The sequence below is a fragment of the Camelus bactrianus genome, chromosome 7 (assembly GCF_048773025.1).
Source record: "Camelus bactrianus isolate YW-2024 breed Bactrian camel chromosome 7, ASM4877302v1, whole genome shotgun sequence".
In the NCBI taxonomy this organism is placed as follows: domain Eukaryota; kingdom Metazoa; phylum Chordata; class Mammalia; order Artiodactyla; family Camelidae; genus Camelus; species Camelus bactrianus.
Genome location: NC_133545.1, coordinates 37,065,346 through 37,130,001, shown reverse-complemented (window position 1 = coordinate 37,130,001; position 64,656 = coordinate 37,065,346). Strand labels below are relative to the sequence as shown.

At 36.3% G+C, this 64,656-nt stretch overlaps 1 protein-coding gene and 1 long non-coding RNA gene across 2 annotated transcripts; one reads left to right on the top strand and one right to left on the bottom strand.

Moving 5' to 3' along the window:
- Window positions 1-14,070: 14,070 nt before the first annotated feature.
- HERPUD2 (HERPUD family member 2) lies at window positions 14,071-50,690 on the bottom strand. The gene is made up of 9 exons (XM_074367239.1): window positions 50,376-50,690; window positions 49,759-50,173; window positions 36,372-36,449; window positions 33,613-33,726; window positions 30,965-31,119; window positions 19,215-19,337; window positions 16,379-16,702; window positions 15,420-15,537; window positions 14,071-14,944 (listed from the first exon to the last, which is right to left on the bottom strand). Exons 2-9 carry the CDS (start codon window positions 49,903-49,905, stop codon window positions 14,783-14,785), a joined length of 1,221 nt encoding a protein of 406 aa, XP_074223340.1. The 5' UTR covers window positions 49,906-50,173; window positions 50,376-50,690; the 3' UTR covers window positions 14,071-14,782.
- Window positions 50,691-50,767: 77 nt separating this feature from the next.
- On the top strand, window positions 50,768-53,199 carry LOC105069295 (uncharacterized). The gene is made up of 2 exons (XR_006725042.2): window positions 50,768-51,286; window positions 52,098-53,199. It is a non-coding gene; the product is annotated as an uncharacterized LOC105069295 (long non-coding RNA).
- Window positions 53,200-64,656: the final 11,457 nt, after the last annotated feature.

The window sequence follows — 64,656 nt, the reverse complement described above, 5'->3', positions numbered from 1 at the left end:
GCTCTCTTCTCTCTACCGCTCCACCCCCAGGCTCAGGTGCTAACTCTAACACTTTGCTATCCTAAAGGTGTCATAGGGCTCTTCAGTTCTCAAACAGGGAAAAGTTTCTCCCTTTTAACAACACCAGCCCCCAACTGCAATCCCTAGTTGGTGTGATGTTCCCTACACAGATATGCTCTTATTTAAAACCTTAAAAATTTCTCAATAACTAATACTTAATTGAGCACCTGCTTTGTGCCAGGCACTGTCCTGGGTGCTTAAGATACAAACATAGACAAAAACTCCTGAATTAATTCAGCTGACATTTTTTCAGTGCCCACTGAAATCGATTCCATATTCAGTTCTATAAATCTATCCTGTATCTCTGTGTTTAGACTGAATCTCACATTGAAATCTCAGCCTGACCCCAATTTTTGACATTTGCCTTTGAGATAAGCAGGCACTAGGCCTGTAATACTCCAGATCTCTAGGGTTTTTGTTAAAGTATCTTACTTTACACTTACTGCAAATGAACAGGTGCTCCCCTTCCCTAGGGCCCTAGGAAAGGGATCGTTGAGTGCAAATGTCTTAAGTTGCACAAATCCCGTTGTCATTTCAGTGAGACTCCTTACACTCCCAAAGTAACCAAAAAGCCAAATTGAATTATCATAGAATTCTGAAATAAATCTTTTAATCCTTTCAGAAATTTCTGTCAATCAGCTTCCATCTGACCATACTGGTCTATGATCCACCCATGTGGAAACTCTTGCTGAGGCAAACCATTGGAGGTTTTTAGTTGGAGTGTAATTAATGTGCCAAGTCCTAATAACTATCATGAAAATATTAGAAAAAGTCAATATAATGAAAAGCTTTCTCTTGTCTCTCTCTTGAAATTCTTCTCCAGCTTAACCCAATTGCCTAAGTCACTTAGAGGCCTTTAAGCAAAATGAAATCCTAATGATGTCTCTGCCATGAATAATTAATTGTTCATGTACAATCTTCTCAACAAAATCCATTCTCATTAGATTAGAGGTTTCCTCCAGATACGTGAGTTCATTATGGACATTTTTACCTTCTTCTTGTATCTTTCTTTCTTTGTGCATCTTATCTGTGTCTGTGATCTGAGATTCCATCACCCTGGCAGCCCTCCAAAGCTAAACAGTTGTAAGGCAATTAAAGACCTTTGAGAAGTGGTAAAATGTCTTACTACTTTAAAACATGGCAGCCTAATTGAGAAAGTAAACAACGGTGAAGAACTGAACTTCCAGTGATAAGGAAGGGTGGTTTGTTCTTTCAGGGGGAAGAGAGGAGAAGAGGAGAGTAAGGAGGGTATGTTTGGCCACCTTCTTAGAAACTGACTTCTTTATCCATGAGTCTTCTGTCTTCCTGAGAAAGCCATGATGATTAGAAAGCCTTGGGGGAAAAGGAGCATTATAACAACAGAACATCTTCTAATTTCTTTTTGGATGATAAAATGAAAGGTCATACAAGGACACAATGGGAGAAATTTTAGGGGTCATCTCCCATTCATTTGACAAATAATTGAATTCTACTATCTGTTACATTTCCGGCCAGTGGACCAAATGAACCTTGTCCCTCTCCCCTCATAGCCCTGCCTTTTCAGTCTTCTCTCCTCCATCCTCACCCATAAGTATGTTCAATTCTTCCAACTGTATTTCTGAAGTGAATCAGATTTAGTAAATATGTGTTTGAATTTTTAAAACTAATCTAGATGAAGAAAAAGATCTCATCTATAACTTCAAACATGTTTTCTGTTTTTCTCTTAAACTTCAGTTATATGCATTGGATTATGCCTAAATTATTGTTCTTTTTTCAAAGTAATGGTCTAAAGAACACTTAGGTATAGGATGAACTTAGCAAGTGTTGCTCAGAGATTTTTGTTTCACAAGTTTTTCACCAAGCTATACACATCCCATTGAAATAATGTTGTGTTCTCTTTTTTTAAATCTAGCCTATCATATGCATTTTGAAGTTAAACATAGTCTTTTCAGTCATCATTTTGAAAAGCTGCATGACACTCCACTGCATGGACACATTCTACTTTAATAAGCCATGCTCTTTTGTGTCCACTTTTCACGACTGTTAATAATATTGCAATGAGCATCTTTCTGCATACAACTTTTCTAATATTTAGTGTTATTTCCATAGGTTCAACTCTTAGAAGTGGAACTACTGAATCAAAGGATAATATTTAGTTTGTTGAGATATATTGTGAAACACTTTCCCAAAACACTGCTCTAATTTATATTCCTGCATATCCTATTCAATTAACAAGATCGATTAACCTTCAATTTAAGGTGATCATAATGTATAGAAGAGGGAATCTCTAAGTGTTTATCATGAAATATATCAAACATACACAAAAGTATATAAAATATATGCAGTTTAAGGAATAATAATAAATTAACACCCATGTATCCATCACCCAGTTCAAGAAATAGATAGGAATAACTTAGAAGCCCCAGTGGTATACTGTAGCAGCTACAGACAGATCTCATAATTTCATTAGCTCAAAATACATGCGCACACACACACACACACACGCACTTACATCTTGTTCACATCACCATCCATGCAGGCTAAGGAGCTCTCCTTGACCATCCAGCAGTAATTTAAGACTTTAGGTTGCTTCCATCTTGTAATTCTACCATCCTGGAGGTTTTCTGTTTCCAGTTAAGTATGGCAAATAAGAGAGAGGGCATGAAGAACTCGCATCTGCTTTTAACTGCCTTTCTTAAGAAGTGACCCATCTCTGCTTTCTTTGGTGAAAACTACCACATGGCTTCAACTCTGCTATAAAGGAGGTTGGCCGATGTGGTCTTCCTTTATACCCAGACAGCGCTGTCCATTGCACATAGTCTCTGCCACAGTGCCCTTCCCCAAGAGGATGACCCCTTCCTGACTTTTATATTCATCACTCTCTTGCTTTTCTTTATAGTTTAAAAAAAATTGAGAAGGAAGCACAAACCTAACTGTTTGAGAGAAAGATGATATTGACACTATTTTGTAAAGGCTCCTGAAAGAAGATAAGATAACAAAGTATCTGAGTCATAATCTGGCTTTGACTTCCTTGAAAATTTGCAAGAGCTCTTTCTGGGGATGTCAATGGGCAAGATCATAATGAGTCTTGGAAATCATAAGGATCAACAAGTTTAAAGCATTTGACAGAACTGTAACTTGGACCTTGTACTGGATGTCCATCATAAATAGAAATTTCAGAGGGAGGAGGCTGCTCTCTAGTTTTTTCCCCTACATTCACAGTGATCTTCTGTCAGCTGTCAGGAGTATTTAAAAGCTAATCCAAGCATCAAGGCAAAGAGGGAGCACAGGAACTTTGATACTAGGTAGACAGGACAAGCTAAGTGCAAAGAAGAATGAGGGCCGGTCTCACCCAGACATTTAGTCCTAAGGTCACAAAAGGATGGTCCTGAGGCATCAGGGATCTTGGAATTCACAGTTCTCAACATATGGTGGTTGCCTTCTCTATCTGCAAATGGCTGCCATCCCGGGAATTTCCTCCATCATCACCCTGTGGATTCTTTTCACCTGTCTCTGATATTGAATCTCCTCTCTCTGCTACTGACTCCAGTATCCCATGGCTTCTTTTTGTTTGTTTACTCTTCTTCTGTTGTTGTTCCTCAAACATAGTAAGTATAAAGTCTGTAACTCTTAACTCCAATATCTGGAGTCCTGAATGTCTTTACAGTTCTCTGGGGTTTTTTCTGCTGGAAACACATCCTCCAGCAGCTTCTTAAGAAAGGATGTGCAGGAGAGGTCAGTTTTTTTGAGAAAATCCACATGCATTTTTGAGGTTACAACATAGTCTTTATAACTGTCATTTAAAAAGATAGTATGACCTCCCATCAAATGGATACACTCTCATTTACCAAACCATGTTCTTTATAGACATTTATATTGTCTCCCATTTTTTCCTACTATTAATAATGCTGCAATGAGCATCTTTCTGCATCTGGAAGCCCACTGTGGACTACGTCCCTCTGTGGGCACTGTAGAAAAGGAGTCAATTTGCTGGGTACACAGAAGGAGGAGGCAGGAAAGGGAAGCAAAGTGATTGTTTCCCTAAGTATCTGAGGTGCAAAACAGCCTGCTACAAAACCTAACTTTCTCTAAGGTCTTTATCCCAACTTAATTACACATGCAACTTTGTATTTTAATACATAATTATCTATGATGGTTTTGACATTAAATAATAGTCTCTTAAATTACTTACCAGGTATCTCATAGGTGGCACCAATTTCGGTTACCACTTCTCTGTAAATACCTCCGCATCCGCATCCGCATCCGCATCCTGCACAACCCACCTTTCAAATTCCAGTCTTGCCAACTGAAAGCACTCCCAATGGCCAAGGCTGGAACAATTTGAGCAATAAAATAAAGAAGTTTTGGATTAAAACCCATAATATAAAATAAATAGATATTCGTGAGTTTATACTGACATAAATGATTGAAAAAATAAATGGGAGAAAGAGGCAAATCTCCCATGTAGAAAAATTCTAAATAATATATGTAGATACTCCACCCTCAAAGTGGTAGAGCAAAACTCCCTACTCCTTAAATGTGGACTACATGCGGTGATTTCCTTCCAAAGAGAGCCGGGTAGAAAGGGAGGAAGTAAGGGTAACTTTACAGTGGAGAAATCTAACAGACGCCGCCTCAGCTGGGTGGTCAGGGTCAACGCCAAGAGTGATGGATAGTTCATGCTGATGGTGTGTGCTCTTGAGATGACATGAAGAAAATGTCACTTTCACCTCTGTGCTCTTCCCTAAAAGAAAATCAGGATCCCATTCTAATCATGAGAAAAATGTCAGACAAATCCTAAATGACAGACATCCTATAAAATACCTGACCAGTACTCCTCAAAACTGTCAAGATCACCACAAAGTTGCAAAAATAGTGAGAAATGGTCACAGCCTAGAGTGGTTTAAGTGGACATGACAAATTTCATGTGACACCCTAGAGAGGATTCTAGAACAGAAAAGGGACATTAGGTAAAGACTAAGGAAGTCTGAATAAAATATGAACTTCAGTTAATAACAGTATATCAATATTGGTTCATTAATCACAACAGATGTACCATATTAATGTACGATGTTAATAATAAGGGAGACTAGGTGCAGGTGTGTGGGAACTCTGCATACTTTCTTTGTAATTTTTTCTGTAAATCTGAACTTCTAAAAGTTTATTTTTTTTAAAGTTAAAGAAAAAGGTCAATGAAACATTAAGCAGTTGAGGCCATTTTAATCTATATGTTTTAGTTTTAGCCACTAATGATTAAATCCCTGTAATAAAAGACAAGGATTGAAGAAAAATATCTCCCAAGAGAATTGCTAAGTAAGGCTTAAGGCATAAGGTGCCATCTTGTTATCAAACACTGTGGTCTCATCAGTGAATTTTCTGCTAATTTGTCCTAAAGAAGAGGCTGTCAAAAACTTAAAGGACCCTTACCTGAAAAATAGTGGTCTTATTCAAGCATCAGGAGCCAACTTTTGGCATAGAAAGACAGTGAGACAACAATGCTTTTTTTTTTTTTTAAACAATGCTTAACTCTTTCAGAAACCATCTGCTTCTCTGATGCCCCTCACAGCACCCTTGAGTCACCTATACAAGTGGTTATTTTTATTCTCTATATTTTTCTATTAGAAATGTTCCGTAATAATGTTAAGGAAATGTTTTCATAAATTTTGCTCTATTCAGCTTTCAATTTTGAAATAATTTGACTTGACAAACAGTTGCAAAAATAATTCAAAGAATTCTTGTACACCTTTCATCCTGCTTCCCAAAATGTTTACATTTTACATAGCCACAGAGTCCAGTGATCAAAAGCAAGAAATTAACTTGAAGCAACATTATTAACTAATCTACAGACTATATTCAAATGTCACCAGTTGTCCCACTGATGTGCTTTTTCTGGTCCAGGATCCCACATTGCATTTAGTTTCCATGTCTTCAGTCTGAAGCAGTTCCTTAGTCTTTCTTTGTCTTTGATGCTCTGAACAGTTTTGAAGAGTCAAAGTAAAACAAACCCATCAAGTTTATGACTATCTCATACTATCAAATACTGTGGTCTCATCAGTGAATTTTCTGCTAATTTGTCCTAAAGTAGAGGCTGTCAAAAATTTAAATGACCCTCAAACAGTTTTACTAATGGAAGCTCTTCGGATAGTTGCCAGCATGTCAGGAAAGAGCCTTGATATGGGTTCTAATCCCAGCTGACTCTGTAATGTCAAGCAGGTCCCCAGGAGGGGCAGGAGGCAGATAGGAAAGTGGCTAAGCACGGACGGGCTGTTTCCCAACAGGATTACTGAGTTTTTAAATCTACAGTCTTCTGAACATTACTGCAGTGCCAAGCTCCTAGATGCCCAGACCCCTCACCTCACTAGCAGGAATTTCTGAGGTAGGGGAGCCCATTGTGGGTAAGTGTGTGCCCAAGTCCACTCATCAGGGCTTGGTGCAGCCAGGAGTTCAGCCCAAGACTGAGAAAAGCCTAGGCTGTCAGTATTCCACGTCCTGCAGCTGCCTTCCCAGCCCCACTCTCCACCTTCCCAGAGTTTAGCACCGAGGACTAGATGTCAAGGCCAGGAGAAGGGTTCCTCTGTCCACAGTTTCTCATGCTGCTGTGAGGTAGCATCCTGCCTGCCAGTGTCCCCAAACTCTGAAATAACCTTCTTCAGGCCCATAGCACTTGAGATGTGTGGTGTTATACCACCATCTAGTGCTAAAAGTACTAAAGTGCAGCATTATCCCTGCCTTGCCAGTCACGCCTTTGAAGATACAGTCAGTAATTTAACAGAGGCTGACAACCTTGAAGAAGCAACACACCAAGATTTAATCAGTTTACTCTAATTTTGTGGCGTAACAAGCCAATGTTGTGTATTGGGAAGAGGCAATGGAGTCAAATGGACCAGGAGAGAATCTCCTCTCTGTTTTTACTCAGAGTGACTTGTTAAGTCTCTGAATTTCCCTAAACATCATTTTCCTCATATTTAAAATGGGGCTAATAATATCTACAAGTAAGTTTCTTTTAACATACCTAGATGAATACCGGGGTTCATAGTAGACCCGTCAATAAACATGTATTCCTTCTTATGATCCCCTCTAACCCCCTGTGCACAATTTCCATGACAACCTAGAGTCATCGAAATGGAAGGGCTGGGTCATGAGGTTCGATAATGTATATCCAAAAAGTCAAACAGACTGTAAAATCCAGAGGTGATGTTGCATACTGTTTAGAGCAGGGACTCTGGGAGGCAGCTGCCTTGTTTTGAATTCCAGCTCTGCTAGTTGCTGGTTTTTCCATCTGTAAAATAGAAATGGTAATAAAGATACCTACCGCCTAGGGTTGTTGTGAGGATTAATACCTGCAAAGCATTTAGAACAGTAAGCATTTGATAAGCATGATCTATTATTAATAACATTTCCTAATGATGTCAGCATCTTCCAAAAAGCAGGGGTGGGGAGGCGCCTAGCCAACATGTATTTGACTTACAAAAAGAAAATGTTACATGTTGCATTTCTTGTCCTTTTGAATCCTACTACTCCATCCCTCGCATTTTCATACACACGCGCGCACACACACACACACACACACACACACACACACACACACACACACACACATTCTGTCTTCAAATACTTACTTTGAATCTGGTGCCTCTTGACTGAGTTACTTTCCTGGTCCATCACTTAAGCTGAAGCAGTGCCTGGGCAGCCTTTCTGAACTTCATAAACAGCTCAAAGGCCTCAGTGAGCTGCACATCCTGGTAAAGTGAACAGTTATCATTATGAAAGATCCCTCTTAGTCTAGTAATGCTTTTTACCTTAGAGTCTGCTTTGGATGCTAAATACACCAGTTTCCTGTTGGTTAATACTTGCATGAGAAGTCTTTTTCCATCTTTTTCTTTCAACCTTTCTGTATTTTTATATTTAAGGCATGCTGTTTTTAAGTCCCATAGAATTAGATTTTGTACCTTATCCAAGCTGACAATATTGTATGCAAGTTGTAATATTTAGTCCATTTGTGCTTCATGTAAATATTGATGCATTTGGATTTAAATCTACCTTCTTAATTTTTTTCCCTATTTGTCCCCATCTATTCTATTCTTTTTTTCTCCTTTCTTGCCGCCTTTGGATTTTTTTTTTTAATTTCATATTCATATTATCTTGTTAGTTTTATATTCTTTTATTATTTTTCAGAAAATATCATAGAAATTGACACATGCACCCTGCTTTGTTCATTTCTAATATAAATTAGTGCCTTCAACATTTCTAAGACAGTTCAAGGACCTCAGAATACTCGATTCCTAATTTACCTCCCATCAGACTTATATGCTATTTTTGTCATGTATTTTAATTCTTTATACATGTAAGACCCCATAAAGCATAAATGTATTGTTTTATGGCACTATTCTTTTAGATTTATGCACATATTTACCTTTCCATTGCTTTTCAATTCCTTTCTGCATCTCCAAGCTGTGATTTGTAATAATGTCTCTTTTGCCCAAACACCCATTAGTATTTTCCTTTAGTACTTCTGGTACTTTCCAGTGGTGACAAATTCTATTTTTATTTGCCTGAGAATGTCTTTTGAAGGATATTTTTGCTGCATGTAGTCTTCCACGTTGGCTGTTGTTTTCTGTAAACTCTTTGAAAATACTGCCTATTAGGTTTACTTATTGTTGCTCCTTTAAAAGTCATCTATATTTTCCTCTGGCTACTTTTAAAATTTGTTTTTCAGTAGTCTTACTTATAAAGTAATTAGTTGTGATTTTCTTTCCATTTATCCTGCTTGGAAGCCAATAAATAGTATTTCTTACATCTATGGCTCAATATCTTTCATCAGTTTTGGAAAATTCTTAGCCATTATCTCTTCAAATATTGTGTCTGCCCAATTCTCCCTCAGCATCATTCTGGGTATTTTTTGACCTTTCAGTTCACTAATTCTCTCTTAAACTCTGACAAAGCTATCTACTGATTTCTTGATTTCTGCTATATTATTTTTCAGTTCTAGAATTTTCCTTTTATATAATTCCTAGTTCTTTGCTGAACTTTTTCCACCTTGTCATTAAAATACTTGAACATTTTAACCGTAGTTATCAGAAGTTCTCTGTCAGATAATGCAAAATATCTGAATTTTCTGAGGGTCTATCTTTCACTTTCTCCTTTTTGGTCAAATCTTATGTCTCTGTATTTCTAGTTATTTTTTATTGATTAACAGAGTTTGAAAAAATTATAGAGAACATTTGAGAAATTGCATGTTATCTTTCTTTAGAGAGGATTTATTTTTGCTTGTGTCTGTCCACTAGGTTTGGGGCCAGTTTCCTCATTCAGTTAGGGACTGAGGTGATTTGGGGCTGGGTTTCAGTCCTTGTGAGGACAGACCCATTTCCAACTCACCTTCACTCAAGGTGGTAGCCCTTTTGGATTCCAGTAGAAAGCCTGGGGTGTTTGAAGAACACCACTTCTTGGTACAGCCAGAACTCTAATTTTTGTTTCCTGTGAGTCTACCAGAAACCTTGCTCTGCTCCTCAGTCACTTGCTCTTGAATTAGCAAGTGTTTTGAGGGTTAAAAATGTGGCACCAAATGTAGGTCTCACCTGTGTGGAATATTGGCCCTTGCTTTCTTGATAACTCTCTGATGCCTTAATAGATATCTATATTCTGACTTTTCTAGCTTTCTCAGCAGAGGGGTTGGTGCAAAACAAGCTAAGCACCCATTGCTGGAAGACTAAGTCTCCATGTACTTTATTTGAATAGTTAATTTTAAGGAATTCAAGTTCTGAAGTAAAATAGACTTGATTCTGTCATTTACTAGCTATATGATTTTAAGTGAGCTATTTAACTTCTTTGAGTCTTTAGTTTTCTCATCTGGAAAATGGAAGTAACAATAGCAACTACCTTGAGTTGTTTTAAGGATTTTTTTTCCAGGTAGCAGGTTATTTAATAGGTAAACTGCAGAGCACGCTACAGGGAATGGGGGGCAACCATCACATGGAACAGAATAGGATAAGGAGTTGTTTTTAAGTACAGGTATAGGGGGAGGATATAGCTCAGCGGTAGAGTGAATGCTTAGCATGCATGAAGTCCTGGGTTCAGTCCCCAGTACCTCCATTAAAAATAAATGAATAAACGTAATTACCTACCCTCCTCCCCCCAAAAAGACTGAGACATCATTAAATGCAGGTGTAGTACTCAGCACAGAATCAGGAATATAGCAAATGTTTGACTGTTAGTAATAACAATTTGTAAAGCATGACAGTAGTTTTTATTATTAATTATATAAATGAACACAGAATGGCAGCCTCTCTCCTATGCACCCTCTGTGAGGAGTGGTAACTGTTAAAGACCCTATACATACCTTAGTTTTTCCAACTTCCCTATGGCTTTGGAATACCTGGGTGGAATGGCTTACTGCACCACATGAAATAGTTTATGCAGATATCAGTATGTTCATTTTGGAAAGTATATCAATAGAAGTAAGAGACTCAGAATTTAGCAGCAAAGTCAAGGAAGTAAGCTTTGGCAAGAATACTCATGAAACTGGCGCCCTAGATTGGGCCCTACAGGGCTTATCCCCCAAGTGTAATGCAAGACAGTAACCACCAAAGTTTGCTCTGGGAAAAGGAATTGGCTCTTTTGCTGTCCTCCCCCTATTAGGGCCGAGGCCTCGTGCTGGAAAGAGCCTTCCACTTACTAAGACTCCTGGACAGTAGAAAAGCTCCATTAGAACAGGAACCCTCATTATTCTGGGCTCTCTTTGTAAGAAAAACCTTTATTTCAAAGATTCCATAGTATTTTAATAAAAGGCTTGCATTGCTCCACAACACTTATGTTCATGGAGCATCATCATTTATTTCTCTCTGTTTTTAAATGTTTTGTTTAAATGTTTTTAAGTGCTACTATATTATATACACTTAAAAATATGTTGAGGGTGGACTTCATGTTAAACATCTTTACCATTTAAAAAATTCAAAAACAAGTATTTTAAAATATTTAAATAACATCCAAAATACTATTTATGTGTAAGATATAAAATACAAAAAACATGCTTTGTACACACCATGCAGCCAGTTTCTTTCACCTTCCCAGACTGCAGTGAGAGTGTGTGATGCCCTGGGGTGAGCCAGCCAGCCACATGGGGACTCCCGGGAAAGATCAGTAGTTGAGAACATCACATCCCAGAGCCTGGTGTGGTTTTGGAGATACGGCAACACAATTCCAGGTGCAACAGGCCTTAGGGTCTGGTTTATGCCAGACTTACAGAAAGCTGATATACAAATGAGCACACTTTAGTCTTTTCTCAGTGAAGCAAAATTGCCACCAGGACTCTACTAATGAGGCTCCAGATACAGCCTTTTCTCCCCTATTTTGAAAAGCCGTTATTTCAATAGTGATGATGGAGCCAGAGCCAGATAAACTAGTTAGACTGATGATGGGTGGTAGCATCAAACTATGGTGAAAATATCCCCAGTTCTTCAGCCCTCAGGATCATGCTTTCCTTTATCCACCTAACAAAATCCAACGCTCTCACCCATACTGCTTGACTGTAGAAAAGTCTAGTTTTTATTGTGGTGTGTAAGTCATGGGAGAGGTCCTGGGAAGTATTTATATCCCATCCTGGTTTTTGCGAGTCACCATTTACTCTAGACACCAATGTCTGAGCCTCTTTTGCCATGTGGAAACCATCTCCAACTTACTACTGCCCTCTAGGCACCATCTGGCCCCAGTGTGGACACAGCTCCTCCTTTCATCTTCTAAAACACAGCTGACCCTGGGCTGTAGTTTCTGACAAAGGCTTACAGAAAGTAAGACTAACATGAGGGAATTAACAATGTAGGGAAAATAAGTAAAATTGAGTAACACATCCCAGTATTCGTAGAACTCTTAGCCACAGTCCTTCACAGGGGAGTCTTTGACCAGCACCATTCTCCTTAGGCCACAAACTGCAGTTAGGAGGCAGAGCCCTACTCATTGCCTTCAGATGAGTGTCCCCCATAATGATGCTCCCCTCTATTAATTCTATGGCTTCAATTCTTCCCTCTCCAACTCCCAACAGAAAGAAAGAGACTGATCAATCTCGTAATTATTCCTGCATTCTTACTCTACCTACCCACTCTCTTTTAGGATCTGATGTATGGAACATTTTTTCTAGCTTTGACGGTTTATTTACTTAGCTCCCAGGTTAAAATCCAGACCCTCCATCTGGATACGATGATTGCATCAGCCCTGAAACAAGCCTTTCCTAATCACAGACCCAAGTAGTGTACAGATGTACCATAGCTCACCTTGTCGAACATCTGTCAGTCCTACTTTCCTATTATAAACAATGCAGTGAATATCTTAGCTAAATGTCACATGCATGATACCCTTCCAAACTTTTTCTGCTTCAAAGGGTGTGCACATTTTCAATCATTCATTCAATACTGATCTAACTACTGGGCACTCTTCTAGGATGGAGGATATACTAATGAGCATAAATTCACTTCCCAACCTCATAGCCCTCATGTTTTGTGGAAGAGACAAATAAGGAAATAAATGTAAACTGCCAATGGTGTTAAGTGCAAAGGCCGTGAGCCGAGGTCTGATAATTAGTAAGTAACAAGGCAAAGGAGGAAGGAGCTGTGTTCCAAACAAAAAGAATGGAATTAGAATTCCAGCTGAAACTGGAAAGTCAGCCTAGCTGAAACAGAAGCAGAGGTATTCAAGGAGAAACATAGATTGAGAGGCTGCAAGGACTCAACCTTTCAGGATTTTGTAAAGCCATGTTTAGGAACCTGATTTTATTCTAGGAACAACGGGATGACACTGAACGATTCTGTGCACATTCTGAAAATCTGATATTTGCTGGAAAGGATTTTACATTCCTCTACAGCTTCACCAACACTTCTTATCTTACCAATTTGATAGTTTTAACTTGTACATATTACATTTTTCCCATTTATTGCCCATGTGTGTATGTTACGGACTTACTGCTTGTGTCCCCCCAATATTCATGTTGAAATCTTAACCCCCAATTACGAGGTGGGGCTTTGAGAGGTAATTAGGGCATGCGGGCAGACACCTCATGAATAGTTAATGCCCTTATAAAAAGAGACAGGAGAGAACTCTGACATGGAGGACACAAGAAGACAGTCATCTACAAGCCAGGAAGAAGGCCTTCACCAGACACAGAATCTGCCAGCACCTTGATCTTGCACTTTGCAGCCTCAAGAACTGTGAGAAATAAATGTTTGTTGTTTAAGCCACCAAGACTATGGTAATTTGTCATGGCAGTCCAAGCTAAGAGACTACCCTTGCCCATTTCCTATTGGGATTTTGGTTTGTTTTTTTTTTGTTTTTGTTTTTGTTTTTTTGCTAATTTAAGACTTACTTATCACTTTTAAAATATTTTTCCTAACTGTTTACCTTTTAATTATGTATGTCAAATCATTATGTACATAAGCAACCTTTCCTTTTAGGGATTCTGTCGTAGAGGTATTTCCTTACCCCAGTATTATGTAAATATTTATCTATATTTTCTATCAGTATTTTCATGGTTGAACTGCTGTTATTCAATCATGATGTCTTGGCTGATATCTATAAACAGAAATGTATACTTTTCTAAGGGTTAACCAGTTACCCCTTGAAATGTCACCTTTATCATTATAAACAATTTTAGAATAATTCATGGATTTCTTTTTAACCTTCTGTTTTATTCTCTTATCTAATCATATATTACTGTACCAGTACCATATATAACATTATAATACATTCTAGGTGAGACAAAGTTCTTCCATGGTCAGTTCTCCTATCCTCATTTATTCAATTTTAGTTAACTACCTGATAAGATACTTACTCTTTCTTATGAAGTACTGAATTGACTTTCACAGGGATTTCTAAATAAACTAATGAGGTTTCAGACTACCTGAGAACTAGAAGATATTCATCTGGAATAGAAAGAGGTGAAAATGACCTTAAAGACTTCAGCAACCCAACAACTACTGAAACTTATATAGATATTTCCATGTAATGGGTACATTATTGAAGAGTTTGAATAAATATCCCATAAGACAGTTTATCATAATTGACCTTTTATTTTAAAAAATTACAGGGAGCAATTTCCAGCATATCTCATTTTATAAAAGTACTGCCTATATCAAACATTTTATATCACTATTAATTCCATTGAAGAGCTGCCTTTTTTTTTTAAGGTACTAATTCCAATTGATGGGATACATGCCCTTAAAATAGAAAGTTTCCATTATTTATTCAAATGTCAAAATTAAGATTATTGAGAAGTTTATTGCTTTATGGCTGGGCAAGATGCTACTAGCACATTTTAGGTAAATAATATTTCTTATTAAAAACTATGAGGTCATTCTGTTTAAAACGTTCAGGATAATTCACAGAAAATAGATATATTTATTCAAATTATACACTGAAGGGCTGGGCTATTAGCTATAGACATTTACATGTGAAGCAGCTCTTTAAAGAAGTAAGACACACAAATAGGTCTGTCTTGGTATAATATACATAATTGAAATTAATAAAACCTGGAAGACCAATATTGTTACGTTATATTCTGTTAGGATCCTAAAAAAAAAAATCACACATTTAGTAGTCCATTTGTGCTTAAAATATTCATATGCATGAGAAGCTTAAAGAAAAAAACACCTCTGTACATGATGATGAAAAGAAAGTAATAAATTTTTTTGCAATTGCACTGTTATTTAAAACACTTTCCTAAATTCAGAACCTCCTTTGCAGCTGGCACAGTTTTTCAGGTCTAATTGGCAACCTGGGGAGGCCCCTCTGGTATTAGTGAAGTAAAGAAGGTCGTGATAAAAGACCAAGCTGACGCCATTAATCCAGGCCTTTGAATTGCACTGCCATCTTCTCCTGCATCTTCTCCACTCTCATCTTCAAGCCCATCATCCATAAGACGCTCCTTTCAAACAAAACAAGAAACATACTCTTAAGTGATCCGAACAGCTAACGTTAACTCATGACAGAAAGAGTTAAGTTCTTCCCAGAGAAGAAATACAAGCATATAATAAGGAAGTGGTACTATCTGGTCATTAGAAGTCTTTGTTAAGTCCAAAACTGATAAATTCCTCCTTGATCAAGTTCAAAGGGATAAATGCCAGTTTAATATAATAAATTCCACTGTGTGCATCATTTTCTTTCTAGGCCACTTTTAGGAAGAATAATATTACTTCTTCCCACTTAATTCTGATACATGACTGACTCAGTATTATTTTCTTAGTACTTGTGGATGAAACCACACATTTACATGTTAACTTTTCTTCATGTGCCATTCCATAAATACTGTGGAACACCCCAAGATTCTTTTATTATGTTGGCCTCATACAGTGCTGAGGAAACATCTATATTTAAAGTATACAAAAACCTCATCAGCATACCATTTCTTCAAGTTCGAGGTTGTTTGCGTTTTGCACATCATTGTTAACTTCAGCATTATTGTTGGGAGCCTGTTGCTGACCTCCTTCTTGTCTAAAAGGAAACCACCCAGCTTGGTGTCTGTTCAGTAAAACAAAGAGAAAAGAAAATAAGTCACAACTATTTTTATTTTTATAAAACATTAGTGTCCTACAAGAGAAAAATGATTAGAACTATGATAAATGAAAAGATCAAATCTCCTACTTCAGGCCAAGAACTACCCTTTTCAAAGCAGTGACAGCAAAACAGGAACCAATTTAAGTCTAAAAGTCTATCATGAGCTTAACTGGCTCTGTGCTAGATATCAAGACCTATCAGGAGAGGAGAAGGTACAGCTCAGTGGTAGAGTGCCGTGCCTAGCATGCTCAAGGTCTTGGGTTTAATTCTCAGAACCTCCATCAATAAATAAATAAACCTAATTACCTCTCCTTCCCACCCCCAAAAAAAGAATTTAGAAAAAAAAGACCTATCATGAGTCATAAAATCATTTTTTGATATTTTTCAAAATGAAATTCAACTAGATATTTGTTTGCCTCTTGGGGAAAAGGGGGGCAAGGGAAAGTTAGTCTACTTATGAAAAATAATCTGACCTATACCTATAGGACTTACTATTGATAACTATAATTTAAAAGAATATCTATTTGCAAGACTACATCATACATTCAAGTTCTAAATAATAGATAGAGCATGCCTAACTGAACAAACAATTTCTATAAAGGACAGTAAAGGAAAAAATCTGCTTCTAGACAATTCTGATAAACATTCTTATTAAACATAACCTGCTTTGCTTCTGATGTCAGATATCTGGAGCCCAACATTCATATTCCTTCACTCAACATTCACAACAGACTACCATATGCCAGACTCTGAGAACAGTTTTAGAAAGTAATTAAACCACAAAAAGTTAATGAACATCACTCACAAGTAAACCAGTAGCATGGCTCCCATTACCATGATAAACCGACTAAAAGAAGAATAGAAGTATACAATGCTAAGGAGAATTGCAGCTCGCGAGAACGTGTACATCCAGTCTAGCCAGTCTCGATTGAAGTCTTCTTCATTTAGCACTGGACCTCCCTGTGCATTCATTTGAACATTCTCATTCATGGGTCGATTTTCTTGGGCCACTAGGTTTGGAGCTGGTGGGGGTTCTTCTCCAGGAACATGTGCCAAATTTAGAGGCTGTGAAGCAGCAGGCTGGGCTGGGTTGGCATTTGATGTGGCCTGAGCTGAAACTGCAGCTTGACTGAAATATTCACCAAAATAAATATTAAAAAGAAAAAAAAACTGTACCATATTATATTTTTCAAAACTTCCTGGGGAGCCATATGTATTTTTCATAAACCTAATATGGAATATCACAACTCCTGCACCGCATTTCCTAGGTAAGCATAAATCCCAGTGGAAAAGTGGAACCAACATTGATGGTTGGAGTAGCTCAGGAAGGGATGTTCTAGCCTGGTAGTCTAAGACAGTGGGGAGAGGTGGAAGAGATAAGAACAGCCATGTTAATCACTCTTTTCTCTCTCACTAAATCATAAGGTAATGACCAGCTCTTTTCCCAAATCTTTTCACTAATGGCCTCTTCTGCTATTCTACAGGGATAAATACCCCCATACCCACCACCTCTCCCTCAGGCCCATGTTTTGAAAGATTTGTCTAAAAATACACATTAATCATTACCATGTGTGTCCACTGTCAGTGATAAATGATTTGTATTAGTATGTTAAAATATTAACTAGATCCCAAATAACAATCTCTCAACCCCAATCTTGACTTTGGGAACTCCATCTGGGGAACACTGGTATAGGTCCTTGTCAACTTATGAAGAATTGTGGTCCTGAAGTTTGCTTATAATTTAATTGCTTGAAAGAATAAATTGTCCTGTAAAAGACTCCCAGCAAAATGATAATATGTCTGAAATTTGCTTTAAATTATTCAGCAAAGGGGGGAAGTTGTAGAACTAGACTATCATGAATTGATAAATGTTGAAAAGCTGGGTAATGAGAACACAGGAACTCTTTTTATTATTCTTTTATGTGCTGAAATTTTTCTATAAAAAGTTTTAAAATCAAGATAGCAAAAATAAAATAGAAGTTTCCCAGGCTACAAAAGCCTATTTAGGCCAGTATGCTAAAACCTTGTGTCCGAAGAGGGCTCTTTTATTTCCAAAACACTTTCTATCTCATGGATATTCTAATTCATCAGTGAGTTATTTCATTAAAGGTAAGAACTTGAGGCTCTAAAGTTAAATGATGTACATAAGATTATATGATTTAGTAGCAACCTACTTATACAGCTCTTGCAAGGTTATAAACAAGATAAGGGGTATAAAGCATCTAGTAGAGTATTAAGCATAAAGCAGTCACTCAGATGACTCATGGCAACAGGTAAGGTACAAAGAACCTGCCTGGAGCCAAGGGGTTATACAGGAGAGCATTAGGATATGAAGTTCACAAAGGTTAGCTTTATGGGGTAAGGTCTAGAAAAACGATGAGGGTATAGACTTCACACTGTAGGCAAGACAGCCATCAGATATTTAGGGGGCTGGAGATGATGGGCTGAATTATGTGTTAAGCAAGTTAACATGGCACTAGTACAACGGAATATAGCAAAGAGCCTAAAAGGAGAAAGCAATTGCAGTAAAGTGGGTCTAATATGAGAAAGGATCTGGGCACAATATTGGAAGTAAGACGAAGAGAAGGACAGAAGCTAGAAACAACATATTAACTCATCTTGGTAAGTTGCTGGGTTCAGGGATAACAGAAGCCAGAATCAAAGCTGATTAAGGTTAAGAGCTTGGAGGATAACTAAGAAGAGACAGTACCTCTGACAAAGAAGTCAAGGAGAAGGCATTTAAAAGGATGGTGGAGTCAAATTTTGGACATACCAAATTTTGGGGAGAGGCAAATTTCTCATTGGAAATCACCAATAATTAAGTGGAGATATGAGGTGAAGCACAGGAAATGAAGAACTGGGAGTAATGACTGAGCACTAACAACTAAGGCCATGGAAGAAGGAAATCCAAGAGGACTGGCCCTATCTTGTCTTCCCTGCCAGACTGAGTATCATAAGGCACATGGTAAGTATACAAATACCTGTCTAACTGAGCAAGGAATGTTACCATTTAGAAACAGGGAAAAAACAGGCTATCAAAGGACACAAAATGAATGATCAGAAAGATAAAAGGAATGATGAGGACAATAGAATCACAGAAACAAGGAGAAGAGAACATTAAAGAGAAGCTAGAAATGTTAAATGAATACATTGGAAGTCCAGAAGAAAGCAAGCTAAGAAACTGTATTCAGTGCTAAGATTGTTCCATGCTGACCAGAAGCAAGACTTACTAAAATACTGACAGTCCAGAAAAAATATTAGCTACAATTGAGGTTCAACATGAACCTTCCTGACATACAACTCTCTGTTCCCTTTTTCATTTAATGGCCTATTTTCATGTAGATTTGCTGCCTTCCAGTGAAACTTATCCTAAGTTTTCTCCTCTTAAATGGATAAAATGTTCTATTAAAGAAAATACCTGAATACTACTAAATATAATTAGGGGAGAGAGGGAGAAGCAGAGAGTAGGTTTAGTTGATGTGAACTGGCTGCGAACCCTTTTTCCTTTAGCCAAATCATTTAAAATAATTTTTAAAAACCAATAAAATGTATCAGTAAATGAAATCCCAAATCAACATTCTTAGGATGAAAAAGAAAATAAAGCAAACAACACAGTAAGTAAAGAATTCAAACTGACTTACTATTGCATATAATACTGATGAGCATACATCTGCTGCCACCACAGCATCTGCAGTGGGCTGAAAGCGGGGTACACTGGGAATCCAGCCGGAACTGCTTGTCCAGGAAGCTGGTTGTCTATATTACTGCAACAGAGTGATAAAGAAGTGTCTTTTAATGCTCTACAAGTTGAAAGCATCTCTCTAAATTTTTATTTCTGAACTGTAAGTCATCTATTAACAAAATATAGTAAATCTTACTGAAAAGAAAAATACTTATTTTCAACCTTCCTCAAGTAAAACAAAATATAGAGGATGCATCACTAAGTAACACAATAGAGAATTATTATTTGGAGCTAGTAAAAGTGATGACAAAATTGGTGACTGGAGGAAGGGAGTTTAAAGCTTCACCTTATTCCATATGCAAATGAGCTTCAAGTCGACTAAAATTAAGTATTAAGAGGTAAACCAAAGTAAATCCAGAAGCAACTAGAATTGATTATTTACCAAACCTTTGGAGGGAGGAAGACTTTCCTAATTTATAAGCAGTAGAAGAAAGCACAAAAAGGCAACATATTTGATGACATAAAATTTAGAGACAGAGCTTTAAAAAAAATGTTTGCAATAAATAGTAGTTTTTCTACATAAAGAACTCATAGAAATGGAAATAATCATTAGGACACCAAATAAATGCAAATAAGATAAAGACAGGGATTCTTTTAATCTGTCAATATCTAGTGTTGGCAAGGGGTACAACTAAAACCCAACTCTTTCACTGCTAAGAGGATAAACTGGAATAAGGCTTTAAAAAACAATTTCATAAAATTAAATACTTAAAAAAAATTCACTTATACCCAACTGCCCAAGCAGTTCCACTTCTGAAAATTAGCTTAAAGAAATAAACAGAAAAAAATTTTCAGATCTCTGCCCTTTAAGTCTTTGTACATACTCATCCTGCTTAGGAATCGCATACTCAACCTACTCCCACTCCCTGCCTCCTTTCCCCCAATAACAAGAGAGAAAATGAAAACAGGGACAACAGCTCATGATTCAAAAAAGGTGAAAACCTTATCATAGCACTTATCACCATGTTGAAATTACCTGATTTTAATTCCACTCCTATGAAGGCATTTCTCTGATCTATCTACTTTGACTTACTTCTACTACTAGAATCTATCCTAAATATAAATGGCAAAAATTTGATATGATGTCTTCACAAATCTATTCATCATAACACTACTTGTAACAGTAAAGACTGGAAATAACTCAAATATTCATCAATAGGAGACTGTCATAGTTTATGCAGTCAGTGAATTGGTATGTGTCTATAAAAAGGAAAGATCATCTCCATACCATCCTGCAGAGTGATCTCCTGGATATTCTGTTAAGCGATATTCTGTTAAAAAGCAAGGTATTGAAGAATATTTATAATATACTATCTTTAATGTTAGAATGAGAGGATATATTTATATGTATGTGTATGTATACATATATGTATGTGTGTACATACATACATATATATAGTGTATGCACGTGTGTATACACACTTTCTTAAATTTTCACAATGAACTAGTGGAAAGATAAACCAAAACTAAAAAATAATAAAAGTAGTTACCTATTACAGGGAAGGAGATCAGGAAAAGGGAATAAAATGAAAGCAGGGCTCTGAATAGGTATCTTGTTTTATAGATTTGAGATCGGAACCTTAAAAATATTTACACAATTAAGAAAAAAGCTAAATTAAAAAGAAAAAATAATAAGATAAAAAAATTCAAAGAAACAGAAACAAATGAACTCATGTATCAAGTCTGGTAGTGTAACACACAGAGAAGAATTATTCTACTGGCTTCAAAACAGTATTTTAACTGTAGTAAGATAAATCCTAAAGACAGAAAAGAACCGTAACAATTTTAAACTATAAATACTATTTCTCATCAGGGTTCCCTGGGAACCTCAAGATGAGCCTGGGACGTCTTGTCAAGCATGAATCTAGAACATTATCCAAAATTATGAAAACCATGTCAAAAGGACACAGCAGAAAATGGAACAGACTCCCACGGGCCAATGATGAATTAAGAGTATCCAAGAGTTTCACGACTAATCAGTACATCATTCAGCAGATATTCTGGAGACCAAACACAAACATATTAAAGTTTTTAGTTCACACTGACACTTTAAAACAAAAACAAAAACAAAAAAACCTCATTCATCACCTTTCATGGTTACTAGCAAAACAACTTACTACCCTGAAAACTGATAAAGAACCCAGCATTTATCAGGCCTTTCTTGAATGGGTTTGTATTTTAGGATAACAAAATGATGAGAGAAAGAAGAGGAATGACACAACTAGGAAATTATCCTTTTGTAACAATTAATAAAATCATGGATCTGGTCAAAGATTATCAATGACTACTAAAAGGCTGACAAAGAACTTTATAATATGGAGGATCAGGCTGGTAACACCTAAACCCACTGATCAGTTTTAACATGACTAGAGGTAAGACAGCCAAACTTTAGGTGCCTCCTGAAGTGATGCAAGGACACAGCACCACCTACAAAGAATTCCTTAAAAGAAAAAAGAAAAGGGAAGGGGAGGGGAGGGGAGGAAGGAAGAAGGACACTTATGAGAACACATACATACTAAAAACATGGAATCAGTATTTCTCTTTTCCATTTTCAAACATTGTCATCTATCATTCTGTAAGTGATCTTGTCAGTCAAAAAAATTAAAATTACTATTTACAGTGTTTGTACTTTTATAGTGTGTGGAATCAGGTTTGCATTTGGCCACATTCTATAGAGAGCACAACCTATAGCTGTAGGGCTTAATCAGATAGGCTGTTCAAAAAGACTGTGTGCAGAAATGGAAAAGAAAAAATAATGATTTCATGTTTATTGTATGTGTGTATTCTCTTAACTGTCCTCTAACCAGTATATTATAAAAAATAACTTCAGCATTTTTGCAAATTTTCAGTTATTCCAAAATAATGGTTTTTTTAATGGCATAAGCAGACTACTCAGTCAAGTAGATGATAAACCCTTTCCTGGTTTGCTCAAAACTAAAGCAGAGTGATGGAAATTAACAAAGTCTTTAGGTTAAAATTATCCAAATCAGGAGTACTAGCACATAGAGAAAATTGACTTTTCATTATCTTTGGTCCTTATCTCTTTACATGATAAGAAAAAAATGATATAGCAATCAAATTTCTAGTATTTATCAGTTAAAAACAGCATTTGAAAACGTTTACTAATCATGAAATAATTTCATGTATGAAAATATTTTAATAGGATTGGTTGTAAAAGAAGCATGAGGTGTTACTGCACGATATATGCAATGTTTTTAAATTTTTAGCACAATTTTTATTCTTTGATTTATATTTATATAAACATATTTTAGTATTGTATGTAAATACAACTTCCTATTTCTCATTAAAAATCAGAGTAAGGGTCAGTTTCTATCATAAGAAAATCTTATGTAAAATATATTCTGGAGCATCCTCTGTGCCTGTTTCCTTATATAGGTATGAGAACATTTCCTAACGCATATGGTTGTTAAATTTATATATATATATATATCTCATATCACATCAAACAATGTCTGGCACAAAGTAAGCAAATATTAAAAAATTATTGTTATTATCATTGCTAGGGAGGGATATATAATGATGTGTTTACCAAAATTTGTGCTTTCCTTCTGTAGTATTCTGTAGTATTTGCTAGGAAGTGACTGCCCAGTTAGGGACTACATTTCCTAGCTCCTCTTGTAACTCCTTGAGCTATGTGACTACTCCTTGCTCATGGAATGTGACTAACAATGGAATATATCACTTCTAGGCCAAGGTATTTACAAAGTAGGTGTGTTTCTCTATGTTTTTTTCTCCCCATATGCCAAGTATATTTAGATGAACGCCAAGACCTTATGAGGTGAAAAGACATAAAGTGGAAAAACCCTGGGTCCACGAATCACCTGATGGAGAAAAATTATCTACGTAGGAATAATAAACACTAGAATCAGACTACTACATAAGTAAGAAACAAACTTCTCTGATGTTAAGATTCTAAACTTCGGGAGTTACATGGTTATTTGTCAGCCAAGTGTCAAAATGTTTTATAAAAGTGATTTAATAAAATTCATATTTTTTACATAAGCTAAAGTTAAAAAATAAATAAAAATAAATTTTTAAAGGTTGAATTTAACTGAATTTAATCAGGCCCTAGATTTAGCTACCAGATTACGGGCAATCTATGGAAATAAAGGAAAATACTAACTGATGCCATGAGGATATAGAGAGCCATATCTAGACTACTATGCGAAATTACATAGAGCAGAAAAGGCATAAAGTAAAAAATGGGAGGGATAGGGATTATATTAGAAGAGCTTTAAGAAACATCAACCAAATGCAGTATGTCAATCTCGTTGAATACTGATCCAATCAAAACCACCATGAAAAAGATACTTGAGACAATCAGGGAAAATGGAACACAAATTAGGTATTAAATGATTAAAGAATTTTTAATTTTGTTGAGTGCTCCAATAGTTTTGTGATTATTATAGTCCATATTTGTCATATCTGTTTCAGATACACAGTGAAGTATTCAGATGAACTGATATGATATCTAGGTTTTACTTTAAAAATATTCCAGCCCAAGAAAAAAGGGAGAAGGAAGGGGGACTGGTTGAAGAATCACAGTCTATTAATAGTTGCTGAAGCTGGGTGTTAGGTAAAAGGGGGTTCCTTATAATATTTCCTGTACTTTGTGAATATTTTGAAAGAATAATAAAATTTTTAAAAATTAAAAAAAAACTGAGATAGATAGACAGGTTAAAAAGTGGGCTTATTCATTAAATTTTAGTAGTCTATATACAATGGAATATGTGCATTTGATAAAAGAATGGGAGGGCTCCTATGTATTATTGTGGGACGATGTTAACATATCTAGTGAAAAAGCAAATGTAGGCTAGTGTGAATACAAAGTACACTATTTGTGTTCAATTCACACACACACTTGTGTAAGCACAAATAGCTATAACAGTTGCTTCTGAGGAAGGCAACTGGGTAGCCAGGAGACACAAGAAAGAAACTCTTGTATACTTTCTTCATTTTAAAAATGGTACCATTCACATATATTACCTCTCAGAAAATAACTAAGAAAAGAAATTGCTTATTTACTCTCCTGTCTCTCTGACCAGACTCTGCTCCTAAGAACAGGAAATGGGCTTTATCCATTATGATATTCCAGTTTTTAGCATAATACGTATGTGTTGAACAACTTCATATGAAAACCAACAAAACACTGAAATAAAGTACTCATTATAAGCAACTATTTAATCTAGTAACTTGCAAACTTCACTTAATTTTTCAACATTAAATGGAAACATGTAATGTTGATATGGTAAAAATTACAACTAAATTAAAGAAAACCATTTGCAAAGAAAAGGATACTGGAAGGAAATACTAAATGTTAACAAACAGTTGTCTTTAGATAATTGGATGGGTAATTTTCTCCCTCCCTTTGCTGTTTTTTCCCAAACTCTGTAATATGCATATATTGCTTTTATAATTCAAAATAATTTTTAAACATTTTTTGCAAAGAACCAAATAAAACAGAAACAGAAAACAGAACTATCTGGAATATAGTATGTCTGTCTCCATACAATATGTCATATTCTTTATGCAAGGAAAACAAAGTAAGAGGATAACCTAACCAGATTAGGAAAGTCACAATGAGGAGATTGCTGATATATACAAGCAGGAGAAAATCATCTGATGGCACAAGTTCTGACAGCTTCTTTTTCCTTTTCGGGTGGCTATAGGATAAAAACTAAACACAGAGAAAAGGGGCAAGGGAAGGTTATAGGAACACAGGGAAACAGTACAGTATAGTAGAGATTATGGCAAAAACCAAGAACTTGAAAGACTGTTATTCACAAATCTATACTTGAAAACTATACCAAAAACATTCATTAGTATGCTTTTTAAAAATAAGAATTATAAAAGAGAGGAGATGAAAGGAATTGGAAACTTCAACAATTAGGAAAAAATTCTTTCCCCCACCACTCTGTGCAATGATGCAGCAACTGCAAGGATTCTCCACTTTGCTTCCAGAGTATGCCTTTTCAAGACTGCACACTTGCTTTGTTCTCCCTGCTGAACCTGCCCTTAAGACCATGTTACCACCTATCAAGCCCTCCCTACTCCTCCAGAGACAGTCACTGCCTTCTCCAGGCTCCCACAGAACTTTTTTCAAGACCAAGACAACACATCAGCAGATGGCAATTTATTTGCCTATGTGACCTATTTCCATCCAGGGCAACTACATAATTCATTTTCCTGTCTTCAGTGCCCAGCTACAGTAAATTCTAAAGTAAACTTTTTCCTGAATAAAGCCACAAGGTCCTCATGCAGACAAATTTGCTTACCCAGTCACCAATACTTAAAATCTGACCAACAGATTTGACTAGAGAAAAATTTTAAACAGGAGAGTAGAGGGGAGAGAACCACCATTATAAATGAAGTCAAAATACAAATGGTAACCTAGGAAAATATACTGAAACAAATGACAGACAAAATAGAGTCACTTCAACAAGACTGTTAAAAACATACTTTCAAGTCAGGTAAGAATTTGAATTCTAGTTCTGCTACTGACTACTTCTGTGAACTTAGGCAAGCTACATAACCTTTTCACCTCCTTCTCCTCAGTCATATGATGGGAGAGAATAGTACCTAGACTACAGAGGTGGTATAAAGTTCAGTGAAATAAAGCATGTGCAAGTGCTCAATACAATGCCTAGCTTGTGCTAATTGCTCAATAAGTACTAATTATTGATATCCTTTTAGATAAAGAACTATCACAAATGAATTTTTTAAAATACCAACATGCCAACAAATAAGCATTTCACAAAACAAAATAAAAAAGAATGTCTCTCTATTGTGTCTCAAATTAAAACAAGGACATTCCAACTTACCACACCAGCAAATACATATCTGTAAAGGGCTCTTTAACAACAACTGTTATGGGGAGAATAAACCGGTACAGCTTTTTTATGGCTGAATAGTATTCCATTGTACATATCTACGACAATTTCTTTATCTACTTATCCATCTATGGACACTTAGGTTGTTTCCTTATCAAGGCTACTATAAATAATGCTGGAATGAACATGCGGGTACATGTATCTCTTCAAATTAAGTGTTTTCATTTTCTTCAGATGAATACCCAGAAGTTGATTTGCTGGATCATACGTAGTTCTGTTTTTAATTTTTTGAGGAAGCTCCATACTGTTTTCCAGCATGGCTGGAATTTACATTCCCAACAACAGTACACAAGGGTTCCCTTTTCTTCACAGTCCCAACCAATGCTTGTTATTTGTTGTCTTTTTAATAAAAGCCATTCTGACAGGTGTGAGGTGATAATCTCATTGTGATTTTGACTTGCATTTCCCTGATAATAAGTGATGCTGAGCATCTTTTCATGTACCTACTGGTATCCGTATGTCTTCTTGGAAAAATATTCAGATCCTCTGCTTATTTTTTAATTGAATTATTTTGGAGGTTTTGTTTGTTTGTTTGTTTGTTTGCTATTGTATCAGTTTTTTATATATTTTGGATATTAACCCCTTATCAGATACATGATTTGGAAATATTTTCTCCCATTCAGTAGGTTGCCTTTTCATTTTATTGATGATTTCCTTTGCTGTGCAGCTTTTTAGTTTGATGTAACTCCATTTGTTTGTTTTTGCTTTTGTTGCCTCTGCTTTTGTTGTCAAATCTAAAAAATCATCAGCAAGTCCAATGTCAAGGGGCTTATCACCTATTATCTTCTAGGAGTTTTATGGTTTCAAGTCTTACATTCAAGTCTAATTCATTTTGAATCAATTTTTGTATATGGTGTGAGATAGTAGTGTAGCTTTATTCATTTGCATGTGGCTGTCCAGTTTTCCCAACACCATTTATTGAGGAGACTGTCCTTTCCCCATTGTACATTCTTGCCTCCTTTTTCATAAATTAATTGCCCATATATATGCATAACTTTATTTCTGGGTTCTTTATTCTGTTCCATTGATCTATGTGTCTGTTTTTATGCCAGTACCATATTGTTTTAATTACTATTATTTTGTAGTATAGGTTGAAATCAGAGAGTATGATACCTCTAGCTTTGTTCTTCTTTCTCAGGATTGCTTTGGCTATTTGGGGTCTTTTGTGGTTCCACACTTATTTTAGGATTGTTTTATTTCTGTGAGAAATACCATTGGAATTGGATGGGAATTGACTGAATCTATAGATTGTTTTGAGTAGTATGGACATTTTAACAATGTTAAATCTAATTCATGAGCATGGAGTATCTTTCCATTTATTTGTGTCTTCAGTTTCTTTCATTACTGTCTTGCAGTTTTCAGTGCATGGGTCTTTCACCTCCTTGGTTAAACTTATTCCTAATACAGACTTTAAATGTTGTAGATTTATATTTGATCTGGAAAGATGTCCAGGCTACAGTATGTTTTTTTAAAAGTCTTATAAAATAAAATTGTATGATATTTCTACTTATAAAGTATACTTAGAAAAAGGGTTTGGAAGGAAAATATAAAAATTACTATTTTAACTATAAAACTAATGATAATTAAATAAAAAATAATATAATGAGTAATATTATTAAATAATAAAATAATAAATAACAAATAATTAATATTATTTTAACTATAAAACTAATAAAATAAGTACAAAAGTTGTTTCTCAGTGGTGGGTCAAAAGCAATTTTTACTTTAAAAAATCAGATTAATATAGAAGGGTACAATGAGCAGGTTTCCAGTTTTATTAATTATAAAATAAGGCTGTTACTATTTCAAAAGAAAAAATTGAATGTACAAAACAGTGGGTATTCTATAAACCAGTGAGCAATTTTTGGAGTTAAGTAAATGTGACAGCACAGCACACTGAGTCCAAGACAGTCAGTCGGGATTTATAAATGTGACATTATAAATGGACAAAGTGGTGAGGTATGTGTACTGTTTGGTCTTTTCATGTTTCTTTAAGAGCTAGATAGGCAAATAATCCCTTGCATTATGGTTACTCAAAGTGAGATTCCCAGAATATTATTAAGTTGGCAGATTCCTGAGCACTACTCCAAACCTAGTGGCTCAAGAACTCAGGGAGTAGGGAGCAGAATTTAGCAATTTTAACAAGCTAACTAAAGATTGAGAGTACTAACCTACATGGTGGAAAACACATATGAATAGTTAACCATAAGCTGTACTGAAGTCTGAAAAAGCAGTGCTGAGATTGTATTTTGTGGGTGAATTCTTCAAGGTCACTAAATTACTGCTCTTGCACATTTAAGGCTACGGCTATGTTAAATAAAATTTACTTAAAGATAGATGTAAAGTCTTCCTTAGTAAAAAATTACAACTATGAGGTTGAGTTAAATTATGTTCATTGTTGAACTGAATAACCTATTTATTGAACTTTCACTTAAATTGCTTTGTAAGTCACAAAGTGCTCTTTCCAAATATAAAGATTTATTTTTCAGCATTGAGCACTGGCATTCATTCATTCAAATGTTTCAGTGTATCAGACACACAGGTGCCTATACATCTGTTTGCTGAATGAATGTACAACATTCATTTCTAAGTATGAATGAATTTACAGATAACTGCTAGCACATCACTCAATACTTCACATACATGAACTTTTAATCCACACAGAAATCCTCTATGATAAGTACTGTTATCTCCAGATCATAAGCAAACTGAAGCAAAGTAGGGGAGAGACTTGCCCAAGCTAGTAGTGGATAGGACCAGGATTCAAACCAAGTCAGGCTGGATCCCGAATCTGTATATCCACTAAGCTATACTGCCCTCCTTATTTAAAACTAAACACTACACATTTAATAATAGATTCCCTAAGTGAAGCTCAAATCTCTAATGATTTTATTGCTCATCATTTTAATACTTACTTTTAGCAAAATAAACACTAGTTCAGTTTTTTCTAATCAGTTTTATATACTTCTAAGAGCTAAATGACTTTGTCTCTGAAGTTTGTTGATTTCTTCAACAGCCTAGTTTAGAGAAATTATTAATCTTTTCCCAAGATATCTATTATCTTATTCTGAAGACCAGCAACCTTATCACTTTGTTTTGTCTATTACAAAATATATTCACTGTAAGTATGAGAAAGAGTTAAAAATCTTATTGTCCAGAGATAACAACTATTAACATGTTATTATATATTCTTCAGGGTTTATTATATCCATAACATTCTCACTTTCCACCACTACCACCACGTAAGTAAAATCACTGTATAAATTGAGAAGAACTGAACTGTCTTACTCTGCAAAAAAGATAGGAAATGAATCACTGTCATAAGATAGGAAGTATTTTAAGTTACTATTCTATAATGTAAACACCCTAGAACACTGCCTTTTACAAATAACTAAGTTTTGGTTTATAATAATCATTTTCTGAAAGCAAAAATAGTTTCATAGGATGCTTTACAAAGTCTACAATCAACCTCATCTAAACATTTATTTTTGAAGAAATGCTTCACATTCAAGAAATACAAATGAGATTTTTTTTAATATTTTGCTACATACTCAGCTTCATTTCTTACATTAAGAACTGAATTAAGTTTAAAATTCTAGCAGGGAGGATATAGCTCAAGTGGTAGAGCACATGCTTAGCATACACAAGGTCCTGGTTCAATCTCCAGTACCTCCTCTAAAAATAAATAAGCAAACCTAATTACCCTCCCAAAACAAACAAACAAAACTCTAAGTAAGAAGTGCCTCTATGTTTATTATATCCTGTTTGGCATAACAGTCGGTGGCTATCCCATGGTTATATCACTTACTTACTCCCTAGCCGTTTCCTTATTTCCAGCCTCACCACAGACCTGGAGCCCTGCCACACACTACAGTCCCACAGCATGCTACGCAACACAAAACAACTATCTCTACCTATTATTCACATTTCCTTTACTTCAGAAGTAACAACAGTACCCTAGCAAAGTACTCTGGTTTCAGACATAACCCAGGTCTAAACTATATTCTCCAAGATCTTACTCTCTGAGCTGTCTGAAAGATGTGCTGTGGCTGTCGGCTGCACTTCCCCTGGAACTGGCTAACCCACGAGGCCTGCTATAGTTGCTAAATATAAGGTAGCCATAGCAAGCTTGAGTAAACTCTTCTCACAAGGACTCTGTATAAGATGCAGTGGTTAGCATATCTTCATAATATATCACAGTCTTACTCTACCTCAGTTGTTACCAAGCCTGGCCGATCATAAACACCTGTGGAACTTTTGAAAAACAGATTACTGGGCCCTATGCTCTTCCAAGAACACCCTCACTCACCCATCTGCTCCCCAGAAGACTAATTTGAGTAGATCTACAGTGAGACTGAGTTAAAAAAAAGTTAGTTACCTAGATCCTTGCTATTCAAAGCATGGTCTAAGCATCAAAAGCATCAGCATCACTGGGGAGCTCTCTGGAAATACAGAATCTCAGGCCCCTTCAGACCTACATAGGCAGAACTTACATCCTAACAAGAGCCCCAGGTGATTAGCACAAACATTAAAGACTGAAAAGCAATGCACTAGACAATTCTAATGTATAACCAGTTTTCAAAAGCACTGCTCTACCTAATCCTCTAATTCGTACCCCTAACATATAAATCAGATATATGAATAAATTTCAAATGTACTTTGATTAGTGAAGGGGGCTACCATGAAGTCTGGAGTCACAGATTTTGAAAAGGCCCACAGCTACCGCGGTTTCACTCACCCTTGCATTACATATGGGAACTGCTGACTCTGTGCTGGGTCGGTTTGTGCTTGTGGAAGGGTACGTTGCCTCAATCCTTCTGAGGAAGAACTGGCAGCTAAAGACAAGGTTTCTTGACTGGCTGATGGAGTGGATGATCCTGACTGATCTGAATTCTACAAACAAAAATGTAATTATTTTTTCAAGGAGACTTAATTCATTACAATCATTAGATTATAGATACATTGCGAAAAATGTATTTATGAAATCCCTCTGCAAAGAGTGAATTTTACAAATGTACTGATTTGAATTCTGTGCCCAGCATAACAGATAGATATTTTAATTCTGATGAGACTAAAGAGTTTAGAAAATCAAAGTCCCTTACTTATGTAACAGTCCATTTCTCAACTAGAAAAGGCTGAGTAGTAATTATATACCAAAAAAGAATACAAAATTGTGAAAATTAAATTAATGCATGCAAAGCTCTTTTCATGATGCTTAACTCATAGGAAGTACTCAATAAATGGTACTAATTACTGTCACTTAAAAAGTTACTACATGCCAGCTACTATATAATATGCTATTAGTAACATATTGCTTTAAAATACTGAAGAACATGCTAGAATTTGGTGTTAACTCTGACATTAACAAGAAACATAACCTTAAAATTCACTTAACCATTAAGTCTCAGCTTTCCTACTAAAAATGAGATTGAACTAGATTTTCAAGATTCCTTTCAGTTCTAAAATTCTATTAGTTTATAAATTTAAAAAAACCCAATGAATAGTTTTTTTACAAAATGAACAAGATACCAAATAGGATTTAAAAATTCTCATGCTCCCATGATGTCAGTAACTCAGAGATTCAATAACCTCACATAATATAACCCCTTGAAGACTACCCCAATTTGTTGCTGTTTGAAAATAGTCTGTAAAGAGTTTTCTGTAAATGTAAAACACAGTTACATTTTATATAAATTACCCACTTTAAAAAGCTAGGTATGATATAATTTTAACATTCTTTCAAGTTTGTTAAAGTTGCATTTACCTGCACTGCCTTCCTATTGACAGCGTATCTTTTTGCATGTCTACCTTCCTTAGTCTTCCCATGTGAAAAGGTCCAAGGACACTCGTCTTTTGGAAAACTAATGAAAGCTTTAAGATATTATTCTACACCAAATAGATACCATTATCTTACCCAGGAATCTGCTGCTTAGGCACATGAACCGGGAAAGGCCTCTTTTTTGGCATTTCTTATTAAATAGATCATCAAAATATGGTGTTCATTTAAAAAGCAATAGAAGAAAGGCCTGCTCATTTAGCAGGACAGCCTAATTTCTCTAGAACTAATTATTTCTGACTTTATTAGATAATTCTTTCATGAAAAGATTTTTAAGACATTTTCAAATCCCATTGAAATTTCTCAGCCATAAAAAATTAAGAGGAATTCAACTTAATTTTCCTTTGATACTTTTTAGATTTTTATTACACACCTCGAAAAAACTGAATATGTAACTAATGACATGAAATCATGGCTGATGAACCTAGAAAAGTGAGAAGATTCTTTGTCAACAAAAATTGGAGCAACACAACTGTGTCCAACAACTATATATGGAACTCTATACCAATGCCAGTGTTTTAGCCCTTCTTGAAGCAAGGTAGGAAACACAGAAAGACTCTCACGTTTATTGACAAAACATATTTCAGTTTAATGTAAGCTAAAGTCCCATGGCTGTTATGAGAAAATACTTACCACTGAGACCATACTAATTAAATATAGCAACTAGAGGATCTAGTTTCTTAAAGAAGCAGTCAACTAGTATCTGTCTACTGAAAGATCTTTCAACTAATTATCACCCCTGCCACTCATCCCCCTCCTTAAAGGTTTGGCTAGATTCTTGACAAGAAGGAAAGTACACTTAGCAGTACAAACGTTCCCTGCCCAAGAAGTTTTAAGAAAGCTTCCTCTCATTCGATCCTTTTCTCTCACCTCCAAAAGTGTCACATAAAACTTTTATGAGAAACCAAAAATAATTTAATATAAAAGAATCTAGGACAGTGTCTTTAAAACTTGTAGAAAATGTCTAAGTTGAAGAGTTCAACTATTTTTTTTAATTTCCAAAACAAGTTTAGGCAGGAGGAAAAATAAGGAGGGAGAAATGAACACTCAAGTCTGAAAGAACTGAGCAGATTAAGTACTTTTTCCTCCTGCAGTTGGAATGTATCCTCAAATCCAGTCATTTTAAAAGACAAAATTCTTGAACAAGCAATTTCCTTCAAGATGATTTAGCAAAGTTTAAATAATGTAATCTACATTGACTAAATATACTACATCAAATACCCTAAATACTTCTGAAGTTTCGGCCCTCGGGCTTATATTATATAACCATATCATAATTCTGTTTTCTGGGTATTTCAGTAATTAAATCCCTGAAGACTGGATCTAATACCGACCTACCACACGGTAAATTATATCTCCTGGGGAACAGGCTTCAAGGGATAACACTGGGTACTGGATCTTTAAAAATGAAGTTTAAATGCTTAACTTGAGCTGTTCAAAACACAGTCTCACAATCCACAATCTCTAATTGTTCTATTTTCCACTTAGTTTTTAGAGGCAAAAAGGATAATCAGAAAACTTCAACATTTACTCCTCCCAAAACAACTCACAGAATTGCTGCTGGATGCCAATGCTTCATGACTTTCTCTACTGGTGCTGGATTTTGGAGAACTGGGAGGAGTCCGAGAAGTACATACTAGATGAACCATATGATACTCATCTTGCTAAAATTAAAGAAGATTACATTTAAAGGGTAATACTGGAAAAAACACAGCTCAAAAAAGTCAGTAGCTAAGCGGAAATACTGAACTCAGAACTTAAGTTCCTTTCTAGCATAGCCATTTTATAATAATGTTGTCATTTGCAAGTAAATTGGGGAGCTTTTGAATTCAGTAATTTTCTCCATGCTTAGAAAATGGTCTCAATAGTCAGGAATTGCTATATAAAAAAATGATTATTCTGTATACCAAGCAGTCTTAAAGCAAACAGTGCTGTAAAGTTAGGTCAATGAAATCTATTATTTCAATTAAAAAACACTAGCACATTAATATAAGAACTGCAATAGTCACACTGAAGCTTAAACTGGTTTTATCTCTAACACACACAGACATAAAGTATCTATTTGAACTATATTCTGTAAATATTCCAAATGTGCTTCTATAAATCTATAACTGAAGGAAAATATTCTAGTAATGACTAGAATTGGAATTTTGGCTTAGCAATTTCATGAGTATATTTATAGCCAGGCATAATGCAAGTAAATAAAATGGAGAAAGGAAAGAGAATAAAGAGGGGCAGAGAAGAACAAAAGATAGCTCAACAACTTTTAAAAAATACAGAAAAGAAAAAAAATCAGAAAATGATCAAGAAAAGGGGGCAGGAAGAAAGATGCCCCGTTGTGAGAAAGAGAAACAAAGCTCCTAGAAACTAAGAATTCATCATCTATCATAAACCTAGGATTGTGCTTAATTCTAAGGTGAATCCAAGAAAAGGTAGGAGTAAGCCCCTCCCCTAAAGAGGCTCATGATATTGTTAAAAGAACAGACTAGCACATTAGAGCACAATTAGAGAAATACATAAAACAGCCTTTTGTATAAAACTAAGAAGAACAAATTAGGATGCCAGGGAAAGGCATACCCAGAGATAGCACGACATAAGGCATGACTAGCAAGGTAGGTAGAAAGCAGGCCTGATTTACAATGTCCCCTTGACTTTGGAACACAGAACATTAAAAAGCATCCAAGTGTAAGATGTTTATCTTTACAAACCTAGTTTCAAAGGTCACATTAACCACAACTAGCTCATAGTATATATTCACCTTTGGGAAATATTTCTGTAAAATATTTTGTAAGTTAACAGCTAATGGCAGCTTTTAACTAAGAAAAAGTAAGGAGTTATACAGTTCAAAGATCTGTTCAAAATGTAAACATACTGTTCAGAATGTTTCACAAGGGGCACAACAGTCCTTTGACTGAAGCACTCTTATTTTAAGTCTTCTGGATGGAAACCATTTCTAACAACAAAAGCCTTTTTAAAGGTATGTATATGCAGACTCTAGCTATCCTTGGGTTAAAATAATAAATAAATCTATATTTCAAAGAGCATATAGCAGAAAGGTTTTTAAGCATAAAAATAGAAAAAATGAACAGGTGGAGCACAGAGGGTTTTGGGGGTAGTGAAATACTCTGTATGATACTATAATGGTGGATACATGTCATTATACATTTGTTAAAACCCACAGAATACATAACACCAAGAGTGAACTCCAATGTAAACTATGAGTTTGGGGTAATAATGATGTCAATGTAGGTATCAATTGTAACTACAATAACACTCTGATGTGGGATGTTGTTAGTGGGGCTAGTTGTTCATATGTAGAGGCAAGAGGTTTCTCTTTACACTTTCTGCTCAATTTTGCTGTGAACCTGAAACTACTCTAAAAAATAAAGTCAATTAAGAAAAGAAACAGGGAGGGGGTGGAAATCTGGTGCAAATCCCACTACTTCTGAGAGAGGGAAAGAGAGAGATGTTATTAAACCACTTTGGCAACTTGAAACCATATGATTAAAATGAAAATGACAGCAAGAAGTCACACTGGCAAAGGTAAAATGTCAACTATCTAAACAGAAATAATATATCAGTGTAAGATTTCTTTCAAGTTTCCCACAGTGATCATAAACATATAAGAGAAGATACAGATCTTCTAAATCAGATTAGGGATATCCAGAAAGCATTAAGAATTAAGTAAAAGATCTAAAGCAAAACATAAGACATATATTCAGTTCTGCTACATTCACAAGCAAAAAGAATCTCAAATGCAGAAAAGTTCTAAAAGTATAAATTCCACAAATAAATATCAGCTAAAAGCTGCCATTAAAATAACTAGCATTCAAGCTGTCAAAAAACTAAACTGAAATATATTTTAACTCTGAGTACTAGTATGCAAGGTTTGCTAACTGATGGACCAATTGGGCTTCTTTCTATTTCTTGTCCTGAAATTAAACTCCTAACCCAAGTAACTTGTATTAAAATGTCATGCCATTTGGTCAAAAGGGGATTTAACAGAGGAGACTGTTACCAGTGAAAATCCTTCACCACCACTTGAACACCGTACTTCGGCACTACTAGTAAGTCAGTAATACTTTCTTACACAACAAGTCCCTGAACACAAACATATAATCCTATTTCAGATTTAGCTATCAGATGGATATACAAAACTATAACCTAATCAGGATCACCTATTACGCTACCCAAAAAGGCTGATTTTAAGTATCTAAAAACTAAACTGGTTGGATATCGGTAAAACTTCAGACCATAGCTCCTCTCGTATTCCAAGTATTTGGTATCAAATAGTGGTAGAAAAGCTTACTTTTCTGAGAATGTCTTTCAGCTGCAGATGATCGGGAAGCAGTCTGCCCGAATACACCAATCTCTGATCCTTCGTCAACTAAGAAATGGGACAAAGAAAAGAATTCAACTTTTTCTAATTATACAAATTGAAGGTTGGGAATAAGATGCCTAAATACGGATAAAGCAGAACTCCCTTTAGTCAGAGATAAGCAGAAAATTGACAATTTAAGAATTCTGTTTTTCCAAATTCCACTTAAGACACTAAGAGTTCAGCAAATGGTAGCATATATATTGTAGATATAATAAAATACAGATAATTATCAAATTATTTTTAAAACAGGGAAGAAAAGGTGAATTGGAAGTTTGTCTTTTCAGCCTTAATGCAATGTGTGTGTAACTGTCATTAAAAACTTTCAAGATTATAAATGAGAAGGTGGCTGGCTTTCTATTAACAGTCAACAGTGGGATAAAATTTCAAGGTTACTGGTGGAGGTTTTTTTTTTGCATTGTTTTGTCAGTATTTTTAATATAAAAGTATATATAATACTGATTTTCTTCTTTATTAACATCATGCAAGACAATGTATTGATTGTAATTCAAGAGCCATTTGGATTTAGTTACAGCTTTAGGTAACTATTCTAGTTTTTATTATTCTTGCCATTCTCACGAATACCTTCATACATTTTTTAAGAACGCAAGACTAAAGAAAAATCAACTGAAGTGCATGGAGATTCAGTTGCCATCTCCATATTTTGTTCCTTTAACAAACCTGCTAAGTACTCACACTACTAGCATTAAAGTATTTAAAATTAAAGCATTTATGTCAAGTCCCCATAAGACCTCCTATTTCATTTAACTGAGAAACAGGCAAATGTTCCTTGAATTCTATTAGAACAATTAAATATTAATTATAGCAACAATTATTAAGTTTTAAAATCCAAGTAATAACTTTAACAATTTTCAAACAGGCTATATATGCAAAATCACTACTAAAAAAGAGTCTTAGATTAAAAATAATCATGATAGAAACTGTCATACTGAATAAGATCTGTGGTTCAGGGATCCTTAGATATCAAAGATCAAGGGAAAGGTATAGTTGTCCTTCCAAGATACTTAGCTTTTAGGCATAATCTAGCTTCTCCTGGAAGAATTTTTGAGTGTACCAGTCCCAACATGTGCATATACAAATTCCTATATATAAACAACCAAATACAACGCAGGAGTTTTTTAAAAAGATACGTATCACAAGTTTTGAAATGTCAATCAATACAGATAAGTACTGAGTGGGGCACAAGTAGTAAATTACGTAACATAAGTTAAATGCTAAGTAGATGATGATTACTTTAACCCCTGGACAAAATGAATTATGTACTGCTTTATAAGTTTCCATAATGCATTTACTACTTCAGCTGGAACCCAAAGAAGTTTCCTTGGTAAATACTACAGCCATCATAAACTATCATTTTTTCACCAGAGCAAAATTTTAATATATTCTTCTATGTCATATCATTCTGTATAAAAACATCAGTCTTTTCTCTTTTTTTTTTTTTTTTTACTTTTCAAACATACACAAAGTGAAGAGAATAAAATGAACTCTCAGGTACCATCTTTTAAGAATCCCCAACTATCTGGCTCCAACAATTATCAACACAGAAATATTAAAATTTATAACATGGATATTTTAATGTTTCCAGGCTTTTGTTATTACTTGTAGTGTCCTTCATTCATACTATTTATTTCTGCATTTTCCTACATATCCTGCAATATGGAAATCCCTGGTGATCTTGATAAAAGCAATCTTGGTGAAGCAGTAGGGCAGAAACTTAACTGGAATGGATTCAAGAGAAAAGGAGAGGAGTACAGTTTGAGATAGTGAATATCCACGATTTATAAAGACAAGGAAAGAAACAGAGCAATAGCTAGAAGAGTAGACTCAAAAGAAGGTCTTGCTTGTTTTACTGTTTTTTGTTTTTGTTTTTTTAAGAAGAGAGAAATAACATGTTTGTGTGCCAACAGGAATAATCTAGTAGAAAGGAAAAAACTGAGAATGCAGGAGAGAAAAGCAGAGAATTTCAAGAACAATGTCCTTGATTAGCTAATAACGAACGGGTAGAATCTTGTGTGGAGAAGTTGGACTTACATTAGAATATGACAGAGGTAGGTGAAGAAATGTTAAGAAACTTGTACACAATATACTGTATAGCACAGGGAAATATATACAAGATCTTATGGTAGCTCACAGCGAAAAAAAATGTGACAATGAATATATGTATGTTCATGTATAACTGAAAAAATGTGCTCTACACTGAAATTTGACACAACATTGTAAAATGATTATAAATCAATAAAAAATGTTAAAAAGAAAGAAAGAAAGAAACTTGTACACGAGCCCACTACCACCATTCTGTGGCTCAGTTTTCCTATCTGTAAAATGAGGGCAATAATAGTACCTATTTCACAAGGTTTAATTTTCACAACAATGAGTGTGCACACAAACCTCTAAGAACAGAGCAGAACATACAGTAAACATTCAATGAGCATCTGATATTAATTTCTATACCTACTCCTTTGACATCATGCAGTTTCATGAGGATCTAATGAGAGATTACATGAAAGTACTGAAAATTTGTATGACTAAGAGCAGGCTGTGTATGTTCATTATGCATAAGAAAGTGATTAGGACCCTGGGTTGGTTAAACCTGCAATAACTATCACTTTTAATGATTAAAAAAGCAAGCCCTAATCCATATTTGAACAACCTTCAAGAATGAGTTTAAAATGACATTTATAAATAACAAAAGGGAAGCTTTTAATTAATTTTACTTCTCTACACAGAGAAAAAAATATTTTGATATTGGTAAAAAGAAGCCTATGTCCAAAACATAAGTTACTTTCCTTCAGATTTTTAATGAAAGGATGTATTGAGTGGCAGGGTGAAAGAGGTATTTACCAACCTCTGCTTCAAAATGTAAGAAATCTATAATGACCTTCTTTCTGCATGGGTAATCTCCATTATAGTATTAAACTGTAACAGTAATGGAATTAATCATGTACTTTAACACAAGTATCACTTCTAAACAAGATAAGGCAAAAATATGCTAGAATACTCAGTATTCTGGACCATCAACATATATACAGATAAATATATATATCTGTATATATAAAATAAGTATAATGGCAATCCAATTTAGATAGTTTACTGTCCTAATTATTTAGTAGATAGGTTTAAAGCAATTTTTTCACAGAAATAATACGGATCGCTGTCAGAAACTTCACAAACTCTGGAAGCCCATGCTTGAAAAACTTCGCCACACAAATTAAACACACTTAAGATGATCACTTAGTTAAAAACACAGGTACTGAAATCTCATGAGAGTCAGCTATAAAGTAATCATCCAGATTGTCTATAATGATAATTTGTATATCAAAATACAAACCAAAATTAAAGATTTTGAGAATTCCTAGTCCTAAACTGTGAGACCCAGTTTGAGAAACATAAATAATCATTAAACTTTTAAACCTAATGGCACATAATCTATTTAACCCAAAATACAGCTGACTAAACTAGCATTAGTTGAAGCCCAGAGACTGGTAATCCCTTATCCCCACATCCTACTTTTTTAAAGCCTATACCCACTGAACAGAAAGGCTGGGCGAAAGCTAAGCAAGTCCCTCAGCAGGATGAGGAAACAGCATGACCAACAGCACTCAGCTAAAAGTCTGGCATTTGCAAGAAGACAAGACCACAGCTTTCACTATTTGTACCTGTGAAAGAGCAATCAAGGTTTAGAAAACCCATTAAGAGGCATGTATACATTTCATTCATATCACTGGTCATTGTCCCTCCAGGGTCCTTTGCTAAATTTTCCATCCAATTCTAAAAATTAAAGTTCTTCAGGTGAGTTGCAAATTTGCTTCTCTATCCAAGGCCTCTCTCTCCCTTTCAGGCCCAGACCCATATACCCAACATTTAGACATTTGATATCTTCAGATATCTCAATAGGCAACTCAAAGTCAAAACATCTACAATGGTTCTCAATTCCCAATTCCCCAAATCTTTCCTTTTACTTGTTCCCTAATCCATAACAACTTGGCACCAGTTTTTTAAGTCAAAAATCTGGACATTATCCTCAGTTTTCCTTTCTCTCACCTTGTCTAACATTTCTAACCATCAGCAAATCCTCTGGACCCTATCTCCAAAAGTCTCTCTTAGATCAGTCCATTTCTTTCCATTTCCATTGCCATTACCTTAACCTAAACCATCATGTCTTGCCTGAACTTCTGCAACAGCTTCTTAACTGGTCTTTACACTCTGTTCTACAGTCAGAAAATAGAGTGATCTTTTAAAAATGTGAATCAATTCTGTCACTCTTTAATGGATTCCTACCACTCTGTATTTAATTCTAATTCTTTACCATAACCAGATGGTCCCAGCGGATCTGGTTTCTGTCTCTCTCTCCAACCTCCTCCGATCATATTTCTTCCTCATTCACTAGCCAAACTGGCATCCACTTAGATCCCCAAATATGCCAAACTCTTCCCCAATTCAGACACCTTACCTGCAACATTCTCTCCTAGCTCTTGCAGGGCTGGCTCTTAATCATCTTTTAGGTCTTAGCTTTAAAATGACCCCCTCAAAGAGGTCTTACCTGATTCACACATTTAGTAGAGCATTCCCTTTCACATAACCTCTTTCTTTCATAACACAAACCACAATCTGTAATTATGTGCACACGTTTATTTCCCTAAGTGGAATATGAGTGCCAAAAACAAAGGAGGGTCCACGTCCATTTAGCTCATCCCTTTATTCCCAGAGCCTAGCACTGTGTCCTGCAGAGCACATGCTAAATGCCAGTTTGTTAAATGAAGTGCTATGAGTCCAAAAGGGTTTACACAGATTTGGAAGACAGAACTTATGTGGAGTTTGTTATATCAGTTTTTACATGTAATCATTAAGAATGGAAATGAAATATTTAGTCTATGAATCAAAATACTAATTTAAAGCACTTGCTAGTACTAAGTTCATCTGGTTCATTTCTGCAAATGGTACTGATATTAGCAGACTACTATGAAGGAGGAATCATGTATTAGAATTAGTATTAACTTTTCTCAAAATTAATAATCAATTTAAAATAAACTTTTATCTTTCTACAGCAAGGGAACATTAATTTCCAAAAACCAGAATATAACAAAATTACATGGTACCCCGTGAAAATACATGAAGCAAAAACTAGTGTGGATAGAGATGTGAAGAAAGTAGAACCTTCAGACATTGCTGGTGGGAGTGTAAAATGGAACAGCCTCTGGAAAAGTTTGCCAGTCCCTCAGAAAGCTACCCTATGACTCAGTGTATACCCAATTCCATTCCTAGGTATGTACCAAAGAGACATGACATGTCCACACAAAAACCTGTAAGGGACTGTTCATAGCAGCATTATTCATAATAGCCAAAAAGCTGAAACAACTCAAATGCCTATCAATTAATGAATAGATAAGCAAAATATGATATATACATACAATGGAATATTATTTAGCCATAAAAAGTAATGGAGAACTGATACATGTTATAACATGAATGAACCTTATAAACATTATGCTAAGTGAAAGGAGCCAGGCACAAAAGGCCATATATACTACAGTTCCATTTATGTGGAATTTCTAGAATAGGCAAATCCATAGAGACAGAAAGTAGACTGTTGGTTACCAAGGATTGGGGGAACAGAGAATGGAGTGACTGCTAGTGAGTATGGGGTTTCTTTTTGGGGTCATGAAAATGTTCTGGAATTACAGTGCTGATGATTGCACAACTCTGTGAACTATTAAAAACTACTGAGTTACACACATTAAATGGCAAATTTTATTAGTGTGTGAATAATTCTGTAGTATGTGAATGTCTCAATAAAAAAAATTGCTGCTTTAAATTGAATATTCAAATGCCTTCAGATAATCAGAAGTAAAAGAAAAAAGAATTCTTTAATTTTACTGTGGTTGAAAACAGAGAAAAAGAAGTTCTCATGTACATATGTTAAGTAAGAAGATTTGAAAATTTTTCTATGCCACTAAAAAAATTGCCTCGTCAATTTATATATCAATAAATTTAATTTAAATATCTGGAAAACCAGTAGTTAGACATGATAACAAACAACACAATAACCAACTGACTTAATTTTCAATTAGTTTGGATTATAAGCTACAGTGTTAGGAAAAGAACAGATTTTGAAATTTCAATTCAAATTCAGTTAAACTTGTAAAAGTGATGCAATTTTACTTATTGAGACCTTCTAATATACAGTATCTATTAATTTGATTAAAAATCCATTTCTTTATTAGTTAGAGTAAGTATTGCTAGCAGCTATAACAAACCCCAAGATCTCAGTGGCCTGACACAATAAAAGTTCATTTTTCTCTCAAAAAAATAAATAAATAAATAAACATTATGTGGTACCCTTTAAATATAAGAATTCAGAAGACTCAGGATTGTACATCTAAAATAAAGTACTAATTAAATTGTCAGTTAAAAATTTCTGTGAAGATATTGGCTACACAGATTAACACATAAATATACTTGACCATCTCTGTTGACACTACCACCATTCTTCCTGTTGCTCACACCCTACATCCAATAATCAGCAAATCCTATTAGGTACACTACTTGCACTGCATCCACTGATCCACCCTAGAGGAAGCCTGGTGACACATGGCAGAGCAGAGGCAGCTAAATTACCAAATAAGAAACATCCTGTTGGCACTCTCAGTATTCTAGAGACAGAGCTGTACCACTCCCAATAAACAGCTGCTTAACCAGCTGGCCCCAAAACTCTGCTACCCACTTAGCAGAGATTGCTAAAAACCAAGATGCAGAAAGCTCCCCTGCTAGTATAATATGCAAAACAAATCCTAAACTGGGGAACGATATTTTTTTTCTAAAAAGTTTACATATATTATTACCTAAAATGTCTGATTTTTTAATGTTTAACTAGATATCAAAAAGTGATAAAATACTATGGATCCCTAATGCACTTAAAATATTCACAAGAGTCGAACAGATGAGTTTAAAAAGCCAACACTTTTATATTTCTAGAAAATCAAAAGATTAAATTTTGTATGTAAAAGACTAAATGGGTCTCATAATTACATATGGCTTAAAAAATCATGTCCTTAGTATATACAACTTCAGCATAATCAAATAGCTCAGTAAAAGCAATCATCAAACTTACATGTTAGTTCAAAGAACTACAGCCCAATTTCTTTGAAAGTAGTAACTATTAATATTTCAATACTTACATATAGTTCAGTCACAAGTGTCAAACAGCTTTAAAGAGCTGGCTCCCAGAAGGTGCACAAAATATCGTTTCTGTGGGAAATGAATTCTGTGAATTTGTACTGGAACAAATTTCCCTCCCACTCCCACTAAACTCACCCAATCTAAAGCCCCAGGAAATTCAGAAACACTGTAAATGGAAGCATAGCTTACCCAAACTACCTCTACCTCTTACCCTCTTGCAACAACAGTAAACAAAATCAGCTTACAGAGCTTGAAGAATAATTTTCTCTAGAACTGCAAAGGGACATTCCCTGCTTAGATTTCTACTCATAGCCATTCACAAGTCAGGTATACACACAACAGAGATGCCAAAATACATAACTGCTATGGTTCATGCAAATAAGCAGGCTTGTGAAAAGAAAGGGGAATGCAATGTATTTAAAGTCTTGAGATATGTTCCTATGCCTTCCCTATAATTTATCAAAACAAAAATAACCACATGCTAAGCTGATATGCATTAGAACAGTAGTAAGACTATGCTACTCATTCATCTGTAGCCTTTAGATGACCATCTAACATAAACATCTTCTTTTTACAGTTCACTTACTTCTTTTCAATTTGCAAGTATATAACTGAGACGGCCAAGTCCCTAAATGCCTTTCTTCATCTTATATATAACCATCACATGGTTAAGACCAATCTGGGTTCAAATTCCAATTCTATTAAGAGTTCTTTGATCTTGGGCAAAAAAATCACCAATCCTCAGACTCCTCATCTAGAAAATAGAGTTAATAATAAAACCTGCAGCATAAGCTGTCTATGAGGAACAAATGTGATAAATATATAAAGTGCTTAGTAAAATGCCTAGTATATACAGCAACCACTTAGTAAATGGCAATTTAAAATCAGAGCACCAAATATGATAGTTAAATAAAAGCATGTGAGACCATCAAATCAATATTTATTACATAAAGGACAGAAACTTAAACTTAGAAGTTCTAGAAAAACCCTATTTTAAAAAGCATGATGGATGTTGAGGGTAGGAGACTATATGTGTGGGTGGGGAGGGCTATGTGCAAACTCTCTGAATTTTCTGCTCAATTCTGCTGTGAACCTGAAACTGCTCTGAAAAATAAAGCCTACTAATTAAAAAAAAAACTAAACATTTTAAAAAATTTTTTAAAAAAGCATGATGCGTGATTAAACAAAACAATACCTTCATAGTACTTTATTTTCCGAAAAAAAGACACTATAAACAGGCCACAAAGGAGTTAAATAAAACAAATTTTAGTCAGCACTTATTCAAGACTTTCAACTTTCTATCAACCTTTGAACTCAATTTAATGTTTTAAAAGGAGCTCTAAAATTTTAAAAATTTGAATATTTTGCTTGGTGACATGAAACCTTCTTAAACGTCTATGTACTAAAATTTTGTAAGACAAAAGTCTTATAAAACAAAAATTATTTATGTGTGTGTATTATAGCCCCTTTAAAGCAACATTATGAGGTGGTTAAGAAAGCAAGTTTTTAAAATGACCTGCCTAATTATACTAAGTAAAATAAGTAAGGCAGAGAAAGATAAATACTGTGCGGTATCACTTATATGTGTAATCTAAAAAATACAACAAACTAGTGAATGTAACAAAAAAGAAGCAGACTCACAGATACAGAGAACAACCTAGTGGTAACCAGTGGGGAGAGGGAAATAGGGGAGGGGCAATATAGAGGTAGGAGATTAAGAGGTACAAACTATTAGGTATAAAATAATCTACAAGAATATATTGTACAGCCTGGGGAATATAGCCAATATTTTATAATTTTTTTAAATGACTTGCCTATATAAGGTAATAGGTAATTACAAAAATGAGACAGACATAAACCTCAAATTATTTTTATACACGCTACTTCCACTGACAACGAAGGTAAGACTTCCAACTGAACTGCAGGCAATTTGGCTATGGAATGTTATATTCTCAGTATAGAATCTATACAACTGATTCTATTCTTGTTTCTTTAATTTTATCAGAACCTCAGAGCAAAGGCACAATTTGAAAACGCGCCAAGACAGAGGAAATCTACCCAGAAATGAGGGACATGTTCGACAGGCATTTTGACCTCAAGACTGAAAAAAGGGGAGCAAAGGCATGTAAGTCCCAGAAAGGTTTGCCTTCAAAACTGAATTCAAGGTGAGTCAGGTCCATGTTAGTTACTGTTTATGAGAACAAATAGTAAGAAATAAGGTAACGAAAAAGGTGCCTATCTGGATTTAGTCATTCTTATTTTTTATTTTATTTTTTATTTTTAAGTTTTCTGTAGGATAGTCCATTCTACTGGATAACATTTTAAGTTCACCGTTTTGATATTTACACATCTAGTAAATAAGTTAAACTATCTCAAAGTCTGAAACTACTCAAATGGCCTTCTTGACAGGTATCTTCACCCAGTAGTAACAATTATCTAAATTTCAGAATGATTATTTCACACTACAGGCCAATTTTAGGAACTGAAATCCTAAAGTCATGAAGTGATGACAAATGTCATATCAGAATATGATTCACAGTTATCTGTATACACTATCAACATGAACTGGTGCACTTCCCAGTTCTTAAACCAAGTACTAAGCCAATTATCAATACCATTCAAAGTTAAACAGAAGTCCACCAGAGCTCAATTTCACATCTGAGGTTTTTAATAATGACTTTGTAAACTTCTGCATAAATACCGCAACTGCCTTGTTTCCTAACTGGAAAACACCTTCCCCTCTGTAGCCCATTATAGATCTGTACTCTTTTTACATAGTACTATATGTAAAGTACTAAGCATTTTAACAATATAAAGCATTTAGAATCATCAGTGCAACATTAGCTCTGAAAGAACAGTTAAAAAGAAGAAAAGAAACTACCATCTACTTGAAACTGTTATCAATTATTTAAAAAAAAAAAAAGCCCCTGTGAATCTTTTCTTAAAACAGGTACACATTCCCTTACCCCCAGCTCCAAAGGACTGCTCCCTTCTTGTGCTCCTGCAGCACTCAGTACATCCCTCTTGTATAACATTAGTCACATAATATTGTAGTTATTTACTTACATGTCTGTATGCCTCACTAGACTTAAGCTTCATAAGAGCAAAGGTCTCTTATCATCACCTTTTTGCTTAGTATACACATAGACCTTCAAAAATGTCAGGTCAATAAAATCCTAATTAAACATATAAATGAAGCCCAAGAAAATGTGTTTTGGAAAGATGGATATATTTGTTGTGGGGTAACTGAGGGAGGGGAAGTTGAACTGAAAATATCCATGTGGATGGAGATTACCTGTGATTAAATAAAGTCAGTATCCGACCATAAAACTAAAAATCTTAAGATTTTACACACTATTTCAGAGTTTAACCAGAATTCTGTTAAAGCATGTAGGGACCTATCCTTGTAGAGATCCTAAAAGTACAACTTCAAATCTCCATTCTTCTCCCTCTAGCAGCTCTCATTTATCTTCCTAGAAGCCAGTGCCCCCAGGGACGAAGGCCCTCTACCTCCCTTGACCCAACAGACCCAATTAGAGCAGTGCTGACCAGAGCTACCAACTTTTCTGCTTCCTATTGGGGGACACCTGCTTCTACAAGGCACTAACCCTTCTCTGCTTCCATGTCCACCCACCTTTACCAGGCAGATGCATAAGTAATCAGGCATAAGAAATTATCTCTGTTAAACACCAAACAGCACTTGAAACACTTAAAAACAGAATCAATGTTAAGTAGTCATTGTAGATGGTCATAAGAATCTAAACTTCATTTATATTAAACCAATACTATAATATTGCTTATAATGTAAAACTTCTCTATTCCAAATAACACTCTTACAAAGTAAACTTTAAGAACACCAATTCCTATGCTGAGAACTACCTATGGCTTCAGAATATCATTAAACAACTGGTCTGTTCAACAACTGGAATACTTCAAATTAATTCTATGTGATAAATAAGTTAGAATGTAAGTCTGTTGAATCTAAAAACCTTACAAAGTTTTCAGCAAAGTTCTGTGAAAATGAATACATTACCCCCAGTCTCATTAACAGAAATAAATTTCAACTATTACAATTCACTTGGAGTAAATTTGCTCAGGAGAAAAAAAGTCAGGTTTGCCACAAGGTTATGTAATTAACAGGCTGCTTATTATTTGGTTACAGCTTCCAAAAGTGCCTCGGGTGTACTAGAAGCAGATGGGTTAGGAGGGCGGGGTATAGAGAAGTTTGCAACTGATCTGTCCTCCAGCAGCTGACTAATCTCCAGTGGTCCGCACTGATAGCCAGCCCTCCACTGGAGATTAGTGCTAGGAGGGCAGAACTCACGTCAAAAACAGGTTTCTCCCAGGTGCAGATAAAACAAGTGAATTTCACACTCCTCTCTTAGATATTTTTTTAAAAAGAAAGTTTCATAAAAATGATAACTCTTGTTCTATCATAGTGTAAACCAAATTCCTTTTGGTTTAATTGTATAATATAAAGATCCTCACATAAGTATATACTTAAGCATATATATTTAGATATATACTCAATAATAAATGTATTTAAGAGTGGTATACTTAGGAATAATGTACTTAGTTATGGCTATGTTACAAACAGTATTATGGAAATCTATGAGTTTCAATGCTGACTATCCTGAAAAGCTATTTTCCACTTCAAAAACATATACAACAAATCACATGCAATAGGAAATCTTTTGTAAAGCAGAAATTTTTAAAAACAAGTTACTACCGCTGTGTAAATATTAACTTCAAGAAAAGATTTGAATAAATGAGAGTTCCAACTGTTTTATTCCAAGTACTTAAAAACTTCAGGGTTTTTATTTCTCCTACTAAAAATATTTGTATAATAAGTACTGACAAACACAGCTAATGCCCACAAACAATTGTTTTTCTAAACCTCCTGTTTTTGCAATAACCACCCTATTTCTATAGTTATTCTAGAAGCCTAAACACCTAACTAAACTTAATATCGTAACATTGAAACATTCCTAACTTATTAATATCTTAACATAGATCAAGTGCCTTCCTCACTTATGTGCATGAAACAAGTATTAAGTAAAACCTATAAAGCATAGTTGCTTTCCAGCACATCCTTGCTGCTGGCTTAAATTTGCCTGATGCCAAAAATATTTCCCACCCTAAAAATCTGAGCCTCTTCATTAATTTAAAAAAAAAAAAAAAGCTTATTAATCACTGAAAACTACTTATTCGGGAATGAAATTTTTACACAAGAATGTGAAAGCCTCACTTTCATACACTCTACAGTGCAATATACTTTTCTAAATTACTCCAAGACTTCTTAATTATCAACTATGTTGATAACTTTCAAATCTAGCCTTGCGGACAAATGGAGCTACTGTCTGTCTGTATTTTATTTATTATCTTCGCAATCTCCAGATATGATTCAGAATGGAAAACACTGCAACACTGATTTACAAATGGCTATATGAAAGGAATAAAAGATGCACCAAATGGGGCGGGGGGAGAAGAGCGGGTGTCAAAGGACTGTTCTCTTCTAAGTTTAGAAAATTTGTGTCCTCTACAGGAGGAAAATGAAAAGAGGGAGGAGCAGAAGAAAGTGAATTTGAAACGTGAAGTTTTGCTTCTTAAAATACTTATTAGTGTGGAAAGTACAACTTTTATAGGGGTCACATTTATTTCCAAGAAAAAACTAGCTCTTTAACGGTGAGCAAATTTCTGGGCCGGGTGTTGAAAGTAAAAAAGAATTTTAGACTAATAAGCAATGAAAGCCTTAATATGGGTTGCAGTGCTTCTCTAAAGACTTCTTTTTAAAGATGCATCTGTCATTCTCATTTTCGGTTGATGACTTTGAGTCCAAGGAAAATGGTCCTATTGTACGCCTGCCAATTCCTATGTCCCCTGATACTTCTGTACATACTCTTACTAATTAACTGAAGCTCATCAGGAAGATATTAATGATGGTTCAGACACTCAAGAGACACATAACCTCGGAAGGAAAAATACTTTGCAATCAAAATACTTTGCAGTCAAAAAGAGACCTATTTGATTGAAGAGGGGAGAGGGTGAGCAGAGATTAAGGGAGTACATGGCACGAAAAGCTGCTGGCCAGAGCAGCTGCGCCCAGCTTTCAGACACTTACTGGTTTGCTAGGGTACACGTTAGACAGATGCGTTTTTAGTTTCCCCACGGTCCAGTTCAAGAAGCAGCTAATAGTCTGGTCACTGTATTTCTGATTCGGTGCTTTAATGATGAGGGTCACAGGAATCTCCATCCCACTTTGGTCCATGGTGCCCCCAAAGTCGAACAGAGTCAAGAGGACCAGCAGTTAAGCCCAAATGAGCCGAGGTGGTTATTGCCGGCGCGGCTGAGATGGGGACGGAAGCGATTGGGTTCTTAATATTCCGTGTTCAAGTCAGTCACAAGCGCATCGGGCGATACAAAGGCCATTGTCGGTACCAAGGATGATGGACAGTGGCGGCGGCGGCGCCGGGGTCTGGGGGCCCGGCCGTGGGTGCAGTTTTCCCCGCCAGGTCCGGGCTCCGCCGGGCTCCGGACTGCAGAGGGAGGCGAGAGGAGAGAGAGAAAGCGGTGAAAAGGGAGGGAGGGGTGAGGGCGCGACAGTCCGAGTCACTGCCCCCTCTCCCGTCGCGACCCCCAAGCTGAAACGCAACAAGGGCCCTACGCGACGGCTCCGCCACGCGAGCTGGAGAAAGGGACGGGCCGATCAGGGAGGCCAGCCGTGACAGGTAGGGCTACCTGAGAGATGGCCGCGAGGCCCGCCACCGCCGCCCTTCGCGCCCGGGTAGGGCCGCCGACCACAAAGTCCGGCCAGGCGTCCTCCGCGGCGGCCGCTCCCTTCCTGCTGCTCAGCGGCGGCCACGACCCGGCCCCGGGTCTCGCGAGGCGCCGCGGTGGCAGCGAGAGAAGTTGGCCGAAGGGCGCGGTCCGCTCTCCGCCTGACCCCTGGGGCAGGGCAGGGCAGCGCGGCGCACGGCCGGGCGCGGCAGAGGCGGCGGCAGGTGGCGGAGGGCGGGGACTAGAGTCGAGGCGCCGGCCGCGAGCGCGCTGGTTTTGTTGTTGTTGTGAAGATGGTCCAAGTCCCCTTTAAGCCGGAAAACGCAGGGCGGAAGTGCGTCACGCGCGGCCGGCCTCGGAGTGCGGCCCGCCCGGTCCCGCCGCGGCCGCCGCCCGCCGCGCCCAGCCTGGCATAAGACACCCCGGGCCGAGTTCCGGGTCGCCCCGAAGCCACACTGGTGCGTCCGAGCCCGCCAGGCCTGACCTTTCGCTCGGCCCCGCCTCCCCAGCGGCACCCAGGCCTCACCACTAGCGTAGCTGGCGCTAGCTTGTCCTGCTTTGACCACACCCTGAAGACTCGCGAAGTGTTGCTCCATCCTAAGAGTTGTGCCTGCAAAAGTTAGTGTTCTTCCTGATGCTGAATCAAACTTCTGCTCAGAATTTGTGTCGACTGCAAAGCACGGTATCAGAAGCTCTGGCGGAGGAAAGACCGTGGGGCACACTGCTTAAGGAGAAGGCTTTCAGTTAAACCTGAAGTCTACCTCTGCTTTCCATGTGGCCCTGGCTAACCTTCCTGAGCCTCAGTGTACTTCTCTAAATGGGGGCGGTAATGCCTACCTAACTGCGGGCTGATGAGTAAATGAGCTCTGTAGGTAAGCCATCTGGTCCAGTTCTGGTGTACGGCGGTCTCTCAAGTATTAATTTCCATCTCTTTCCTCTTCGTATTCTCGAAAGTTGACAAGTGTTTACTTAGCACCTACTGAGTGTTCAGTACAGTGGGAGATGAAGAGGGATGGCAGTATTATTTTTCTGTTTTATGTCTTAGATATGGGAACGCAAAGGTTCTGTCTACAGCCCAAAGCTGACTTACTCTCCATTTTCTGCACGGGTTTTAGAATCAGTGCAGTAAGTGAAGAGTCTGTTAGATGTGCATCTTCGCAGTTCCAGGCTTCCACTTATAGGTGAATGAAAGCAGATAATGTAGAGGGCTTTGGACAAGTGGTCTCTTCCTTTTTCAGCTTCAGAAGGGTTAGTGAAGGTTAGCGACAAAGGGGAAAGTCTTCCTCTCAACACCAAATGCAGCCAGATCCCTTCCACCCTTCCTCCATCTCTTTGTGGTAGGGCACTTGTCATATCTTAGCCATACCATCTCAGTGCTCTTCTGAAATAAGAGTAAAGTCCCTTTATTTCTTGTCATGGAGTAAGTACAGCTTGCTATGACTTAGGTTTCTGTAGCAGACCTTGGTCTTTTTCTACCTAGTGTCTAGTCATCCTAATGGAACCGTAATTCCAGCTGCAAATACTTTTCTCTGACTCCCTTACATGTAGCGGCAGCCTTTTGACCCAGTTCTAGCCTGTAAGACGAAAATTGAAGTTTTAATGGGGCTTCTAGGAAAGCTTCAGATGGACATGTTCTGCAGATCAGAGCTCATCCTTGTACTCCACCTGTCTTTCTTCCTGAAGGAATGTGATGCCAGAGATGCAGCAACCACACCTCAGTCCTGAAGCAACAAACAGGAGAACAAAGGCCTGTGTTACAAGGATGGCAGAGCAGAACAGTTGAAAGGGGCTGGATCCTTTATAGCATAATCATGCCACCGTATAAGACCTAAGCTGTCTGCTCTAAGAATTCTTTAATGTCCTCTTCCTGTTTAAGCCGGAAAGTCTCCCCAACCGCTGCAACCACCACCAGCCAACCCTGCAGCTTTTGTCACTTATGCTTGTGACTCAGACTTCCAGGAATCCTTTAGCGAAATGTGGTCATCTTACTTGGCACTCTGAAATGTACATTATTAATGAGGTATACGTTAACAATTATTAAGACAAAATATGCATTTCACTGTGATAGGTACTATTTAGAATTAATCAAAGGTTCACTAACATGGCCAAAAACATTTTAAAATTTAACAAATATTCAAGAGATTGAAATGTATCAGTATAAAGATGATATAGCATCTGACATGATTTTTCTTTTCTTTTTTGTTTTTTTTGTTTTTTTTTTTTTTTTTTTGCTTTATAGCCACCTGAATTAAGTACCTAGAAATGATTTTGATGCTGTTGAACTTGGCCACAATAGAAACAGTATGTAAATATGATCCTATTTTTGTTAAATTATGTGTATGTGTGTATAGAGCAATGTGTGGCAGGGTGGTTCCCCAAAATATTGGTAGTGCTTAACTTGGAATTGGGGGTAGGAAAAATAGCATGGAGGGAATGCAAGATAGCACTTACTTAGAAGCTGCTATGAGCATTGAGCTGCCTATTTAAATCCTTGTACATGTTGCAGATAAGAAAACTGAGAGAACAACTACACATCTGTTACCATTTGCTAGTTAAAGACAGCCTCTAATGAGAATGCTTAAGAGTAGGATGCTAATGGATAATGAAGGATTTGTGATTGTTAAGACCAAATCTACTTTAACAGTATTGACTATTCAGTACACATAATCTTAGTAGCTAGTTCAGTAATTCAGTGTGATTTCTGCCCATGGAGTAGCTTTCTTTGGTAACAAAGTAAAACATTTAAAGGAAATTATTTGTAAATAATAAAAATTGACTTCCAGTACTTGTGGGATGTTTATTTACTTCCTGTTCTTTCATTTGGGAAGGAGGACAGCTAGAAAAGCTTATATTGACTCATTCTGAAAGATTGCAGTTTCTTCTAAAATTCTAAAGAAAATACTTTAGTGCTTATTACTGAGCTTTCCTTACTAAAATTTCAAATGCCTTCCAGGAATGTAAAACACTTTATTGTTTTGAATAATACAGTTTGCAGTGTTTCGGTTTTTTGTTTTTGTTTTGTGATAACTCTCTTGGGAGGAAAGACTTTAGTCAAGCGATGATCTTGCAGTTGCAAATTTCAGAGATGATATTGGCCATCTGGCTTCTGATTCCTTCTATTTCTGCTTACATTAAACTTGTCTTTTTTTTTTTTTTAAGATGCTGCGTCACAAGGCATCTAATCAAATCTCAATCAAGATTATTTTTTAAGAACAAGTGAAATCCTGCACTTGAAGCCTAGGAAAATTAGCTCATTTCAACACTGGACTTTCAAAATCTTAATTGGTCCCAGATGTTTGATTATAAACCATTTTGTGGAAAATAGAAGGAAGAAAATCACACATGCATTAGATGCCAAATGGGTGATTTAAGTGATGTACCATCTAATGAATTCTTAGAACAGCCCTGAGAGATAATAAGGGCAATGAAACTCAGAAAGACTAAGTATCTTGCCCAAAGTCACACCACTAGTGGCTTCCAAATCAAATTCTGATTTCTCTGTAATGCACATTCTTTCCACTACACTGAACTTTCTTATTTAAAGATATTCATTCATAACAAGACACATTCAGGATGAAAAGGCTTTCAGGAACATCTTAGAGGTCGTCTAGATCAGCTTTCCAAGTATTTCCAGAATCATTCATTCTATCTCTGAAGGGCAGTCAGCCAACTTTGGCTTAAACCCTTCTAGGGAGAGAGGAGGCACCATAGTTCTCACTACAGCATGACCTATTATTATTACAAGTAAATTAAAATCTGCATTGCTATAATTTGTCTTTAGGCCACTTTTATCCTGATTAATCCAAAATATGTTTACTCTTACTCCACATGCCAGCCCTTCAAATAGTTAACCATTAAATCCTCTCTACTTCTCTAGACTAAACAGCCCCAGATCCTTCAACCATCCTTAAAAGTAGTTTCCAGATCACTCAAAATACAGACTCACCTTTGGACACACTAGTTTACATATCCCTCATCAATTATGGTAACCATACTGAGCATTTAGATACGTGATTTCCCTAGAATAGTCTTCCTAAGGCCACATCTGTATTTCTGTTAATTTCTGTATTAATATAAATCTTCATAAGCTTCATAAGCTGGTTTAGCAGTTGGATTCCCTGCTTTTCAGAAACTATATGTCTAGTCAGTTCTTAGAGTGACCATTTGGCTAAGACAGAAGTCTGTAATTTCTCTGATGATTCTATCCATTGACTTATTTATGATAATGCTTGGAGAAAATTGTAGCAAATAGCATCTCACTGACCTCCTTTAGGTGATCAGAGGAATGGGGGAAGGGGCACGTCCCCTGTATTTTTCACCCTTTGGAGAATTTTGACCTAAATGCATGTATTAAGTTATCTTATGCTGCAAAACAAATTACCCCCTAGACTGTGGATCAGAATTTTGGGAGCATCTTCATTGGTGGTTCTGATTTTGATCTCTCATGAAATTGCAGTCAAGATTTCAGCTGACATTCAGTTATCTGAAGACTTGATGGGGACTGGAGGAAATGTTTCCACGAGTAGCTCACTCATAAGGCTGGCAATTTGGACTGGTTGTGGGTGTGAAGTCTCAGTTCCTCCTCATGTGGGTCTCTCCACAGGACTGCTTTTGAGTTTCCTCAAAGCTGGACAGCTGGATTCCTCCAAAATGAGGGATCCAAGAGACCAAGGCTGAAACAGCAATGCCTTTCATGAGCTAGTTTCTGAAATCATACACTGTCACGTCCGATGCTCTATCTGATCACAAAGACCAGCCCTGAATCACTGTGGGAGGAGAGTGTGTACAAGTGTGAATACCTGGAGGTAAGGGCCTCCTGTCGTATTGGAGTCCAGTTACGATCATGTACCTTATCAGAGCATAGCAGGTCGTAGTAGAGACCCCGTTCCTTCTATATGCAACTCTCCAAGTCCAGATCCCAGGAATAGTCTTACAGTTGTTTCACAACTGCTTGCTCTTCTCTGTTATTTAGCCTATCTCTTCCCTGAGATCTCTCACCAGTTTCTTCCCTCCAAAATTAGAACTATCTAATTCTATTAGCTATGTTTCTCAAATGTTAATAAATATTTATTTTTTGCTAAAAGCAAATATAGTTTAGCTGAGTTTGGGAATACTAAATTTGTTAACTCTCCATTCAAATAAAGTTAAGAATGATCACTAAATTGAACATGGAGATTAGTCACTGGCTTAACCCAGGGGTTCTTAATCTGGGTCCACAGATATACCCTGAATTATCTATAGGACTGTGTACATACATACACATGTGCATTTATCTAGAGGGAGAGTCCAGGGTTTTTATCAGCTTCCTGAAAGGGCCATTTGTAATGCCTTTCGATAAAATCCAGTCTTCATCATAAGGTTTTTCCAGTTGGAGGAAGTGGGTTATTGAACCAATTATCAAGTTACTGCCTCAAGAGTCCAAAAACACTGTTCATTGCCTGCTTTGTGATGATAGAAAAAATAATCATGTAAATATTTCTCCTTTTCCAGCTGTCACGATATTAAACAAAAGTAAAAGTAAAAGGCAAAGAAAGAAGAGACTTCTCTCCTGTGTAGTGTAGTGTGCTTCTTTAGGCAGGCTCTTACAGCTCATGTGGCTTCTGTAGTTCCCAGTTCCAGCAGTGCTGGGTGGCCAGCAGTGTGTAGCAATTCCCATGAAAGCTCCTCCAAGAACCCTCTCAGGCAACTTTGCAGGCAACGCTATGAGCACCTTTCCTTGGAACCCCCTCAGATGGCTTCACGTGGAGTACCACCAGTACAACACTGTTCATGAATAGCTTCCTACACACCCCTTAGGCCGCTTTGCACCCTCAGGGAACTTCTCTGACATCAAATGAGCAACAGTGACCAGACTTCCTTCAAGCAGGGTATGTCTCAGCCCTAAGGGCATAGATGATCCCTGTATATAATTTTCCTATATTTCTTAGAATTCTCTTAGTTTCCCTACTAGCTATCTCCTTATCACTCCTATTCTTTGTTAAGTAGTAATTCTGCATGTTTAACCTTGCATGTTCAAGATACTGCTTGATTTCCATCTCTTCACTGGACCTTGACTGATACAGAATTGGTATCAGTAGGGCTTCCAGGAGATAAACACACAAAGAATTTGAAAATTGCTTTGTCACTCCCTTTGGCTGAGCCCCTTCCCATTGAGAAATGAGATGAAGGCATTATAAGTAGTCAAACTGTGGTTGACTGATGACATGTCAACTGAAGCAAGGGATTGCCCAACTGGTTGCTGTACTTGACCATACTGGCAGTTAAAATGTCTGTAAGGACAATGGTAATGGGACAGAGTCTTCTGAGTATACTTTAGTACTTACAAAAGGAAAATGACAGGCTTGTGTCTTTCAACTCTCAGCTCATGTTACAGTCTAAGACCAGAAAACTTCCATAATAACTATAAAAGAATCTTTTAGTTCTTAAGGACACAAGGGTAATATTGTCAAAAATCATGCACAAAATTTTATTTTAAGGATTGCTGAATTATAACAATAGTTGTATTCACAGTCCCATTAAAATTTTCACATGACATTTAAGGCATTGAATGGGAAAGAATGGGATCCTGAAAATTGGAATGAGGCCATCTGCTTGAACACAGAGCTGACCATCTTGAAACTACAAGTCACTCTTAAGCGTCCTCTGTTAAAGAAAGTAGTTTGCCCTCTGGAGACTACCCTTCCTTTGCTTAAAAACTGTTAACCTCATCTGGGATAGATGCCTTAAAAAGAAATGTTTATTCTCCTCAAGACATACCATAGCCAACACCTATTGTCCCTAGGCCTATAACTAGGGTTAAATCTCAGCATGCTCCAACAGGACAGATAAACACAATGACCCAGGAAGAAACGGTTTACACACCAAAATAATTGCAAGACTTTACTAATCTATATCAGCAGAAATAGGGAGTATATTCCAAGAGCGCTAGACTGCAGAGAGTGAAATATATAACACTAGATTGAACCAAATCGATTGATACAAGTGCACTTACTAGAGATTCCAGGTTAATATGTTAGTTCATGAGGCTCTCAAAATTTATTGATTGGTTGACTGAAACCTGGACTCAACCGTGGCCTGCATTTAATAGCAGCTGACATACCAGAGCTCTCTACATCATGTAGATAAAGGAATCCAAGAGCCTAGGGAGGTGGGTATGTTAAACTGTATCATAGGTTACCTTCACGCCCACCCGTCCCCTCCAACATTCCATGAGAAGGCCCAGAAGACACTCACTTCACTAAGGCATTGAGAAATATGTTAGTGAGGGGAGCACCCCTCAGTGTTGCTCTCATTTGTGGACCAGGTATAGTTCAAGGGGACGCTGCCACTGAGATGAACTCCCTAATTATAGTGCCAGTTGGGAGACAGCACCTTGAATGGATGGGAATCTGTTTTATAAGGATGCAGTATATGCTTTGAATCAGACATCATTATATGCAAAGAGGCATGTCAATTATTAGCTCAACTGCAAAAATATTTATTGTTCAAAATTTACAATAATAATATGTCTGCTGCTCACTATCATAGAGGATACAAAGAATAGTAAGATGTACTTTCCTTTAAGGAGTTTACAACTTAGTAGGAAAAAAATAAAACAAGCCCACAAGTGACTAGAAGACAAAAGTCTCCACACAAAAACTACTAGACCTGATAAACGAATTCAGTAAGGTAGCAGGATACAAGATTAACATACAGAAATCTGTGGCATTTCTTTACACTAACAATGAAATATCAGAACAGGAGAGTTACAAAAAAAAAAAAAAAAAAAAAAAACCTTTTAAAATTGCATCAGATTAAAATAAAATACTTAGGAATAAATCTGACCAAGGAGGTGAAAGACTTATACACAGAGAACTATAAAACACTGATTAAGGAAATCAAAGGAATTAAGGAAATGGAAAAATCCTCTGCTCTTGGATCGGAAGAACTACCCAAAGCAATCAGATTTAAGGCAATCCCTATCAAATTACACAGGACATTTTTCGCAGAACTAGAACAAATAATCCTAAAATATATATGAAATCACAAAAGGTCCAGAATTGCCAAAGCAATACTGAAGAAAATGAAGCTGGAGGAATAACCCTCTCCAACTTCAGACAATACTACAGAGCTACAGTAATCAAAACAGCATCATATTGGCACAATAGCAGCCATATGAATCAATGGAACAGATTAGAGAGCCCAGAAAATAAACCCACACACCTATAGTCAATTAATTTTTGACGAAGGAGGCAAGACTATACAAAGGAGAGAAGACAGTCTCTTTGGCAAGTGGTGGTGGGAAAGCTGGACAGTTGCATGTAAATCAGTGAAATTAGAATACTCCCTCACACCATATACAAAAATAAACTCAAAGTGGCTTAAAGACTTAAACATAAGGCAAGACACCATAAACCTCCTATACTATAGAAAGATCATTCTCTGATATAAACCATAACAATGTTCTAGGTCAGTCTACCAAGGCAATAGAAATAAAAACAAAAATAAATAAATGGAACCTAAATAAACTTACAAGCTTTTGCACAGCAAAGGAAACTATAAACAAAACAAAAAGACAACCTACAGAATGGGAGAAAATATTTACAAACAATGTGACTGACAAGAGCCAGAATATACAAGTAGCTCGTATAACTCAACAACAGAAAAACAAACAATCCAATCCAAAAATGGGCAAAGGACCTAAACAAACATTTCTCCAGTGAAGGCATACAAATGGCCAAGAGACACATGAAAAAATGCTCAATATCGCTAATTATCAGAGAAATGCAAATCAAATCTACAATGAGGTATCACCTCACACCAGTCAGAATGGCCATCGTTAAAAAGTCCACAAACGATAAATGCTGGAGAGGGTGTGGAGAAAAGGGAACCCTTGTACACTGTTGGTGGGAATGTAGTTTGGTGCAGCCAATATTATGGAAAACAGTATGGAGATTCCTTAAAAAACGAACAATAGACTTAACATATGATCCAGCAATCCTACTCCTGGGCATATATCCAGAGGAAACTCTTAACTCAAAAAAATACATGCACCCCAGTGTTCACAGTAGCACTGTATAAAATAGCTAAGATGTGGAAACAACAAAAATGTCCACTGACAGATGACTGGATAAAGAAGTTGTGGTATATGTGTATATTGTGTGTGTGTGTGTGTGTGTGTGTGTGTGTGTAATACTACTCAGCCATAAAAAAGAATGAAATAATGCCATCTGCAGCAACATGGATGAACATGGAAATTCTTATACTAAGTAAGCAAGAAAGAGGAAGAAAAATACCATATACTATCACTTATATGTGGAATCTTAAAAAAATGACGCAAATGAACTTATCTACAAAATAGAAACAGACTCACAGATATAGAAAACAAACTTATGGTTACCAAGGGGGAGAGAGGGTGGAAAGGGATAAATTGAGAGTTCAGAATTTGTAGGTCTAACTACTATATATAAAACAGATAAACAACAAGGTCCTACTGTATAGCACAGAGAACTGTATTCAATATCTTATAATAGCCTATAATGAAAAAGAGTATATATATGTATAACTGAATCACTATGCTGTACACCAGAAACTAACACAACATTGTAAATTGACTATACTCAATTTAAAAAAAAAAGACAAAATAGAGTAAAAGAAGTGCCCCATGCCCTCCTGCCCAGCCAGTTTATGTCTCAGCCAAAAGCAGAAAAGTGAAAAAAAAGTATGGGATCTGCTGTTTCGAAGTGGACCAGGGACAATATGCAAAAGGCAAATGGTAATTTGATGTGATTCTTCCTTTCCTCAGCCTTTTCCTACTTTTCCTCACGTTTCCCCTGAATTATATGTTCGTTACAACCCCATCCACTACCTTTCCTCAAACCCAGTTCAGACTGAGCCACTAGGGGGAGGCCCAGCTAGGCCACCAGAGATAAGATGGGACCCACACTACGAGGCATGTTTGCCTACCTCCCCCTATTAAGGCCTGTTTTTCACAGTGCCATTCTTTAGGACAACCTCATTCTTTTTCATCACACTCTCCACCAGCCCTCCCATTTCACTTCCGGTAATTACAGCAATTTCTTTATGTTGATAGTGGCTTCTTAATTGTGTTAAGATTCTGAGGTCAGATCTGGTATCAGCAGGATCATTGATTTAACTGACATGGGTAAGGAAAGAGAATGATAGCTAAGTCAATTATTTCAAATACTGTACACTAGAAACTCATTTCTTCCATTCTAAGCATTTTGCACCCCAAAGATTTTGTACTTTTTATCTTATCTTGAAAAATATTTCCAAAAGCATGCATAACAATGGTTAAATAGTTTCATAACTGGTCAAGAGAAAAGGCCAAAGTTCTTGAGAAAAATCTTTTCACATTTTTCCCTTCTTAGTTTCTTCTTCGTATATTACTCCTCATGCTGCCCTAGGGTTTGTAAACTAGGTAGAGCCTCTGAAATAGCAAGCTAACTTTGACTAAGAAAATTTGTTAGGGGGTAGTATAGCTTAGTGGCAGAGTGCATGCTTAGCGTATACAGGGTCCTAGGTTCAATTCTCTTGCACCTCCATTTAAAAAAAAATTGTTTAATTCCAGGCTTGAGAGAGTAACAGGACAGATTCTTGAGTATAGTCTTTGTGACACTTACTCTTAAAGAATGCAGGGTTTTATCTCCCTGAAGGAATTTATGTCTCACAACTTTGATGTTGCCCAGTGCAAAATGCTTAGTTCTGTTGCGAGAATTTGTAACCAAGATCAGTCTGGAATGAAGACATAGCAATTTAACACTAGTAGCATGCCTGTTACGAATGTGGAGTGTGCTAGGTGCTTTTCCTTTCCTTTTTTTTTTTTTTTTTTTTTTTTGCTTTTTTTTTTTAATCTGCTTTTCTACTGTGATCTCTTTGAATCCCTTCAAGATAAACCTGAACTCTGACTTTCACTTACCCTTCCTCATCCTTAGATGTTTTCTCTATGCTTCCATGTGAAGTCTGTCGCATTTACTGTGTGATAATAACCTCTTGATGAGTCTGTGAGCTCCCTTTTGTTTAAGACATTGTGCCTTAAACAAAATTGTTAATCACTATTGCCCAACACAATCCCTTTTTCATAATAACAGTGAATGTTATTGACTAAACAATAATACTCATTTTACAGAGAAGGAAAATGAGAGAAGTTAAACAATTTGTCCAAGATCACTCAGTTAATAATTGATAAAGCTGTTGATTAAAAAAAAAGCCCATAAATTTTATGGTATTTCCTATTTGTTTCTATTTAACACCACTTCTAGCTTTCTTACCTGTCGGATTTTTGTGTAACCATCTATGCTTTCTTTCATGTTTGCAGTAGTAGGCAGTAGAGTGTCTGGGAGAACTACAGGATTGAATCTGGGCCAAGTTGAGATATACCATGAAGTCAGCAAAAGGATCACAGAATCATCAGGGACAAAGTTCAGAAGTGATGGGGGCAGGTCACTCTTCAGACATCTGCTAGGAATCTCAGGGAGCTAAAAGCAGCATCCCCGATTAACTTTAAACTTGCCTGTTATCTACCCAGAAAAACAACCACAGGAATTTCAGCATTGTACCTGATTCTTATCTCTTACATACTTTCCTCTGTCATTTAATGATTGGCCATAGTATAGGCATTTCCCTGCTAACTCGTCTACCAAACTCAGAATTTTTAATTGCACATATGACTAGAATCTCCTGTAATTATTATATACTTGTAGCTTTTTATTTTGTGTCTATGAAAGTCATTCTTTGTTAACATAACCATTTTTATTCACTCTCACCCCAAATTGCATCTTAGTAACACTTGAGGAAGGGAAATATTTGAGGCACTCTCCTGTAAGCCACCTGCATTTATGAGGATGCCAAGGTGCCTCTGACAGTAAATAATCTTAAGGAAAAGAAAGCTAGACCTAAATTGGTACTTTTTCTCAAATTCACATGAGAGATGGTCTTCTTTGCTCCCCATCATTATTGTATTGATTCTCCAGGTTTTTTGTTTTTTGTTTTTTTCAAAATTCCTTTAGAAACCTGCATTTTGGATGCATGGTCTTATTTTGACTTATTATCAATAATTTTTTTATTTTAATTATCAACAATTTTTTATTGCTATTTCTCAGGATTTTTTTTATCACTATGATCTATTATTTAATACTTATTTTTAACTTTATTAGAAATTCTGGTCTAATTTGTATAACCTCACCATCCTAAGTAGGCAACTGTCATTATTTTTTAGAATGTCTTCTGATTTTCATTATATATGTATGCACATTTATAATGAAATTCATATATGTGTAGTTTTATAAAATTGTAATTAGTATGCACATGCAGTTTTAGAAATTCCTTTTTTCACTTAAAAGTTTTTATAAATTCTTTTTATTTCTATTTGATTATTTTTATTTCTACATAGTCATATTTATCAGTGCTGAAGTTTCAAAATAAAATCAACTATATCAACATGCCATAATTTTTCTTTAATCATTTCTCAGGTGTTAGATAAGCAAATACACAGTTTTTTTTTTTTTTAAAGTAATGCTTCTATAAATATCTTTGGATTCTTAGCCCTTATGCTTGAAATATATCCCCAGGAGAATGATTACTAAGTCAAAGGATATGAACTCTTTTTTTTTAATAGAACCTGTTTTTTTTAATTGAAGTGTAGTTGATTTACAGTGTTGTGTTAGTTTCAGATGTACAGCAAAGTGATTCAGTTATACATATATGTATATGAATCTATTCTTTTCCAGATTCTTTTCCATTATAGGTTATTATAAGATATTGAATATAGTTCCCTGTGCTATACAGTTGACCCTTGTTGGTTATCTATTTCATATATGTTAATCCCAAATTCCTAATTTGACCCTTCCCAACCTTTCCCTTTTGGTAACCATAAGTTTCTTTTCTATGTCTGTGAATGAACTCTTGGTATATACTGGCCATTATATTTTTAAATCAATTGAAAATAAATGTAAATATATATAAGAATTTGGCATTATTTATTTTAACTTGCTTTTAGTCCAGCTGTTAATATAATATGTGTGGTCATCCAACATTTTAAAATATGCTGAAAATATATCATTTAGTTCATTTTGTTGAAAATGATAATAAGCTATCAAAAAGGCATGGCTGGTGGGGAGGGTATAGCTCAGGTGGTAGAACGCATGCTTTGCATGCATGAGGTCCCAGGTTCAATCCCCAGTACCTCAAAAAAAAAAAAAAATAACAAACCTAATTACTCCCCCCCTGCAATAAAAAGGTATGGCTGGGTTCAGGGTTCTCTTTCCCATTCTTCATTTATTTCCCACTGATACCATTGGTATCATTTTTTTTGGTGGACTTTCTCCATAGTAGGAAAAATGGCCACTAGAGAGCTCAAGCCCTCATCTTTAAGACTTATGGCTTCCATGTATCAGATCTCAGTGAAGGATTCTGATTACCTTCGCTTGGCTCTGATGCCTACCCTGGATCAATCATTTTGTCCATGAAGACACAGTACTCTGATTGCCCATCTTGGCTGACCCTGACGGGTAAGGGGGTTGGAGGGCAAGCCACCATGATTGACAACCCTATTAGAACCACAGACTTGGAAAGAGATGAGGGGCTTAGAGGGGCTGTTGGCAGACAAAAACAGCATATCCATTATATGCATTTCCTATATTGTTTGTAAACTTCTTCACATTTATAAATGTAAATGTAGACTTGACCCTATTTAAGATTGTGAAGTAAGAAGTTTTACTTTCTTACTCTCTTATCTCCCCTTTTCTACATCCTTTTCCTCCTTTCCCCCAGGCCTACCACCACAATCCAGTGACCTAATGTTCTCTCTAATCTATTTCCTATCAAAACCTACTTTCAGTTAACAGGAGTTGAAAAGGATCAAAAAAATCAAATTAAGCCCTCAGATTCAAATTATTACCTTCCCTGGAGATGATTAGTTTTTAATCGAGGACAATTATACTGGACTAAGAAAGGTAGAATTTGCAGAGGAAGGGGGACATCTGTGCATATTCAAATACTCCCCTTCTACTAGGAATTCACTTTGCCCCCTTTAGATTGCTAGTAATGTCTTTAGTGACAAGGATATAAGAGATGATTGGGACCCCAGATCTTGAACTTGAATCCCTTCCACTCAGCTAGATTCCCAGAGGAAACACATGCAGAAGTCAAGGCTAGCCAATGCATGCTCTTTATCATCATAAGACTTTGTCTAGACCTCGCTAATTGTCAAAGTAGACAGAAGTGGTCAAGAGTTGAGGCTGTG

What these genes read in the sequence shown, in the direction of transcription:
- HERPUD2 (XM_074367239.1), bottom strand. Translation starts at nt 49,905, where the DNA reads ATGGACCAAAGTGGGATGGAGATTCCTGTGACCCTCATCATTAAAGCA. An exon ending in TTCCCATATGTAATGCAAGG is followed by an intron (nt 19,338 to 30,964) that starts GTGAGTGAAACC and finishes ACTCTGTTGCAG; the next exon opens with TAATATAGACAACCAGCTTC. An exon ending in GCCATGCTACTGGTTTACTT is followed by an intron (nt 15,538 to 16,378) that starts GTGAGTGATGTT and finishes TTTACTGAACAG; the next exon opens with ACACCAAGCTGGGTGGTTTC.